Source organism: Strix aluco, chromosome 9 (genome assembly GCF_031877795.1).
Source record: "Strix aluco isolate bStrAlu1 chromosome 9, bStrAlu1.hap1, whole genome shotgun sequence".
NCBI classification, from domain to species: domain Eukaryota; kingdom Metazoa; phylum Chordata; class Aves; order Strigiformes; family Strigidae; genus Strix; species Strix aluco.
This window is the reverse complement of record NC_133939.1, coordinates 31,617,483-31,678,430: the sequence shown is the minus strand read 5'-3', so window position 1 is coordinate 31,678,430 and position 60,948 is coordinate 31,617,483. Positions and strand designations below refer to the sequence as shown.

Sequence of the window (60,948 nt, the reverse complement as noted above, 5' to 3'; positions counted from 1 at the left end):
GCTTGACAACCCTTTCGGTGAAAAAGTTTTTCCTAATACCCAATCTAAACCTCCCCTAGCACAACTTGAGGACGTTTCCTCTCATCCACTTGTTACTGGGGAAAGGAGACCAACACCCACCTCACTACCTTCCTTTTTTCCCCACTCTCTTCCCATCCTATTTAATTTTTGTGCTTAGGTTACATTTCTCAAGTGTTTCTCTGGTTGGTTTTGTTTTTTTTAAATACAGAGTTGGACTAAACTTGGTGGAGGCAAAAAACCCACCGTCTCCCACGCACTGGTAGAATTCAGTGTCTGTTTTGAAGCCTGCTTGGCTTCTGTGTGGCCCCTGACTGCCCTCCGGCACACGCCCCCGCCACCCTCACCTGCAGGCAGGAGGTGGCTGCTGAATGTGGAGGACATGCGCAAGTTTCCCCAGGAGCTGGCAGGCTCCGAGCTGAGGTAAAGGTGGGGAGGGGGCAGCCTGGCGCCTGTGCTCATCTCTGTTACGGGCTCCTCCACGTACTTTGGTGGGACCACGCTGCTGTCCCTCACGCGGGGAACTGCTGCCGCCTGCTCAGGCCTTGGCCTCGGCCGAGCCTGAGCCTGAGTCTGAGCCTGAACGAGTTCGAGGCCTTGGCCGAGCCTGAGCCTGATTCTGAGGCCCTAGCTGAGCCCGAGCCTGGGTTTGAGTTTGAGGCCTCGGCTAAGCCCAAGCCCGAGCCGGAGCCCGATCCTGAGGCCTCGGCTGAGGCGGCCGCAGCGGCCCCGCCCCTCCCTCGCGCCGCGCAGGCAGCGCCTCCCCGCGCCCCGTGGGCGGGGCCCCCTGAGGGGCCTCGCGCCGCCACTGGCCGGCCGAGGCCCTCCCCGCGTCACGCGCCGGCGGCTGAGTGACAGCCCGGGCGAACAATGGCGTGCCGCGGGCCGACGCCTCTCGCCGCGCGGCGGCGGGGCGGGACTTCCGCCGTGGCCGCCGAGCGGGCGGGTAGCGCCATGGAGTCGGCCTAGGGCGGCCCTCGGCTCCCCGCGCCGGGCCCTGCGCCGGGCCCGCAGGTGAGGGCTGCCGGGGCGGGGGGGCGCGGTCGCCGGGTCCCCTCGGGCCTCTGCCCTGCCGCCGGGTGCCCTGGCTTGGCGGCGGTTAAGGCGTCGCTGGGCCCGCCGCTCCGTTGCGCAGCGCTTATTCGCTTCCACCCGTGGAGCGGCGAGGCGGGGCCGCCCGCCCGTGCGGCTCAGGCGGGGCCTCGGCCGGGGCCTCGGCCGGCCCCGCGCTGTGCCGGGCTGCGGGCGGCCGCTGGCGCTTCCCTTCCCCGCAGAGCCTCGCCGCGGTCTGCGCGGGACTCCGCCTCGGCGGCGGGGAGGGACGGGACGGGAAGGAGCAGGAGGAGGAGGCGGCGGCTGGAGCGCTCTCCGGGCATCGCTTCCAGACCGGTGTAAAGCTGAGTCCTTGCTCAGGCGTTTCCCAGCTCTGCCTCGCGTGCGGTCCCTCTGAGGCTGCCTGCACCGACATACCGGTTATGCCTGGAAGATAATGAGTAGCATGGAGTCTGGCTGGCTGACAACCAAATTGCTAGTCAGCAGATGAAAACAAATTGAGAGGAGCAGCTCCTGCATTTTAGCCGGTCTGAACAACGACTTTCTTTGCGTCCATTCGTTTTCAGTCCTGTGGATAAGAGCTTAGATGGAGATTTGGGTCAGTAACGATACAGTGACATCAAAGTGCCAAAAGCCAGAGGCACTGGGGCTTTTGGGGATACGTGTGAAAATTATTGACGTTATCAGTGTAACTTTTGCTTATCCTTTGCTTGTGGAATTTTGGCAGGTGCAGCCCAGTCTACCAAAATATTTAGAATGTTGTCACTGAGTTTGTGGCAGGACAAAGTTTCTGTGTGTTCATACAATTTTTGTGATTGCTATAAGCATTGTAATCCTAATTAGCATTAAAATAGAATTTAAATTTGTTTAATCCAGATGTGTGAGTTAAGTTTTTTTTTTTTCACCAATGGGAAAGAGCCGTTTTCTTGAGAAAGTTGAAGCATGAGCGTAACCATGTGTAAAAGGAGTTGCTTTGAGCTGTCCTCTGCTGTGAAATACAGTTTGAGTTGATTGAGATAGAAACTTCTGAAAATTTGATATTTGTATGTATTTTGTGGAGCTTGGTTTGTGGATAGTTGCCAAAAGCTCTGAATGTTCTTACCTGTGTCCCAAGTCATATAATTTCTTCATGACATCTGTCTTAAATGTGTTCCCAAGTCTTGTTCACCTTGGCAAGTATGAAAATGTTTTTTTTGACAGGATGCAGGGACTGTATTCAGAAGAATGTTTTCCACTCGGGTTGCCTGTTCTGGTCTGGGAGTCAGTGTATTGGTGTTAAAAAGACTGCGTGTTTCATAACTCCTTATTTTTAATACAAACAATACCGTTGAGGTGTTAAGAGGTGGACAAGTTCTTAGTGTCCAGTGCTGCAGAGAGATGTATCTATTGTGTATTGTCAGCTCTTGTATCAAGCTTATTTAGCTGCCCTTGTCTTCAAGTAAGAAGGGACATTCTGCTCTCCTCTTCCTTCAAAAGTGTAGTCAGGAGTGTGTTTTCTGTTGTACATACAACAGTACTCCTGCTGCCTTCTCTTCATGGGCCTTGTCTGATGTATCCCAGGTTAGTGTATTTACTTCGTGCTTGTCTTGCTGCTCAGAGATGCTGTGATACTGCACACCCCACGTTTTCCCCTCCTGACTTCTGACCTGGTGATCCTGTTCAGTCCTGTGACAGAGGGATGTAGCTCCTCAGGCTTAGTTTGTTTTGTGAGTTCTAGGCTGCGAAGCGGGAAGAAAAAAAACTACTCTTGAAACACCCAAAGTTACTCAAGGAGAACTTTGTCTGTAGACACTGGAAAATCAGGTGTAAAGTGCTGAAGATTAATGCAGGGTCAAGTTTAACTTCTTTTGTGTGGTTTACAGTATAGTCTTTAATTACATACGCCTGTACTTCTGTGTGCTGTAAGCTGCCTCCTTCAGTTAAGAGGGTAGTCTACAAATGAGCCACAGAGTTTCAGGAATTGTAAGGCCCTTTGCTTGCATTTGAGGCAATAGCTCTTGGGCCCCGAAGAATCTGTATGTATGGAGCTGTTTGAAGAGAAGACTGCACTTGTACGTACATGTTCTTTGCAAGGACAGCTTTAGTTCTGGTATTTTCTAACCTTGCTCAATACTATTTTAGTGCTTTCTCTGTGTTGTAAGGTGTGTGCTGAATTTACTGTATTGGTTAAATACTGTGATAGCTTCAAGTGTATTGTTGCTTCTGTCATAGTAAAAATGATTGTATTTTTTGAACAAATGTTCTTTATCTGTCCTGTTTCACTGACATCCTCTTTGTTAGGGCAGGCTGATGAGAGAAACTGGTAAATATTAATTTAGAAATAAAAATTCATGTATTTCATAATTCATTACAGGTTCCTGTGACTGTAACTTCTGTTCCGCTAACCAGTTGAAAGTTTCACAAAACGTCATATGTCTGAATGACCAAGTCAGAATCATGAGAACTGTTTTTGACAATATCAGCTGTTTACTCCCATTAGTAGTAATGAATTTTAATTATCTTCATGTTAGTGTCAGTTTAAATCAAATCTAACTCACCAGTAATAGCTTTAATTAATGTTGATGACCTCATATCGTGGGACAATGCTTTCTGCTTAAAAAAACCCCACAAAGGATGGGACAGTAAGACAGGAGTTCTTAGGTTTGCTTCTGAAAGAGAATGTAGTTGTCTTGGCTGTGATTTCTTAAGTCAGCAAAGTTACAATTGTCAGAATTAAATATCGACAGTCAAGTGAAAACAAATCCACATGGCACCATTCAAATAAGAAGCCTCAATTTGGAGGTTTTCAACAATCATACAAATAATTTGGATGATGTAATTGAGTGAAGTACTTTTAATTCCTCCAACGGAAGAAGTTAGAGAAGATCCAGATGTTCTGATAACGATATTATTAAGCACATACTGTCTACTTTTAGAACTTGTCCCTAAATTAACTATTATAGCAATATTGAGTCCAGTGTACTGGCTCTTGTTTTGTTACCATGTTTAATTTTACATCATTTCAAGTAATTTCTTACTGTGAGACAAGAAGAGTCACTAGAGAGACTTAGTCATCCATCTGTGGACCAAGCAATTCTTTTAAATTCAGCAAGGAATTGATTAGATTTTGTGCTGAATGTAGCGCATAGTTGTTGCTTGTTTTGTAAGCTGAAGTAGGATGTGTGCTGGATCCCATGTTTTTTGTTGAATGTGTTGGAATTTTGAATGTTGGATTTTTTAGCTTGATCACACATTTAGGTGTGAGTTTTTGTAAGGAGAATAAGGAATGTATTTTGTACTTCTGTGTTCTTAGGAGATTGCTTGCACATAATCATGTTCAGCTAAGCCTGAGAGGAACCTGAAGTTCCTCTGTAGATGGCTCATCGTTGTCTGTCTTAAGACTGGATCATGACTGTAGCAACAAAAGAAATTGCCAGATGTAACTTGTCAGTGGAGAACAGAGGTCCTGGTCTTTGACATTAGGTTGTGTTTTTGCAGCCAAAGGCATTTAGAAAGGAGAGCTCAGGGGGAGGTTCCTCCTGGTTGCTTCTCACTAACAGTGACAGCCACCGTTCCGTGGGGCTGTTCCTGAGGCCAGAGAGCTGGGAGTTAGTGGTGATCAGGCTGTACACTCCTCTCTTGCTGTACACTCCTCTCTTGCTGTAAAATGCGCTAAAATGTGTTGCCTCGCTCAGTAGTTTTGTTTGGAATAAACTTTCTGTGTGAAAGAGTTTTCTGTCATTCTTTTTTAAGACCATGTCCAGCAGAGGAGGAGTCTGTTGTCCAGGTGGGTCATAATGCAGAATCTCACGAGTTGGTCCCCTCTACGCGTGTGCTTGTAGCTGTCCCACCGGGCTTGGGTGGTGCAGTCAGATTGTGAGAGCGTCGCAACCGTAGGTGTTGTTGCTCAGGTTCTGTAGATGGAAGTTGCTGCTATTAAATGATCTAGACTATTACATAGTTAAAATGCATGCTTTTAAAATGCAAATTTGGAAAACGTCTCCAATGTCAGTATGCTTCTAAAGGCTTATAATATGCTTCTATAGATTGTGTTTTTTGTAATTCATACAGAGTATTGATGCAGAACATGTGATACTAGCACTTTAAAATTGTACATTGATACAGAGTTCTGTTTTAATAAAATAAAGTTGATAGAGTATGACATCTAGGGAAAAGAAAGTGAAAGGGTAAAGTCAGTAAACAGGTAGAGAGAATAAATAATGGTTTAATTTTTTTATAGAGGGAGAGGGCAGGGGTGGGAGGGAGGTGTGGCGGTAACGCATCCTGTATTTGGGAACATTGTACAGGGCAGAGGCCTCTCATTGTAGCTCGTGAGAGATGGGGGAGAAGATAGATGGGCCAGGGTTCTTATCCGGCTCCACGTCTTTCCTCTCTGGAGGTCTCAACCCCTTAGCCAGCTAACTAGTCCTTTAGCTAGTAGAATTTTTACCTTCCTAAGAGTGTGTATTATGTAATTGCCTTGTTTGTATTGGAAGCCGAGAGACCCGTGTTGGATCAAATGCCCGTGGGCACATGGTATTGAGCATTTTAGACTAAAGCTTTGCAGAGACACCATTTCTTACGACATTAAATGTGCTATTTCATGAACGTTGCATATTTGCATTGTGCTGTTCATGTGTTTGTGGATTGTGAGAGTATAAATCTGAGGGCCCTGTAAGTGTGGAGGAAGTTGGTCTTTCACAGACACTCGGTAAATTCTGTGGTCCTAAGGAACAACCTTTTATCAGTCGTGGAAATGACATTTCAACCTGCATCATGTTTGTTGTCTGGATTGGGACTCTTACTGGTTCCAGAAGAATAATTATTTGGAAGAGAGAACTGGAAAGTAATCTGTAACCCGTTTCTAAACTGAGCAGTACTGTGGATTATTATCTTAATTGCTAGCTTCCATCTCTGCTGAAAAGAATTGAAATGTTCAAAATTTAAATATTATGTCTTTAACAATTGTGTTGTATTTGATAGGCCAAATTTTGTGATTTCAAGATACGTATGATTGTAAAATTGGCTAGTTTTTGGTATGAGAGATTACAGAGTGAAATCTGTTGCCAGTTAATGCATGTGTTAAATTGGCGAGGGAGTTCAAAGTTCTGTTCATGAAAATGTTTGTTTTGTTTGGGGTTTTTTGCGGTTGGGTTTTTTTTTTAGTGTTGGGGGGTGTGTTTTGGTTTTTTTTGTTTGTTAGGGTTAATTTGAGGGTAACATGATACTCTTAATGACTTCAGTAAGGGTGTAGGTATCATTGTTCATACAAGGAGAGCGTGCAGGCCCTTATTTTTGTTTTTTATACATTTTAAGCAAAATCTCTGCGTTGTAAAGGAAAAATATAAAAATGTTTGTTTTCCTTCCTCCTAATCCCTCTCCTCAGTCTCTTTTTTGCTTTGGTTAATGATAAATCAGCAGTTTTAAAAAACAGTTTCTGTTAGAAAACATGCCCCTCTATTTCCAGACACAAGCTGTTGCTTTTTGCTGAAGGTTTTGATAAAAATTTATTAACAAAGCAGAACTAGCTTCCTTGTAATGTCATGAGCTTGTGAAAGGCATGCAAGCGTACTTCACAGAGTACTTGTGTTCCTTTTTTTAGATGTCTCAAAAACGTGCTGACTTTAAAGGAGACAAAATCTGCTGTCCAGACCGTGAGACACATTTGAGCATTTATGAATTTCACTGAAGTCTAGTTTGTATTAGTTACCTGTTGGTATTGCACTGGTTTTGCAAGTGTGTATTTTGAATAAATGCTTTTAGTAGAATTATGCCAGGTACATGAGGAATTTTGCTGATTTGGATTTATGCTAAAAGGGAAGATTAAAATTAAGAATGTCCGAGGATGATTAATCCCATGTTGAATGTACGCTCCCGTATACCGCTTGCATTGCTGGGTGTTGCCTAAAGCTTTCTGAAGTGCTGCTACTATAATTTGTTTTATGCATGCCTGCCCACCCATGGAGGTTACATGCTCTTAGCAAAAGGGACTTTTATCTCTAAAATAATCATATAAATTAAAGATTACTTCTTTCTCAAAAGTAAACATAGAATAACATTTTTGCATACTTCTTAGAAGGAAAGTGTTAACTGACCAACAGAGCCCAGTAAAATGACAGAGGAAAATATTTGCTATATGCCTTGACTCTCTTGTTTTTGTTTTTTTTGTTGCAGGTATTAAATAAAATATGCTGTTGTCAATAGGAATGCTGATGTTGTCTGCCACTCAGATATACACTATTCTGACTGTTCAGTTATTTGCTTTCCTGAATCTTTTACCTGTGGAGGCAGATATTTTAGCAGTAAGTATAAGAATATTTTTCTACATAGGTGAAATCTCTATAAAATTGAATCTTCTTTTAAACTATTCTATTAGTGAATCAGTTAGTACAATAAATGTTACAGCAGGTTGCTTGGAATGGAATTGCCTTAACAGTTTAGTTCAATTTAAAAAAAAATAATACGTTTTCAAATGAGCTTACAGATGATGTCTGCTCAGATACCAAGACAGTGAAAGCACTTAATTCCTTTAGTCACTTAAAAAGCTCCAATCTGGCCAGACACCCTATAGCATGTTATAAACCTGTTAAGAATTCCATGGTTTTTTGGTTTAGACAGCAATTTAAGTTTTGGTGATGGATGCCATTTTGTAGGGTAACTGTATATAAATAAATAATATTCTATGGCTAGACAATCTCTGCTATCGTTAAGAATAGTATTTTTTGGGTGTGTAGAATGATCAGGCTAATAAACAGAATAATGAACATAGGGTCAGTGTTAAAAGTTGTTGCTGGGCTACTTATTACCAGTTCTATATATCATGTAGTTTTATGGAGGAAGTTTTATGTGTCTTTGTAGGATAGAGCTTTAGCCACTGAAATAATTAAACCTAAGTACTGTGGTCTCTATATTCTCTGCTAGTTACAGTGATAGCCGGGGAAGTTGTTAGTATCATATCAATTAATTTGGGAGAACAGTGAAAAATCCTTAAAGCTAAATGTTGAAAATACTTAAAAGTTTGTGATAATATGGGGTTGATGAATACTGAATTATGTTACCTGGATCTTCGGGTTGTTACTATTCTATTATTTTTTGTAGATAAAAATTTTAAGAAACAATGCAGATAATTTCTTTATTATGGAACTGACATCACCATTCTGTTGTGAAATTTATACTGTAAATCTGATTGCCCTTCCCTTTCCTCTTTCACCAAGCCTGTGCTTCCTCTTTTCATAAAAACCCTAATTTTCATTCTTGCTACTTCCTCCCTCAGAAAAGATACTTTAAAAACAAAACAAAAACCCCCACCACCAACAAAAAAAAATTTAAAAAAGGCATGTTGGAAGTTTACTTTTATTTCTTTTATTTAGTTTCCATGTGCAGTATTCTAAACTAATCCCATTGAAAAATGAAGTGTCTTTTATTCTTGGATATTTGGAAGTTACAGATCTATTCTGAGAATATCTTTGAAGTAGGAAACGAAGAGATGAACTGGACACTTACAGCCGGTGGAATGCTGCAGAGGTCCTTAGAAGAAGAGGGAATGTTTGTGCACTGTGTCACATGGTGTGGAAGGCATACAGATAGCTTAGTCTTGAGAGACTTCCTGGTTTAATGATTGCCTGTTTGGGGAGCAAAATTCCAGCTGAAGTTTTGGGTTCACCAATGAAAGAAATTCTTTTTTTCCGTACTGATTTAGGTCTATTTTTATGCTTTTGTGTTCTCACATAGTTGCAGCCTCAAGTGAATGATTGTTTGTATGAAGTAGTTAGGTGTATATGAAGCACAATTGTTTATTTTTTAAATAAGGGATAAAAATAAATAGGTTTGTGTCTGACCCCTAGCTTAAGCTGGGGCTTGCTAAGTGATTCAAGGGAAAGCTTACAGTAGCACGAGCTCAGGAAGGACATTCTGAAAGGGGGAAGGTGAGTGAGTGGTGAGGATGGAGGAGAGCAGTGTGCTGGCCTAGAGCTGTGCTTTGCGGTGGTAGGGTGGGAGATCAGGAGATTGATTGAAGCACACAGAGCAAAAATGCTTCCTTCAAATTTAGCTCCATTCCTACCTTTTTCCCCTCAATTTTCATAAAGTCTGTGGGAAGGAAGCTCCTTTGAAAGAGTTAAGATAAATCATGGTAGTGTTTGTCTTTGAACTGTAGTTGGAGTTCCCCCTCTGAGTCTGGCTGTTGGGCGCTGTCCCTCTGAAATAAACACAGTCCTTACTTGGCTGTTCTGTGTGACAACTGCATGACACAATGAGTAGACAAGTATTTCTGAGTCACAGGACTATTTGATAAAACTTGCCAACTGATGTGCATTCAAGTCAGTTACTGTACAATTCACAACTTCTGCAGGAAACTAACTTTTTTACTTCTAATGAAAAAAATTTTAGCGTATGTACAACTTGCACTTTTTACTGCATGGATTCTGCATTGGTTAAGCATATCACTTGATAGAGCTACAGAAGATGAACAAGGGAAGGGGAGACAAAGCTTCCACAGATTTAAGATCTTTACAGTATTCCTCTGTTTTGAAATGAAAGCTTATAGTTAGTGTAAAACAAAACTGTAGAGGTAGTTTTCAGCTACTAACCTAAATAGATAGCAGGGAATTGAGAGGGGATAACATACGGAGACTATTCTTTGCCTACAATAAACCACCTGTTAAAAGCTGTTCTTCCCCGTGCACAAGTGAATTCAAAGCAAAAAAACCCTCACACCCAAAACCCCAGCTCTTCAGATTTTTGCTGCTTTGGGTGGTTTATAGTTTCTCTTCTGCAAATATGATGATATTTGAATTGCAGACAGTAGAAAGAAAGATTTAATGTACAGATAATTTAACAAAAGATCTGTTACTTTATGGTTTTGACAACTAGATAAGAAAAGAATGATGTTGCCATGTGAGTGGAGGACAAGTGGAAGAAGCAATTTTGTGATTTCATTGGTGTCGTCACAAGAGGTCCTACATCTGATAAATACTTTAATCTAAAAATATGCAGTGTTGTTTATTTCTGTTTACACTTGTTATCTACTTCTCTCTTGTTGCAAACCTGAATTTTCTTTAAAATTTATTTCTCTTAGTATAACCTTGAAAATGGAACTCAGACCTTTGATGATCTACCTGCTAGATTTGGCTACAGACTCCCAGCAGAAGGCTTGAAGGTAAAAAAAAATACATATATATATATATATATATATACACACATACATCCTGAATATATGTGTAGAGAGAATACTGTATCTGCTGAACACTTCTTCTGTAAGCTAAAAAAGGTGAAAGTTGAATGAATATAGTGCTGAGGCAAAAAATACAGAACTGATTCATCTACTGCTCAAACAAAGCAGTACAAAGGGTCTGATATGAACTGTTGCCTGTGAATAGGAGATTCCTTTCCTAAGAAGAGAATTTTGGTAATTTGACCCTTTGTATGTAAGAGAGAATTTGCTGAACATTTCTAACAAATAAATTCAAAATAGCTGAATGACAGGAATCTAAGAAAGTAAGTTTGGTAGACCATTGTTTTCTCCAAAGTTGGTGGCAATACTGACGTACGATGTCAGTTACCTTGCACTGCTATCAGTGGATGCCAGATAGAATTTTGTCTTGATTTATTTTTTAAAAGAAAATATTTGGAGGATATATTGTCTCTGTAGGGTCGTATATTGGCAAGCCCTTTCACACTGAAGTGTGGGAAGGCGAGGGATTATCTTCCTTGCATGTGGGTCACACTGAGTGCTGTGTAAAGGAATTGTGGCTCATTCTCTTGGGAAAGTACAAGAACTGCTGTCAATTTGCTTCCCTCCTTGCATTTCTTCAGCAGCTGAATGGAGAAGCTCAGGGGCTGCAGCTCAGCCTTAGCCCCGCGTGGTGTGCCACAGAGCTGGTGCAGTGTGGCAGGGGAGGGATCATCCACCCTCTTCTTACGTTTTCCTTTCAATCACAATCCGCACTCTGTGGCAGATGAGAAGTTCCCCATTCTCCCAGTGCTTCTCTCGGGCACTAATGCTATTTTATTTTATTCTGTCATTAAGTGGGGAGAATGCAGATAGCACATACACACATTTTTGTTAGTTATCTGTCATAGTGTCTTATACTCCAAATAAAATCATATTGGGATAGAAATGCTGTGACATGACTTGAAAACTGGTCATAGGATTATTAACAGAAGGCATTAATAAGTCATAATATATTGGCATAGCAGAAAAAGTACATGTGACTTAAAACTTTCTAAATTTTGTTGATCCAGTTTTCTTTGATATATAAGAACTAAACCCCATGTAAACATTAAATTGTAAAATGCAGCTAGTGCTAGAGAAGACAGAAGTAAGGTGTAAGGATTTGCAAATGTTAATGGAAGTGGAAAGGGAAGAATCCTATTGCCCTAGTATGCAAAATGATGAACGTGCAAAAAATGTCAGGTGGCTATAACCGTGGGAAGACTTGTAGGACTTTACCATTATTTTGCGCTAGACTAGAAGTTCTGAAGACCTGGTGTCTTCTGAAATACAGCAGCAAGCCTGTTCTGTACAGCGGGACAATCTCTGTTCCGTGTGTTAGCGTGGTTAACGCACTAGGAGTGTAGTATGGGGTGCAGATGAACTGAAAGAAATTAATAGAAGGGAAATGACGCCCAAGGTGAAATGGAAAGGACTATGAAGAAGGGTAAATGAATGCAGCTTCCATAGGCAACGATGAGAAGGCACGTTCTACCTTTTCTGACTTCTGCTATGGTAGTTAGCTCTCCATAGGTTCTGGTGGCAGTAGTCAGTAACTGGTATAAAGACAAATTCACTTTTATCTGTGTAAAATAAGATAGAGGAAGTAAAAAATAAGTCAGTACCAGTTGTAAACTGGTGTCATAGTCCTGCTGCTTAGAAAAGTGTTTAGAAGCTAGATGAATATCCGGTTCCGTTACAGTCTTTGCATCCTCTGAGGTAAGTTAGTTGCTGAGGTTATGTAGGTGATGTTTGTTCTCAAGTGCTGGCGTGCTGTGTTGAGTTCAAGGGCAGTGGGCATGCTGCATTCTTCTCTGCCTGATGGCAGTGACATGAACCATTTACTTTCTCTAAGATCACATTCTTGCAGTCAGTGTCAGTAAGTTTGTTCATTTGAGATGAAATTTGTTTTCTGTTCCTCTCCTGTACTTGAAATGCTCATCTACAAGAAAGGCAATTTAGTTTAGCCATCTAAACAGTTTAGTACTTGTGTGAAGTTCAGGTTTCATTACCTTTTTTGTTGTTGTGGAAGTGGCTATGTGGAGTCATTCTTGTGGCAGTAACTCGTTTGGCTGTCACTTTGAACCGTGTATGAGTAAGTATTTATGACTGAGATGTTTTTGTTTTGTATAATAATTCTGAGCTGGAAACATAATTTAGGCAGACCCCCTTCCAAGTTCTGGTGAAGGGGAGTTGCTATCATTTACACACCTGCGGAGACCGTGAATAGCACAGGAGGGCAGAGCTGCGCTCCTGCTGTTCTGTCTGCAGCCTGTATGGCCCCAAAACCTGGCTCTGCGGTGTGGGTCACGTTGCAGTGCTTGTGAGCAAACAATATTCAAACCCGAAGCCGATGTGAAGGTACAAGGTTGGGTCGCTCTTTGACTGCTTTGTGTCCTTTTAATCCCAACAGGGATAAATTGCTAAGAAATCCTCTGCAAATGAAACCTCAAGAAGACTTCATTTTCGTGCCCCCTGGGTTTTGTTGTGGGGAGAAGTGGTGTTAGAGCTGTCTAGTTGTTTACTGACTCTATTGAGAAACAGAGGGTGATTAAGTGATTTGCCCAAGTAGTGAGCCAATTTAATAAATCAAAAATAGATATAAGGAGCTTTGATTCTAACCTTTTTAACTGGTAGGCAGCTCTGTGTCTTAACTAAGGTGGATGTTGTCACCTGTGTAGAAATAATGAGTTTTAGTCCTGAATGTAATACTAAAACTTCTTGTTTGAATTAAAATTTTAATTATTTTGAGAAAAATGTTATTATATTGGTAGGAATAGGATGAAAATGGTACACTTTTTTCAGTGCTTATGATTAAGATTTGTTAATATGCAAGTTATAAACCACAGTCTGTCGGATTCTATAATAACTGGTGCCAAAGCATGAATGTAGGTGCCTTATTTTTTGGCTCGTGTGCTCTAGTCATAAAGTGGTCAGTCATTTGTGCCTGTGTCCTTAGAAGAACAGGTCCTCAATTAAAGGTGTTCAGGAACGTGTGGTAGCTTTAAGAAAAATCCAGTCTAGTCATAGTTAGCCTTTGGTTTTGCTGTACGTGTTTCTTGACCTGTAACATGGTGATGTGTGATTTGTGTAAAACTTCTGTTGAATACAGTTGGTTTCAGACATACCACTCTAGTTAAAAATGCTTTGCATGAAACTCCATGACGTAAGTAGTGTTTGCTGTATGAATCAGGAACCTTGGGGACCTAAATTTGGCTGTCAGCAAATCAGTGCAGAACTTTCAGTGGATATTGCTTTTAATTGTTATAGACTGTGTAATGTTGTGCCTGTCACCACAAACGTGGCAAAGAATAGATTGCTGGTGCAGCTTCTCTGCCAAAAGGGATATTATCATTACAAAAATATATTCCTTAAACCAAAATTGCTTTCTCTGTAGTTTAAACTTTATTAATAACATATATTAATGGATAAAAGGTAAGATTACACATAAAAAGTACATTTTAACTGACTTTATATATATATAAACTGACATATAGTGAGACTGACCATTTATATGTACATTTATATATGATTATATATGATTATTATGATTTTCTACACAGGTGGTGATGTCTCTCTATATGTCTAAAGCTGTCAGTGAAAACTGAGAGTTTAAAAGATCTATCTAGAACTGTAGCAATAATTTCTTGAGCCCACAGCAGTGTAGCTTCTCATGACTTTTATTTGCATAAAACAAATTACTTACATTCTTGTTTTCTGGCAATTCACTCCTCTTTATCTGTATGATAATTGCTTTAGCTTTGAGACTGATTTCAACAAGTGTGAATCTTGTAGGAATATTCTAATGTCAAATGATAGTCCATTGCATTAGCAACCAAAAGCCTCTATCATGCCTTGACCTTACTGCACAAACACCTCACAGAGAAAGTAATTTTTCTGCAGAGATGTGTTTTGGTTGAAGGGTAGACAAAGCCTCCTCTAGCTGTACAGTCTGGATTTTTCTGTATCTTTGTAATCTAAATCTGCTGTGAAGAGACTGATGGAGGGGAATCTAATTAATATCAATCTAATAATTAATTAACTAATAATATCAATCTAATTAATAAAGAAGCTCCTTTTCAGGTGATGTAGAGATTTGACCAAGGAAGCGAGCATGTTCTGGTACAGGAGAAGGGGCAGGTCTGCTCTCCCGAGAGCTAGAACAGTCTGGTGCAGTTCAGGTGATTCTCCTCTGGCATTTGCCTTGGGCAGATTTCTGTATCGGCCGTGTTCACGGGGTGTTTACTGTAGCGGGGGGGAAGTTCAAGGGAGTAGTCAACCCTGAAGTTACACCGCGGTGGAGAGGGACAGGTGTCAGCGTGTTCCGTATCCAGGTGAGCGTGTTTCCTCTGAGAGAAGCCGTAGACTTTTTCAGATGTTAAACCATGAGGGTAGGAGAGTTTCTACTCCAGACACTTTCAGTGGTGGAGTACTAACTCAGTCACCTAAAAACAATCCAAAGAGTGCTTCAAGGTTGGTATTGCCGGAATTTCCTATTTCTGTGAATCTTTCATCTGTAGCAGATGTGACGATCTTTGGTCTTTGCTTACCACAGTAAACCAGCTATTTTTCATGCTAGTTCAGTGTTGATTTCACACACTGTTCTTCGGGTTCCCCATTTAACTGCCAAGTACTATATTTGTGGTAGTGCTTCCTAGCCTATTCTACTTCAGTTTTCTTGATTAGTCTCCATATGTCTTAGGATAATAGTTCCACAATATTAATGTAGCATATGCAGTCCTCTTTATGCTGAATTATACTGCAACTTCCGAGTTATGAACTTCAGATGATGTAATTGGAAAAACTATTTTCTTTCTAGTTCTTTACAGACATAAAGATTCTGATGAATCGAAATAAATAGGGATGTAGCAGAAATCTTACTATGATACAGGACTGAGTTGATAATAAGAATTTATTTAGCTGTTATATGAAAATGTAGTTTTCTGTCCTTATACTTGTCTGCCAACTAAGACAAATTAAGCTCTAGTTTCTGTTCCTGTTCTAGGGATTCCTGATAAATTCAAAACCAGAAAATGCATGTGAGCCTATAGCCCCACCTCCGCTGAAAGACAACTCATCCGGTGCTTTTATTGTGTTAATTCGAAGGCTTGAGTGCAACTTTGATATCAAGGTAAGATTTTTTTAAAAATTATTTTTTCCTCTTAAAGAACGTGCTGGTGCTTCAGAAAAGTATCTATAGCTAACAGCAGGATAGATACTGATGTGATGGGAAGGGAGAGTTTTATTGTCTACAGGCAGATAAAGCAGTATTGTGATATGGTTTAGTTTAAGATACCTGTTTGTGAGCCAGCTTATATGGCAAATAAGGATGATGGATGCTGCAGTTTTACAATAAAAACATTCAGTAGCAGTATCAGCTTTTCTTGGCAGTTAGACTCTTTGCTGCTAGGGGTCACAGGGGAGATTAGGGAGTGGAGGTAACTTAAAAGCACCCAAAATCTGCAAGCCACTTCCCTGATTTGTTTTTGCTTTTAATAGCTGGATCATCTTCTTGTGGCTCACACTGAGAGCAATCTTGTGGCTCACACCCCATGAGCAATAGTAGTGTCACAGCTCGTTGGTGGGGAGAGGAGACAGTGCACTGCCGGGTAAAAACAGGCAGGAGTGGCAGGATGGGAATGATTTTAGACAGGTACAACAGCTAGATATTATGAAATATTTATATTAGAAAAATTTTGACCTGCAGCTGTAGTATTCTCTGTGTTAATTTAAAACCACAAAATTAGAATTATTTGTCTAGAATATATGGTTTTCTTGAAAATGACCCTGATATACGGGGCACCAAACAATGTCTTAAAGAAAAGAGGACTCTTCAATTTGTTGTTGACTTTCATGATCTACAAGGAGATCCAACCATATTTGCTGCTATGTGGTGGTGTGGTTAAACATGTAAATTCTACCCAGACTGTAGATGCCAGCTGTAGGAGCAGCCTCACTGCTCATGTTGTATCTACCTTCACATCAGACTCAGGAATGTCACGTATTTTGTACTGTGAATCCTGTCACCGTGTGTGTATGTGGCTTAGTGGGAAAAGGAAGGGCAGATGCTACTTGTCTTTTTCATGTTCTCTTTGCCTGTCTAGTTGCCCCTAAATTGATGGGACAGCGTTACTGCTGAAGACACTGTTACAGGACAGAATTTTTCTAGTGGAATACATTTTTAATCAGAAATACAGCAAATGCTTGTTTGCTGATAACAACTTGTTTTGTTGAAGAAGTCAGTATTATGACTTCTCAGCATTTTTACTCTGTTGCTAAACCAGAAAAATCACATCTCTCTTGCTGTTCACAGAATTCTGAGATTCTGAGAACCTTTGGAAAGCTGCTCAGCTAAGGGCAAGTGTTAAGCAAGGGGAAGACGTGCAGAATTGTTTTTCCACGTAGCTATCAACTTTGTAGGTGTGAGGTCTCGTATTTTAATTTTACATGTCTCGATTTGTCACACACAGTCAGTGAGTGTTCCTTGCAGAAAATGGAAGATTTGTGCATTACTATTGAGGGATTTCCATGGTCAGTTCTTTAAGGTTTAAGTCACACTAGCTCTGTATGTAAGCAGTTTTTGATTATGTTTTATTTCATGTAATACCCATGGAAAAGTGGATTCCCACACATTTCTTTAGTAGAAGGTGGAAAGTGGATCAGAAGTTCCAAGGCAGGCATGGGTATCTCTGTACTCGCTGGCCAGCGAATTCACTTTTACATTATGTGTTAATATTACTGCAATACTGAGTTATATAATTTCATACATGCTACAGCATTTTGCCCTGAAGTTTCTGCCAGGAAGTGGCATGTGCACTGAGATGTGAGTTAGATTACATATCGGCTAATTGTCTGACAGGATGCAGATTTTAACAAAGTGGAGTTTATCTGAAAGTCTTATCTCTCCTGTTTTACATTGAAATCTGCAAATACAGGTGCACAGCTGTTTCTTGGTATGAATCTTTACTAGGTCAGAAACCATCTCCTCTGCCCTTCCATCTCTCTTAGCATCTAGTGACTTCTTACAGGAAAATTTGTCACAGTAGGAGAAGGGTAAAGGCTGGAAGCAAGAGGAAGCAGTTTGGAGCCTTTTGGAATGTGTCTTCTCAGTTGTTGTAACAGATTTTTACTGCTGTTTGTGTTGGTGACCAGTGTAGAAAGGGACTTGTCAAGAGAAGGTGGTGCTGTGCTTTCAACTCCTGCTTGATTACAAAACTTCGTTCTCAAGCCTGCGTTTAGGGTCTGATCATCTGTGACTCTGAAAGACGTTGTTCGCATCATGTAGGAAGCACCTCATTTTCTGCCTACATAAAAGGCTTGTTTGGCAAAATAAGCATCATGTAAAATTGTGCTACATGTGGAAAAACTTATTAGAGTGGTCTGGGATTATATGTAGTTGAAGTAGATGGTACCTCGCTATATTAAAAATGCCTCTTCAGGCACAGAAACCAGCAAATACATCATTACACATTACATCATTTTATGTCTGCACTATGGATATTCTCTGTAGTGATGTAATACTAGCCAAACTCACAATCCTACATTTCTGTTTACATCTGAAACGGATTTTGGTTTTTTTAGTACTAGGATATCTCAAAGTGTCTGCATTTTTCCAATAACGTTGTTCTGCTGTTGGGGATATAGTTGTTAGAAATATGGGGAGAGAATCTGAGCTGGTGGCACACTCGGGCACGTAACTGAGGAAAGGGTTGGTTGCTGTTTTCTGGTAGTGGAAAGTTACTATGCAGTAAGAAATCCCTTCCTGAAGCTGTACCATCCTTCTTAGATATATCTTAAAAACAGGTCAGTGCTTCAGTTTTGGTGCTCAATTAATGTTTTTGTCTTTGAGGCCCTGGGTAGGAAGGGTGAAGTTGTAACTTCACAATATAATTGAATGGGCAGTTGCTTCTGCTTTTTGCAGCTCTGTGGTGTCCTGAAGCCTGTGCTCATTCGTGGCAGCATGTGCAGAAGGTGCCTGGCTGCGACTGTGTTCATGTGACTCTTCACCTGAGTGACCCCTGTGTCAGTCAAATGTCTTGTAGGCATATTTATGTGTGGCTTTACACGAACACCATCATTTTGTAATCCAATAATTAAACAAAGGGCCTATGTTATAAGTAAGTGCAAAAGTGTGTAGGGAACTAAAACATTTCCTTAAGTAATATAAATTATTTATTACCTGTCCTGGAGGACATATTTCAATGTCTAATGGCCAGTTAAGAAACACCTATTCAGGACATGATGTTAAAGAAATAAAACAAGAAACAGAAAACCCAAATACTAGATAGAAAATGTCACTAATAACTGTAGCACATTTCTGTGGATATGAAGATTAAGAACCTGTGTTAACTAGGGAGCTTTAAAGCTCAGATCCCTCCATGAACTTTTGTATTCTTCATTACTGTTTCTCTCTTGAGAAATGCAGAGTGTGCATATGTATATATACATATATATTTTCCCTTTCCTGAGTCTGAGGGTAGAGATCTTGAAAAAGAGCACCAGAGTTTTCCCCTGGGTTTTTCAGATAGTAGTCTGCTGTAAACGAGAGCTGGTGGTGCTGTGTTGGTGGCTTGGTGTAGGACAGGGTTCCGTAAGATTTGTTAGTGTGTATGTTTGTGCTCATGGTGCTGTAGTTGGTGTTTGTTGACTGATTAATAAAGCTGTTGCGATGCTGTAATATCCAAAATGCTGCTACTGTTTTCCAGTTTCAAAGGTATTCAAAGCTGTGATCTTTTGTTCAGTAGTACTTAATGGTTGGTTGTTTGCCTGTTACGTAAATATGTATTTGCATTACAGTCTCCTTAAATAAACGCATCTAAGTGGAAATAAAAGCTGTCACTGTGTCCCATGCTAGCTCAGTTCAGAGCAAGTCTGTCCAGCTGTAGTCAAGCTTATTGTGTAGTTTTGAACAGGAGTTGAACACAGGGTGAAACCCGAATGTTCCTCAAGGTTCTCTAGTGTTTTTTGCATCTTGTGATGAGTTTCTATGCTGTTGTGGATGCATTAGAAGCAATATCTAAGATGAATAGTTGTAAGTTAGTTACGTTTGTGTTGGGGATAGTCACTGCAGCAAATGCCATTTACATGGACCTTAGGCTTCCCTTGTAGTGACAAAAAAGCCAGTATATATCAAAAGTGTAACTGGTACAAAATATAGTTTTGTACCCATATTTATAATTTTGTACTTTTCCATGTGAAAGCTTCTGATACTCGGGCTGTCAAGTAAGGCATTTCCACATCTCAAGGCACAGAAAAGATACTTGTGTGACTTCGTGAGCTATCAAGTGGTAATTTCTAGTTTACTGAAGTAAATCAGTGCCTTTGTTTTCAATTATGATTAAATATTATCTTTATCTACCCATAGAAAGTGTTTAATCTTGTTTTTAATATATATAAAAACTGTCTGTCTGCAGATAATATTAAATTATTTTTCCAGAAAAATAACGTAATTACATAAGACTAATTATATTATTTTATTTTGAAAGGTGGCACTTGTTTTATATGTGCAGACAATCATAGAATCACAGAACGATTTGGGTGGGAAGGGATCTCAAAGCCCATCCAGTCCCACCCCCTGCCCCAGGCAGGGCCACCTTCCACTAGCCCAGGTTGCCCAAAGCCCCGTCCAACCTGGCCTTGAACCCTTCCAGGGAGGGGGCAGCCACAGCTTCTCTGGGCAACCTGTGCCAGGGCCTCACCCCTCTCACAGGGGAGAATTTCTTCCTTAGATCTCATCTAAATCTCCCCTCTGTCAGTTTAAAACCGTTACTCCTCATCATATCACTACACCCCTGACCAAGAGTCCCTCCCCCCTTTCCTGTAGCCCCTTTCAGTCCTGGGAGGCCGCTCTAAGGTCTCCCCGGAGCCTTCTCTTCTCCAGCTGAACCCCCCCAACTCTCTCAGCCTGTCCTCACAGGGGAGGTGCTCCAGCCCCCCAAGCATCTTGGTGGCCTCCTCTGGATGCACTAATGATGTTGCTCTAATATCTATAACTTCCTGAAAGTGTACCTTGTCTTAGGACAGACAGGTTACTGTATTTTGAAGCAGTAGTCTTTCTAATAAGTATTTTGTATGGTTTGCAGGTTTTAAATGCACAGAGAGCTGGATACAAGGCAGCTATAGTTCACAATGTTGATTCTGATGACCTCATAAGCATGGGATCCAACGACAGTAAGTACAGGTATCACTTCTTCTCTCCTGTTTGAAAATCATTTCACCCATTAGAGTGTATAGTATTAAAATCAGGATAAAGTATTATGATGAACTTTCTCTTAAAAAATAAAATCAAAGCAAAACCCAAAAACCCAAAGCAACTCCCCCCAAAAAATCCCAAAACTATCACCACCACCAAAAACCCCCAGAAAAAAACCACCCCAACCAGAAATCCTCCTGCTTTTAATGTTTTAAAATGGGAGATGTTTATATAAGAACATAGATGTATATTTGTGTATTATTTGTGGCTTTAAGTTTGTACGTTCTCTGAGTATTTCTTCTGTTTTTCCTTTAAATTTTAGTTCAACTGTTTTGGGTTAAATGGTTAAATTTATAAGATAGATACATAAGATTATAAGATATATGACTGATGTGGAAAATAGCTGATGTGTTGTTAATTAAGTAGAAATATAGGAAAAGTGAAAAACTACTCTTGGAAATCAAACTTTAAAATATGACTTTTTAGTGTTAGTGCCTGCATTTTGTCACATTGCTGTGTACATTTTTCTGTTCCTTTGGACAAGTGGATTCTAATTTCATATGAATACATATTACATGTACATATTTTCAGTTTTTCAGTTGGAAAAAGACTGTTTAGAGACCAGTGTGCCATTTTCTGATTGATTCTGATGCTAGCTGTTCGGATTTTAACCTTTCATGGGGTGAATATGTTCAGAACCTCTTGTAATCTAGTCAAAATCATGGTTTTTGTTTCATGGTATGTGTTTTTTGTCTATAGTGCTGTTATGACTTCGTGGCATTTCTTTATTTTGTCCAGTTTTTGAGCTTGCTCAGTATGGAAAAAGAACCTAAATGAGAACAAAAAAAGTCTTTCCAAATGGAAATACCATTGAGTAAACTAGGAAATGAACTTCCAGCAAATGAAGTGGCAGCTGAGTAGCCCAGAAAGCTATGTGAAAGTGGTTTTAATGAATTCCCAACCCATGTGAATCTTATTTTCAGGTTTCACTGAGAAATCAAAATGCAGAACAAGTTCACAACAAATGCAGGCTCGGGTAGCGCAAGGTGACATTAAGCCATGTATGCTTTGGCCTAGGGGAACCGGGATGCTTTGATACTGGCTAAATCAAGATACTTTGACCCTTACATGGGAAGCATAAGTCAGAGGTGCAAATCAGTATAAAGTGAAACTGAGGAGAAGGTTTTCTAGAAAATGGACTTTGTCTTTCAATAACTTTTTCATTTGTGCTGCATTTTTTGAGCTTGTTATTGCTTTCACTAGCAAGCAGAAAAGGGGGAGACAGTTCCGTCCAGTTTCTTGAGACTGAAATAAAGGTGTGGGATTTGTTCATTCTCTTCCTTTTTCTTTTTGACCTTTTCTAGCCACAGCTGTTTCCAGTGCATTCATTTATGTTTAGGGTGAAAAGGAGGGAAGAAAGATTTATTAAATTTACAGTACCAGATCACAAAATCATATAAATTGCCAGAAATTCTGGAATCAATGGAGCTGTGTGACTTTATCAAGTCTCTGTGTAAGAATGATGTTCTGGTTAAGCTAACTCTGATGATGCATCCTTTTTTGTCAAAATAGATTGGTTTTATGCTCCCTTTAAATATTCCATTAAGAATTTTTATTTCTCTACCTGCAATGAAGTCCCTAAATATTTGGTAGGAAAACCAATACCGCTTCTTATATGACGTAAAGATTCAGCATGCATGCGTGTCAGTCTGTATGTCATTACATTACAGTATGTCTTCATGTTCTGATGGTCTCATAATGTTCAAGTCTTATGTCTTAAGAGTGCCCATAGAGTGTTCACATAATAACAGTTTTATTTTCCTGCTTTTTTTGTACAGTTGAGGTTTTAAAGAAGATTGACATTCCTTCTGTCTTTATTGGTGAGACATCAGCTAATTCTCTTAAAGAAGAATTTACTTATGAGAAGGGGTGAGTTACCTCACATGCAGCTGTGTTATTGCTTGCATTAAGTCATTGCCTCTTTTTAATATTTATGGATTTAAAATAGGATGTTGTGATGACAGAGGCTATAGGTATTCCAGGTGAAACCTTGTGCCTGAGAGCAATGGGCAGAAAGCATTTTAAAAATGAATACAAATTGCTTTTCTGCAAGAGGGTTACCATATATTTATTAAACGTTACTCCTTGCATGTTCATATAGCATCAGACATATGAGTTTAGCTAATGATCTGGGAATCACAGAAATATTTGTGAGAGTATGTGTGTTTCAGATCTAAGGGTGTGGTTTTTTTACAATATATGTCAGTTCCCATTGAAATTGGGTCCTGGTCTTTAAAAAAAAAAAAAAATCATCCTTTAGTTCTAGAACAAGTCTGAGAACTTCCTATGCTAGGTGAATCAGCAGGATGCATTTAAGATGTTTCTAACAAGGTACATGATTAGGTTTGCACTGCTTCTGTGCTGCCTGTAAGTTTAAAACTTTAAAAAGAAAACCATTGTGAGAACAAGATGGTTAAAATGCGTACCTTGAATAGGATGGAAAAGGAGGTGTATTTCCTGTTATTCATCTAATGATCTTGTTTCTTCAGGTCTCTCTAATGTCCTTTCACTAAATTAATCAGAACTAGACTGTGTCATTCTTAAGTAGATACCTTGCTGATGAAACTACTTTATGTCAAGTGTGGCTCCACATGAGTAGTGGTTGTAGAACTACTAACACCTTTATAGGTTGTACCTTCTCTGGTGCTTCTGACTGCTTGTGCCAACAGAATAATAATGGGATTCTACTTCCTTAAGTATCAGTAAATACTAATATTCAGATATGTAGTTGCCAGCATCCGTACCAGGTTCCCTAGGAAGATTTATTGCCTCCCCAGAGGACAAAGGGTGCAGCCTGTCATGCTTCATGATTTGAAACTAAACCTCCTGTATAAGCCCAAATGCTTCAGTAAATGATGATTTCACAGTATCTTTTGATGGTCATGTTATATGTTTCTCATTCTGCTACCAAAGCACCTATGAGGTTGTTTTCCTGGTTGCTTTAGATTTGTTGATGACTGAAGTCAGTAAGTAGTTTAACGCCTAAAATGTTCTAAGAAACATTGTTTTATCTTTTTATTTAATTGGCTTTACATTATGTAGATAACACCTGAATTTTCTATGTTGTTGTGCACATAGGTATTCCTTTTAGTGTGTCTAGTGATAGCCTTTTAGTGTGTCTAGTGATAGCCTTTTATTTTAATGTTTTTTTCATTGTATTTATCTTTAATTCATTGGTCATTAAATTCTAACCTATTCAGCAAGCGTTATCTTTTTGTCCTCACAGTGGCCATGTTGTGTTAATCCCAGAGTTCAGTCTTCCTTTGGAGTATTACTTAATCCCTTTTCTAATAATAGTGGGGATCTGTCTTATTCTCATCGTCATATTTATGGTAAGTTCCTTCTTTTAATAACCTTTTTTCTTTCAGACATGATCACAGAACCGTCACTTACTGAAGTGACATGAAGGCGTACAGTAACGGAGCAGTGGAAGCCTTGTGTACTGTACACACCTGCACCATGCTTACCTGTAATCCCTTATTTTCTCAGTACAATAAACAGGTGCAGAGTTTTGGCAAAGGGATGTCAGGAGCCCTCAGGATTTCTACCTGGCATATAACTACTTCCAGAGAATTGTCCTCACTGCTACCCTTCCGCTGCACAAACGCTTTTTTTTCTCCATAAAGGATGACACTGAGAGTATGTCCCACCTCACCAAACTCATACTGCTTAATTAATGTTAGTCCCACTGTTCCACAGTGAGGTCTTGCCAGTTTTTACTGCAGGTACAGTAATCGGTCAGCAAGCTCAGAACCTCTTACAGTAGATAGCATATCATGACTAGGAATGACTATATCAATTCCTAATCATTGATATAATGACTTCAGTGCTGTCATCTTCAAGTCAAGAAGTGAACTAAGCTACAGGCTAATTTGCACCAATTGCTTCACCAAGGAGTTAGAGTTACGTAACAAACACAAGACTAAGCCCTCTGAAAGGCCACCTCTCCTTGGAACTGCAGATGCTTCCCTCACTATGAAAACAGCAGTTTTCTGCATCAAAAGTGGTGTTCCAAATGTTATAGGAGTGAGCTAAAAAATTTGTAAAGTGTTGGTCTTTAGGGCATAAGTGAGTTCTTTTAGCAGAAACCATAGGATCACAGAATGGTTTGGATCAGAAGGGACCTTTAAAAATCATCTCGTCCACCCCGTCTGCCCCCTGCCATCAACAGGGATGTCGTTCACTGGATCAGGTTGCCCAAAGCCCCATCCAACCTGGCCTTGAACCCTTCCAGTGATGAGGCACCCACAGCTTCTCTGGGCAACCTGTGCTGGAGTGTCACCACCCACATCATAAAAACTTTCTTCATTATATCCAACCTAAACATACCGTCTTTCAGAGATACTGATTTTTTTAAATTTCCCTTTTAAGAGCTGGATCTTTTTGTGTCAGCATGCTGATACTCTGAATTACACAATTTTTTACTTAATGTGTGAATTTGAGAGTTCCAGATTCCAGATAAAGTATATAGGCAAGAACCATCTGTACAATCCAAAAGGAATAAACAGATGCGAGTTAGGATTAGCTATGAGAGGGGGAAATAAACATTTGGTGAGGAAAATTTCGGGCATTTAAACTCATCTCCAATTTCCTTGCTTATGCACTGTGAGGAAATGTCAAAAAGGGCATGTCTGTAAATTATGATTAAGAATTTATTTTTCCAGATATGTCCCACTTACAAAAGCAAAGGCTTCGAGACCTGAATTTCTCTTCTGTTAGTGTCAGTAGGTAGTCAAGTGCTAAAATGAATGGTTCTTCCCATGTCTTGAAATCATGTTGTAGAGGAAAACCAGACAGGAACCAGGAAAAAGTTATATTGTATGTCTGCAAGTCAGGGTTACCTATACTATGTATTTGGGACAGATGTTTGGAGGGTTTTGAAAAAAGGTTATATGATGCTGGAAATGCCAGAATCCATCTACACAGCTCATGTGAGAGGAAAAAAGGGGAGAGGTGTTTGAAAGTGTTTTTCCAGAGTGTAGTACAGGTTCAGAGGGGCAGGAGGATAAAATCGGGCTCCCTAGTGATAAGCTCTGGGGCTCACTCCGGGCTCAAGCATCCCTGGCGTAAGTGAGACTCAGTGGGAAGAGTCCTGTGATGGGTGCTGGGATGGGCGAGGGGTAGCAAGTGCCGTCTGTAAAGGAGGCTCGGGCTGAGCAGGAGATGGCTGGCAGCCTCTGCATAAGGATTAGAGGAAAAGCTAGTAAAGTGGATGTTGTGGTATTTTTTTTTTTTTGGCCCTGGGACCCCCAGAGCCCTGGGTTGGCCGAGTGCAACTCGGGGGGTGATGAGCTCCCAGTTGACTTTGAACTTGTATGGGATTTGCTGCTGCAGCTGAATGCACATAAGTCTGTGGGGCCCCATGGGGTTCATCCCAGGGTACTGAGAGACTTGGATGATGTTGTTGTGAGACCTCTCTCAGTTATTTGTCAACAATCTCGGGAATTTGGAGAGGTCCCAGTTGACTCAAACCTAGCAAATGTTATTTGCCCTGTTTTCAAGAAGATGAAAAAGGAAGACACTGGTAATTATAGGCCTGTCAGTCTCATTTCATTGCCTGATAAAACCATGGAGAAAATTATTCTGGGAGTTGTTGAAAAAGACTTCAAAGACAGTGTGGTCATCAGCCAAAGCTAACGTGGGTTCATGAAGGGAAAGTCAGTCCTTACTAACTTAATACCCTTTTATAACAAGATTACCACATAGTGTCCAAAGGGAAGGTGGTGAATATGTGGGGTTATGGGGTTTTTGCTTTGTTTTTTAGCAAGATTTTTGATACTGTCTTTTACAGTATCCTTCTGAACAAAATGTCCACCATAAAGCTAGACATGTATACAATATGATGGGTGAACAGTTGGCTGAAGGGTCAGGCCAAAGAGTTGTAGTAAATGGGGTAACATCTGGCTGGCAACCAGTCATTAGTGGTGTTCATCAGGGTTCAGCTTCATGGCCAGTTCTTTTCAATGTTCCTATCAACGACCTGGACACTGGAGTTGAGTGCACACTAAGTTTGCCAACAATACTAAATCAGGAGATGTTGATTCCCTTGAGTGTAGAGACCTTAACAGAAAGATCTTGATAGATTAGAGCATTGGACAATTAATTGGTGCAGTGAACTTGACCCCAGGGAGGTTCCGGGTTGAATTTGGTCCTCATTTGTGGTGTTGGCCCTGCTTCTTTCAGGAAATCTTGTTTTTAACTGAGATGAATGTGAGACTCTGATTGTTACTAAGTGTCTGAATTACAGCAGAAAAACTTCAGTTTATGCATACAGCTCATTGTTGAGCTGGAGTAAAAAAAGTCTGAATGAACAGTTCAGATCGAAACATGCTTAAAAAGTGAAGCCAGGTGTGACACAGAAGGATATATAAATTTTATTTGGCCAAAACCAATTACAGTTTCAAATGACCCTAGTAATATTTGTCTGTAATAATAGAGAGATTCATACTTTAAAAAAAAAAAAAATCTGTTGTGAAGTATATCAGTGCCTTTCAAGGGATTCTTAAATGAGAGCTATTAATGCTGTTTATAATACTAATACTTTCTCAGTGTTTGCCTTATCCACAGTGTAGGTAGGTGCAGAACACTGCAAATTTCAAAAGACTTTTTAGTGTGTATACTTGGTTAAGGTCATTTTTTGTTTGTTGTCATATTTGAAAAAGAATGTCATACCACAGATGCTAGAATTAGAAACTGAGTAGAAATAGCATTAGGGACTATTAAGAAGATGAAAACAGAATCTTTAGTACAGTTGAAGGCAGCAAGAAACAACAGCTTGAAGTAACCCCTTTACTCCTCCCCAAACTACATCTAGATACTGTGAAAACAGTTCTGCTAAATATGGGAATAATCCTCTGAAAGAGCTGTAGTAACCTAAAACTGTAAGCAAAACTAGTCAAACTTAAGGAATTGTGTTTTGCTCTGAAATGTGCCGTTCCACTGTACACAGGCCTTGGTAGAGGATTGCTGCAATGGCCATTTTTTATGTAGTATAGACATAATTTTTTTTTTCTCTTTCCTTTCCAAAAAAATCTTGTGCGTTTTCAGTTTCAAGTGTTGTGGTTATTGAGAACATACTTTAGGCTTTTCTGGCTTCATCCTCGAGTCCAGGCAAGGGAAGAGGTGATTCAGTTTGAGCAGGGGTTCCCTTTTGACTAACTTACTGTGAAGACTTGTAAATCAAAACTTTTATTGTTTTAACTTACTGTTCATGTTGTCTTACTTATGTGTGTTTCCAGATCACAAAATTCGTTCAAGACAGACACAGAGCAAGAAGGAATCGGCTTAGGAAGGATCAGCTTAAGAAACTTCCTGTACATAAATTTAAGAAAGGCAAGTGGATCATTCTTTCTCTGATTAGACCCCATTGTTTTTAACACTCAAAAACCCTCTAAATTGAGGGACTATGTGTAGTTTTGGAAACAATTTTGAATACACTTGAAATAGAGTTTGGAGTGAGAGCACACAAAAAGTTTGACTTGACCCTGTTCTCACTGAAATAGAGGAGTTCTGACATTTCTTTAATGGATGCAGAGCAGACACCATATGCAGACTGTGGTTGAGAAATAAAATGTTGCTTAATATACCACAAACTCAGTATAGAAATTCCACAAAGCTTCCTTGTTGTGCTCTCATTAACACTGACCGCAGCAGTCAGTCACTGTGATCTATTATTTCCATTATTTGGACCCCTCCAGAGTACTGCGTCCAGCTCTGGAGCCCTCAGTGCATGAAGGATGTGGACCTGCTCGAGTGGGGCCAGAGGAGACCACGAAGATGCTCGGGAGGCTGGAGCACCCCCCTGTGAGGACAGGCTGAGAGAGTTGGGGGGGTTCAGCTGGAGAAGAGAAGGCTCCGGGGAGACCTTAGAGCGGCCTCCCAGGACTGAAAGGGGCTACAGGAAAGGGGGGAGGGACTCTTGATCAGGGGAGTAGGGATAGGACGAGGGGGAACGGTTTTAAACTGACAGAGGGGAGATTTAGATGAGATCTAAGGAAGAAATTCTCCCCTGTGAGGGGGGTGAGGCCCTGGCACAGGTTGCCCAGAGAAGCTGTGGCTGCCCCCTCCCTGGAAGGGTTCAAGGCCAGGTTGGACGGGGCTTTGGGCAACCTGGGCTAGTGGAAGGTGGCCCTGCCTGGGGCAGGAGGGGGCACTGGATGGGCTTTGAGATCCCTTCCAACCCAAACCATTCTATGATTATCTGTCCGGAAACTGATAAATATTAGTGGCGCGCCATTGTAGAGTCTATAAAAACAAAACTATTTAGTGGGTATAATTTATCTGGTTCTCCAGAGGAGTGGTCCTTTTGTTCAATCGCAACACTTCTGTGAGGGCAGGAGCAATTCAAATTTAATGCCAGATTACTTGCTGTTGTGATTCTTTGTGGTGATTAATTTTATGCAAGGTCCAATGACAAGATGAGAAGTAAAGCTGTAGTAAGTTACTTTATTCAATGAAATAGAAAAGCTGCCTTAAGTCCTTCTCTGTTGTAGTTTACTCCCTAAAAGTAGGAAGAAAATATGCTACTTTTCTTCATTTTGTTTTTGAAATGTGTTACCATTTTACCATCTGATCGGTCATTCATACAAGCTATTGTAAGGTATGAGAAGAAAACGTGGGAGAAGTACTTAATCGAAACGGTTGATTACTGCATGACACGTGTCAACAGAGAACGTGTTTGCCAAGGCACAAAGACTGTGTTAGGAGATATGGCTGGGTTCAAGGATAGAACCACTTACTGTTCTTTGCCCTTCGTAAAGCCAACCTGCATTATTGATGATATTGTTCTCACTTTGTGCAAAGCAGATGTTCAATTTAAGCAGATAAAGTATTTGTGCGATGTTAGTCAGCCTCACAGGAAAAAAGAAAAGGTGTTTTCTTCTGCAGGGTTGCTTCAACCTTGCTATAATGAGCTATTGCTGTAGATTTAAAATTGACTCTAAAAAATAATCTTAAGCCAATAAAGCTAATATTAATTTTGATTTATTGATTCCCTATGAAATCTAATTAGAATAAAAATACAAAGTAAATTACGTTGTACTTTAAAGAGAAATTTACAAGGGAAAAGATGCTTCAAGAAAGTCAGTTAATGTCTTTTTCAGTTAATTGTGTGCGTCTCTAATAACTGTCTCAGAATTATGTGACTAAGTAGCCAGTGTATGAAAATAATCTTATTGCTGTTTTCCTCATTCTCCTTCCTCTTTGCTTTTGCTGAATCTTACACAATATGAACTGTTTGGAGCTCAGTCACTCATTGTAAAGCAAACCTGGCTGTAAACATCCAGGTATTCAGTGGCTTATGAAAAACACCACAAAAACCCTATTTTTTCAACTAGGATTTCAGTGTCTTTAAGCAAATGATCACTTTGGTTCTACTGCTATGAAATTAATCCCTTACATTACTTTAAGTACTTCTACTAAAAGGTCAAAATTTGACCCAGTACTTGCAGTATGTTACTTTCAGCAATTACAATAAAAATGTATTGCTTTGTGCTTCTTTGTGAAAGATAGGATTTCTCAAGGCATTATTGTGAAACCATTCACTGCAGTCGTCTTGATGATATATCCATTACCTTTTGCTTTGGAGGGATACGTGAAAGTAACTCATGGGCTATAATCCTGGTTTTAGGAATGCTGGATTTTCTGCTGTCTCAAGTGTATTCTTAAAAATCTGTTTGTATTGGAACATTGAAATGTTGGTCAAATACTGAAGCTAAGACGCTGTAGATACTGGTTCTTCTTTCTTGCACTGCTTTTGGTGTCATGAATCACTGCCTAATAAATGGTTTCATTGTACTGCAAAAGGTTTTTTAAGGGAAAGCTGGCTTTAGTGGATTTCTGGAATTTAATAGGCTGATAGGCAAATGATGATGCAATGAAGGTGATTGTTCTGTAGGGGTAATTGCACTCTAACATACCTAAAGAATTGTTAACACAGAAAATACATGAATCATCTTGAAATAGGATTTGAGTCAAATACCACTGTAATGCATGGGAACTTCTTGCTAATTTCAGTAGGCTTTAGATCAGGCACTCAGCATTTCTGAAATGAGTAGAGAATGCAGTAACAAAGGATGTGGCATTGACTGTCTCTGCAAGCCTTGCCTTTGAATGGTTCCACAGAAAGCAGCATCTGCTATATCAAAATCTGTTTTCTACACTGAAACAGAGTTTTGGGGCAGTTGTTGTGTTGTGGTTCCTTACAAAATGGGTTACATTTTGGTCATAGAGAAGTCAGTGGGAGTTGATATCTTTTGTATGATGTCTTTATGACAGAAGTGAACACACCAAAAAAGACAAATCCATTTAATGTGCCTGTAATTTGATCATTAGCAAACTGGAATAATCTGAAGAATGATAGCTTAGAAAAAATACAGGTTAGAAATTTTGTGAATTGGTACATATTGTAGAATTTATTTTCAGAAATATTTAATATTATTTCCATGCCAGCTTAACTTTACACTAAAATGGAATCTAGGCCAAGAATGAAAAGATTTTTAGATCTTAACTGCAATGATGTTACAGTATAAGGTCTCACTCCTTAAAAAAGAAAATATCATAAAGATAGAGATGTGTGGGCATATTATTAATAAAAATGAACGAAGTAATTTTTTTCTACATTGTGTAGAAATTAGGTTCCTAAATGAGTGGTTAGATACCTGGTGAAGAATGCAGAATTTGGGAGTTGCTACATCCACAAGACTGGAGCTGCTTGGTTGGGTGTTGAACTACGGAAGAGCTGAACTTCAGACAGTCAGCTTTGAAATGTTTTATCTACACGTGGAATATAGCTCTGACATGTGATAAATAATAAGCTGTAAGAGTATGTGTCATTTTAAGCAAATACGTATTTTTGAAGTATTGTGTATATCTTTATACGCCAGTTGATACTTATGATTGAACGATAGTGGGAAACAGATGTATCTCAATGCCTTTTAAAATAATCTGCTCCAGAGTAAGTACAGTTCTGCAGGTTACCACGTATTTCTAAATTGACTCTTTTTCCCTGCAAATGGGTTTATAACTGATGTAGTTACTGTTCATTACAGAGCCATCTGCTTGACTGCACAGCACAGTTATGGTCTAATAGAGAAAGCAAGTCCTAAGGTCTAACAAAGTCTTTAATGACACAGTTTTATTTTTGTGTTTTTCATTGTTCACAAGTACACATATATGTGGATGGGTAAATCTGTGTTTCTGAAAAATCTTTTTTTTATTTGTATGTGCCAAGTAGTTAGAAGATAATTTTGCTTACTAAACACTTTTCATGCACAATTTAAGCAAGATACTTTATTTTGCAGCAGTTTCCATACTTCCTTCTTTCCCCACTTTTTGGTGGTTCTGAGCCAGCTTCTAAGATACAGTAATGGGTATTTGAGAAAAGGATGCCTGCAAATGTCCCTTTTAAACAGGAAATCTTGTGTTCTTTGGGGGGTGTGTAGTCATGGAGGTTAAGCTGAGGTGGAGGCCAGGCTGCAGGCCTGGCAGAGCCATCCTACAGCTCCCAGCGCTGAGGGGGGCCGGCGCTGGGGGTCCTTCTGCTGCAGGACCTTGCCTCCCCTCCCCGGCCCCAGCAAGGAGTCTGGGCAATAGTGATAATTAGCTCCCATGGAATAGTGTTAATTAGCTCCTGGGGTGACCTGTTGAAGTGCAGCAGCTGGACTGAGCTTGGGGGAGCTGCTGGGTGCGGCGCCGTGGCCGGGCTGGGGATGGTTGCAGGTCCCGGTGCAGGGGGATAACGAGACCGGAGAAATACCTTTGCAGTGAGACATAGGCTGTTGGGTAGATCTGTGGCCTCCGTGTTTGAGAACTTCAGCATCGGCCTTACTGAGAACTTGATCTGTATTTACCTGCCTAGAAATGGGTGTGATGCTTTACCATGGCGTCGTTTTCTCCTGATGGTGCTGCTGTTGGTTTGCCAGGGGATGCCTTAGCGAGACAAGCCCACTCGAGGACAGTGGGCTGTCATTCTTCAGGATGTTCTTGTACATGTTGAATGACTAGTGGGGAGAAAGACAGATGTATTATTTGAATGTTGGGGTTTTTTTCCTCTGAGAGATGATGCCCTTGACAGCACTGACTGATGGTTAACTTTCATTTCTGTGTTGAACATAGGGATGATAATGTGCTGATTATAAATGATCCATAAACATCATTTGACTAATAAAAACAACAAAGAGAAAGAATGTCATAGCAAAAGAGGAAGTAATTTTTTTAGAAAAGCTACAGCTGAAGTACTTCACTGTTACATTAAACAAAACCCCTTACTTCAGTGATGGAGGTCTGGCAGTATGGACTCCATTTGATCTCTCTGACTCTTCCTACCTGCCCACGAGGTTTTTTCTCTCTCCTGCTTTCCCTTTATCTTCTGTTGTTGTATAATAACTATCAGGAAAACCGTGTTCACAAGTGGTTCTCACGTCCACTATGCTTATTTTCTGAAATGCCAAATTACAGCAGTGTTATTTTCCAGTGGCAGTCATCAGCTTTGCGTTTCTGTTGAATAATATATATTAACAAAAATAACATGAATCACATTTCACAGACTTTGTGTGCCACCACAGAAGCCCTTGGAATTTTATCTTTTGGCAAACAGATGAGAATTTGGTTTTAATCATGGATTTCTGATATTTGGGGAATAGACCTATGAACTGAGAGGTCCAGAGTTGCAACTTTACTCTGATTTACTACATGCCAAGATAAAATAATTATAATCTCTCTCCACTTTCTTTTCCATCCCTATAAAGTAGGATTGAGAATATTTACTACTTTGCAGTGCTCTTGTGGGATACTTAATGTTGCAATGCTGTATCAATTCTATGAGGTTTTTTGCATTAATCTTCTTTTTATTGCCTTTATAGTTTAAAAAAATTTGTAATGAAAGCAACGTAATTCGCACATATGTGCGAATCTCCGTAATTTACCTTTGCTGATAGTGAAATACGTTGCAGATGTGTTCCTTCATTTACCTCTGCAGTCTTGCCTCCCTTTTTTCCCTGTCAAACCACTAGCTTTAGCAAACCTGTAATTTAAACAATTTGCTGTGTCTTTGTTAATTGTACCCATACTGCTGGCTGGCTGGTTTGTTTGGTGTGATCTGTAATCATGCAGAAGTCAGGTAGTAGGCAACACAAGACCTTACTGCGTTAGAAATCAGCCTATTATTATGTAGGTGTGAATAGTTTTTAGCATCTGTCTTACACCCACAAATGGAGAAATCCTTTTAATAATGGGAAGAACTAACCTTCTAAGGATATCTTATGTGCCTTGGTTTTGTATCTGGTATATAATGGAATCCTATTTAAAATATTTTTTTGGTTTTCATACCTTTGGAAGGGGAGGTAGGTTAGAAGTTTTTGTTCCGTGCTTTTAAAGTGGAAGCATTAGGCACAGGCAAAAGATAGATTCAGTAGAAATTGTCATGGCTATCATAAAATATGAGAAATCAAGTGTAACCAATATTTTGGTAAAATGGGAGGGCTCGTTTTGCATTCCTTCGCCTGTTTGGGGAGGTTAGGTTGCACAGAGAATCCAAAAGCAAGCCTTATGAATGAGGCCAGAAAAGAATTGTATGCAGGTAGGCTTCCCTTGCCACCTCCCAAGTACACCCCTAGTACCACGGTGGATAGCTTCACGTGCTGTATGTTAGATGTTCCTTCTGTTTTCATCTCTAATAGATGCCAGGTTGCAATTCTGTGTATAGTACTTTTGAAATATTGAAGTCCTTAAAAAAAAAAAAAATCATCTTAGCAGAGCAGCAACACATGATAGTCATGATCCTGTGTAAGATCCTAGTCTGTATTTTCCACCCTGTAGAAGAGAGATTCTAGATAAACAACACCAGGTGTTGTATGTATTTTTAAAAAAATTGACAGCACCTTCAGAAAAGCCCAGAATAGAACTATTTTCACGAACATGCTTTATACTGAAAATTTTTAAGTCTACAGAATGTTAATTGCTATAGACTTCAGAGCACTGTGTGCACAACAATATGAGATTCTCTAGTAAAATAATTCTCTGAACTACAAAAATCAATCCTGTATGATTTTGATTTTTTTACATCATAGTCAATGGTATTTTGACACTGGAATGATGCAAAAAGCACCTGCTAATAATGCAGCTAAACACAAATTCACATAAATGAAACAGCCCTGTTATTAATGAGCTGGCTCAGTTCTTAGCTCGCTTTCATTAACATCTGAAAAAGAAGGCTTGCAAAAATCCTGAATCAAGGCAGAGGAGTGCTTGCCTTCTGTTCTGGTAATGTGGAATATAAGCCGTGTCCTTAATTAAAAGCTGAAGCTACAGTTATCTCTATATGAATATATGAATGCTATTAGGCTACTACTGTAATTCTTCAGTTTGTTTTTTATGATTTTTTTTTAATGAGAAAGTATTTAAACATGATCAAGACTAATCATGTGAGTTAGATTGTTTACAGACTAAATGGGAAAAGCTGTTACACTGCATTTATTTGACTGACAGTTTTCTGCATTTTGGAATTAAAAATGCTTAAGATTTTTATTACATCTGCAAGGAAAGTTTATTTTTCTCAGTAAAGTGTGTTGTTACACAGTTGTTAAAATCCTGGTCAAGCTGCTTTTTACAACTTTAAGTCTTGAATTTTTAATGTTTGTGCTTTTACTTCTTAATGATCTTACTCTGAACACATAAACAGAGAAATAGTACATCTTTGCCTCTCCTCTGTCACTGAACAACTTCATTTTGGGGATTCTATTTCCCCGAAAACTGAGTTTCATGTAATACTCGAAATTTGAGCTGACGACAGCGATTCATCTTTTGTGCCTCTACCTCCCTGGTGAGTCACTGGTGTTATTTCTGTTTCCCTTCTGCGGCTTCCTGGGAAGGCTCCGCTCCGTCGCTGCTGGGGCACAGCCCTTCGTTTTCCTGCTGCGAGGGACGCGTCTCCTCGCGTGTTCTGAACAGAGAGAACCACCATGCTGAGCGGCACAGGAAAACTAAGCTTTCCTTTGAAAACTGACTCTAAATACCCAGTGTAGGTAATTTTCCCATCTGTAGAAAAGCACTGGGTTTAGCAGCATGGTATCAAAACAAATTTTGAGCTGAGTTTCTAGAAATTCTTTTCTGCCATATAGTTTCATTACAGTAAAGGGAAAGCTCTGTTACCGTTGGATCTTTTGTGTTAAAGGATGTCTCTTCTGAGTAGCACAAATTCTGCTTGCTTCCTTCATTTGCAAGCTTCCTGATAACGTAGGGTAAGATCTTGACCCAAATGCGGGCCTGCTGTAGCAACACGTTATTGAAATCTGCCCCGTTGTTCCCACCTTTTCCCCAAAACAACACTTTGACCACTTGTATATTATATCAACTCTGAACAAGCTTAGAGTGTGAACTGTGCCTCTGGTTTGTCCCCAGTTGAGACTGAGATCTCATGTCAGTAATCTGGACAGTGCTTCGGGAAGTAATATGGGAACTTCAGTGGAGGAAAAAAAAAAATCTAAATTTGTGCTAAATAGCGTTGTGTCACAGATTTTACTGTGTGTGATACATGTATGTTGAAAGGTGAACTGAGCACGCAAGAGATTCTTGTTGTGGCTGATAACTCTGGCCCTAGCATATGTCAGTCTTACGCACTTAAATCTGACATCTCCAGCGTCAAACCTGAGCGATGTGCTGCAATGAAGTTTTAGTGCAGCCTGTAGTCCAGAAAAGACCTGATGGAAGTTTACTGGGAGAGGGTTAAGCGGACATGGTGGGGAATGGGAGTAGAGTTGAGTTGTGACGGTGACTGATGAGGTAACACTTGAGGGATGGATGGGGCTCAGGTTAGGTGGAATTTGGAAGGGAGTGGAAGGAGATGGGGAAATCTGCCATGAGGGGCACTGGGAACGAGATACGCCACCTCAACCCTTCTTTCTTTGACCTTGAGTGAAAGATCACAGGGTTCTCGTTTCTCTTGTGGGCTTTCTGCCTTGCTTGTGCTTTCCCATTTGTCTTTTGGTATATGGGAGAGTGAACCTTCTCTGCACATCCTCTCTCTGACGGCATCTACATCTCCTTACTTCGCCAGCTTGCTTACTTTGGGGCCACCCCCCAGGATCTTGGGCAGGGTGGGCCATATACTCCTTTTTTCCTGAGGTACCATCGTTGGTGCCTCTCCTTATCACAGAGTGTATCTCCAGGATGCAGGCGCCCTCCCACCACGTGCTAAGCAGGTGACTGCCCGTGTGATGGGACGTACAAATCCGTGTTGGATCATCTGACCCTGTAGCTCTCCTGCCCCTCAGCCAAACCTGTGCTGGACAAGTGACAGGAAGGCTCGCAGTTCGGTCTGCTGGCACATGTGCCTCTGCCCATGGGAGGGGACTTCAGAGGGGAAGAGGCGTCCTGGGCCAGATGAATTTCCTTCTGGCATGCCGTAGTTTGGTCATTTAGAGAACGCTTTGTGGTCAGGAGCGTGTGTGGCCCTAGCGAGCCGCTGCTTGTGAGGAGATGGGGCGGTGCTGGGCAGCACTCAGGCAGTGAGGGTCGGTGGCCTAGATAAAGTGCTGATGGCATAACAGCAGCAGCACCGTCTGGGAGCGCTGAGTGCCAGCGTTGGGGGCGTCTTCGGCTGCAAGAGGTGTGTGAAAGAAGAGTTCACCAACTTGGGCAGATACGGTGGCTCTGTGCACAGGGCCAGAACTTTTCCAGCCTTGACAGAGCTGAGCAGATGCTCAGCCCAGCTTGTGTCAAAGCAAGGAACCCAGACAGGGACAGGGACCCTTTGCTGCTCAAGTCCCTCTCAGGGCTTGATCAGGTAAGTACTCACAAGTCATGGAATAAGGTACGGCTCCTTACAACATGAAATGGAGCTGCGTCTTTATTTTAAAAGATGTGCTTTGCGCTACTGTCCTGGTTTAACCAGGATAGGGTTAAGTTTCCCCAGCAGTGGGGGGGGGCTCTAGCCGGGTTATTCAGATACCATGCGGAGCGCGGTGCACTCGTGGTTTTGTACATTGTGCTTCTCACTGCTGTATTTGGTAGCTATTTTGCTCTGTTCATTGCTATCACTATTGCTGTTATTGTTATTGTTGTTGTTTGTTGTGTTGCTATTGCACTGTTGTATTAAACCTTTCCTTATTTCAGTCTTGGGGCTTTGTATTTCACTCCCTTTGTGGGGGAGGGGTAGCGGCCGCGTGGTCTCAGACCCCGGCAGGGGCTAAACCACCACAGCTACTCACCTTTAATAAAATAGCCTAGTAATTGGCAGTCTTTGATGGGAGTTGGGGGATCTAGGTTCAGTTCCCTCTGCTGTTTTGTAGGATTAAGATGTCCATTTCCATCTCCTTCCAGATACTTTTCTCTTAGGAACTTCCTATGTGTCATATCTAAAGCCTTGACCTAAATCTAGGTTTGGGGAAAGGGGGAGGTTTGGCCCTTCACTGTGGTTACCTTCTGGTGGTCCCGAAAGGCTCGTTTAGAATATCACTGCTCCAAAGTTTTCTTTTCACTTCGTAAGGCCATAAGCTGCTTGTGTAACTGCAACTTCAGAGGGCCAGCAGCTTCTGGAGACTCGAAGGAACCATTGGGATTGATGAAAGGGCCATGTTGTAAAGCCCTTGAAATGGGAATAAATTGACTTCTTAAAAGTGTTTATATTTTGGTCATATAATGTATCACAACAGTGTACATAATGTCACTCCTGTCGGTAACATATATCTTATTTGTGAGGTTTGAATTACAAAATCATGTCAGCTTTCTTTTGTGACTGGACTGTCATTCTTGACTATTATTCTGCTTTTTTAACCCAGTTGTCTTTGTTGCTATTTTTCTGCCTGTGTTTTCTCAATAACTTATTAATATCTGTATAGTAAAGCAAATCCTGTATTTTAAATCCTTTTATCTTAATGAGAATGATAGAATATTACAGAGATAGCACTTCAGACAGTTTAAAACATTTTTATTAACCTGAAGGAAAGGTGAATGAGCTATAGTCCTAATAAGGAGAGAAATATAGGGGTCAACTACACAGCTTCAAAGAACCTGCCCCTACATGGACAGAGAGGAATAATAGTTTCTTCAACTGTGAAACCAACCCAGAATGGATGTGTATGAAAGATTTGCAGCAGACCTTTTCAAAGTTAAACTGATTCTCAATTACGTGCCGTAGGAGATGAATACGATGTATGTGCCATCTGTCTGGATGAATATGAGGATGGAGACAAGCTCAGAATCCTCCCGTGTTCTCATGGTAAGCAGCTGTATTTTAGGTTTGGTATTTGTATTAAAACGTCTCTCTAAAACACTGTGTCTAAAACCCACAGTGAATATGTTTGATTGATTTATAAAATTTAGTTTTGCTAATAGGCAGGAGCGTACGTACAAATTGGGAAAAGAGCAAACTTCTTTCTCTCTTAAAAAAAGCAAAACCAGATAGGATTCCCACTTCGCGTTTTTCTTTGGATGTTCATGTGAAAGAAAATCTGGGCTTGATAGGGAAACACATTCCAGACTTGCATTAAAAAAATAGGCTTTCACTTTCTCCGAGACAATCAAACCATAAAATGTAATTCAGCTGTTAGTGACAGAGACATGGGTGAAGGGATGTGGCCTGTCCTGTAGCCATAGGGACCACTGCCTTGACTGCGCTAGGAGGTCAGTGTTGTCAGTGCAAAAACTAGTGTTGATCAGTACAATTAGTAGAATGTTCTTACTGTGAACTAGTGGAATTGGTAGAATGTTCTTAAAGTTGTGCACTGCCTGAGCAGCCGTTCTCAACTCCAGCCCACTGCAAAAGGTGTACTGAGTAGTCATGTACATATCTGTCCGCAGGACAAGACTGCTCTTAGCTGCATGCAAGTACAAGAAGCATTTTAAGAGCATTTATCTAGAAATCTGGATTTCTTGGGCCTGGGCCCAAGAACGTCTCTAAATTTAAACATTTAAAAAAAAAAAAAAAAGCTGCATAAAATCTATCAAGAAAGATAGGATTCATTCTTCCTAGCTTGAGACCCTCTCTCTACCTCCCAGTCCATTAACTATATTGCAGCCATTTTGGCTGGGAGCAGTTTTCCCCAGCTTTTTCTCATTAAATTCCTGTGCTGAGCAGGCACTGCAACAGCAAATACCACATCACTAAGAGGTTTAAAAAGAGGCAACTGATGTTACAGCCTTGCATCCACAGTCAATGCAGCAGATGACAGGCTGGGCTTTGTAGGTCCTCAGTCATAAAAACCAATTTTGGTTCTGACAAACAAAAGAGCTCTTGGAAGAGAAAGAAGAGATCCACAGCATCTGTGCCAGCTAGGGACTGCGGAGTTAACTAAACCTGATCACCGATAGCAAAGACTGCTGACATTTAAAAACAAACAAAACAAAAACCAAACCAACAAACCCCAACAAAACAAAAACCAAAACCACCACCCTTGGTTCTTGTGGAGAACGTGCTGCTAACATGCTTGAGCAGGGACTGAACACAACATGCTTGCCCTTGTAAATACTTCACTCCTTGACGGGTAGAAGTCTCTGTTAATAAGCAGAGCTAAGTTTTTAATACCATAAGACACTTCAAACACATTTTCTTTAAACAAGGCCAGTATAGTTGCAGTGCCAACTGTAGACCTAATTTAAAATCCACAAAATTATGCAGTAATTTTACTTAATAACAAGGTGCTTCGATACATCTTGGTGGAGGTTAGAGGCATTGTGAGGATAATGATGGTGGGCACGTCTGCTGCAAGGTGGGTCTAATTCCTCAAGAAGCTGTTAAAGTTTATTTTGTCAAACGTGGCCCATTGCAGGACTCCTCTGAGTCATTCAGCAGAGGAAGTGGGTATTAATGGCACATATTTGGCCACGGTCCTCACCCATTAGGTGTATTGTACGCAGGGATAGACAGTCTGCATGCCAACAAACTTGTCACTAAAATTCTCTGTATGAGTTAAATTCTGAAATTCTGTTACTAATAAAATAATGTTACTAACCATAAATACAGTTTAGCAGGTTTCCTTGTCCTTTTCACTTAGGTAACAGTGTGTATTTTGTTTCCTAACAGCGTATCACTGCAAGTGTGTGGACCCGTGGCTGACAAAAACCAAAAAAACCTGTCCTGTGTGTAAGCAGAAAGTGGTCCCTTCTCAGGGGGACTCTGACTCTGAAACAGACAGTAGTCAAGAGGAGAATGAAGTGTCGGAAAATACTCCGTTGCTTAGACCCTTAGCCTCAGTTAGCACTCAGTCGTTCGGGGCTCTGTCAGAGTCTCATTCCCACCAGAACATGACCGAGTCCTCAGAGTATGAGGAGGACGACAATGACAATATTGATAGCAGTGATGCAGAGAACGGAATAAACGAAGAAAGTGTAGTGGTGCAGCTCCAGCCCAGTGATGAAAGGGAGTACAGAGTGGCAAATACTGTTTGAGACTACTAACGATGAATAGTGTATGAACAAAAGAGTTCTTAAGGCTCTACTTTACAAACCTTTACGTAGGGAATATATTTTAATCTGTAATCCATTTGGTTTCTTCAGTAGGAGCGGCAGTTCATGTAGTAGTACTATGGTTAAATCATTACTGATAGATTTATTTTTGATTCAGGTATTCAGTCACACGTTCTGTCTTCTCAAAATGAACAGTTTAACTGGACTTCACAATGTTAATGAATAATGTTAATAGTTTATATCAATAGAAATATCACACAGACTAAGTGTATCTTGTTGAAACAGGATTTATCTGGAATAATTTTTTTCCATTTTGTAGCTACAACTGGGTCATACTGATAGCAATATTTATTATATGTATGGGATGTGTTAGCCCTTAAGCCCAACAAAAAATGTACTTGCATGTTTGTATAGAGTTTTCCTAAAAACTGTCACCACCACTGAAAGAAAAATGTAGAACAGATCAATATTCTATATGCTGGCGTATCAAAACAAAGCAGAAGAAATTCCACTTCTATCTCAAAGCAGCGATTCCAAATAATCCCTTGAAGCTTGCCACAGTAGCTGAGTTCAAGCAGTTCCATTGAGCAGTCCCTAGGATAAGGAATCTTAGAATACGTGTTTAGTTTTGAGCAGTTCACAAGGTAAGATTCACCCTAATCACGTTAATTATCCCTACCTGCTCCTATGACGTCGTCTGGTTTCCAGTGGGGATGTGGGAGTTGGGGGGTGGGGAGGTGACCGAAACAGAGGTTTGTTCCACATAGAAAAATAATTTTTGGTAAGTATTGTATTGATCCTCAACTCATATACCTCTTACTAAAGAGCATTTTATGCTGCATTAGTCTGCTAAACTATGTATATAGAAAAATTGTTCTTTTCAAATACCTGATTTGAAAACAAGTGCTTATAACTGTTTAACAGAACTCAGTACTTACCAGTGTATCATGGAAAAAGCAAACGCTATATAATACCTCTGTAACTATGTAGAAAGTAAAAACATACGTATAATCAAAACGCAGAGAATTTTTTTTATATGGTCTTGAATAAGGAAAGCTTGAAAGGATGTTAATAAACATGTTTTCCACTTTAAGTATCAAAAGGAATTTATTGAACTTCCGCATCGCTCTCACGGTACTCGTCTGCACTTATTGCCAAGGTCAGAGTGTTTTTAGATCCAGAGGTGCAGCTGCTCAGCCCCTCAGTAAGCGCGGCCCGGCCCTGCGCTGCGCGTCACAGAACAGGGGCTGCATGCAGGACTTGGTCCATAGAAAACCTGAATTCACCTCACTTTTTGAGGAGGAGTCTGGATCGGCCCAGGTCCGCGTAGATGTGCCCGTGTGGGGAGGGAAGGAGGACCAGAGTGGGAGTTGTGTCCTGCAAGCCGGAACGCGCTGATGGATGGCGGCGGCGGCAGGTGAGCGGCTCCCGGGGAGTTCTGACCTGACACCGCTGCAGCTGCACCCTCCCAGCGTCAGCCCGGCCCGGAAACCACTTCTGGGTCTGGCTGAGAGCAGAGAGCTTGTTCTGCAGCGTGAGGCATGGTAAAATAGCGATGGAGGAATGATTCACCTCTAAACTGCTGCCACCAGCAGCCCGCGGAGTTAGCGACACTGATTGTATTTTCACTGGGTAAATTCCACTCCAGCTGGTGTCTGTCAAGTCCGAATGTGAAAACTCATTTCTGAAAGCTTACCAAGCTGAAAGATGTTTCTTAGAACAGGTTCCTGCTGCTCCTGTGTTACAAAGTGCATGTGTTTATTTGTAATTGTGTTTCAGGCACCCCGAAACCTGGAGATCCAGAACTGTGAGCTGAAGTCAACTTTATAATACGTGTAACTCTGGCTGTAGTATTTGCTGCAATGACAAAAAGTGAAATTATATGATTTTTATCCGTTTCTTACTTGCTATTCTCCATGCTATGCAGAGAAAACTCATGCAGCAAAGGACATTATTTCCATCCCAAATATACTGTACATTTTAAAAAAACTGTTCCATTTTCTAAATGTCTTGATGTTATTAATGTGAATTTTATTTCAGCAGGCATTGGCAGTAAACACTGTAGTGATGCTCCCCCTGCCACAGCTCCCCTGTGCCACAGATACCGTTGACTTGTCAGTTGCCAGTGCCAGCAAGAATGAAAATGAAAACTAAAGGAGGAATAGCACTTTATTAGAAATACTGTGGAAGGTTAAATATCTCTTTGCATTTCTGAGTAGAATTTGTGTATTTCATTAAAACTTGCTAGATAAATCTTTGTCTCAAAAGACAGGGCCTCTCCAAACCCCCAGGAAAAGATAAATAGGGTTTTTTTTCTCTGGGCTCTGACCTGCTGCGTTCCCCAGGGAAAGGGGCACCGTTCCCTCACCCCGCGCTGTGAGGAGCTGGCTCCCGGGGCTTTCTGCCTGCGTGAAGTCCGCTCACCTTTGAGAACAGGCTGTCGGTGCTTCAGAGGTTCATACGCCATTGCCTAGTGGAAAAAAATTTCTTCCAATAAGTAGCTGTAACTAGTGTCTGAAGTTAAAAGTATTTCACGGGACCACTGAGGCACGTAATCTCCGCATAAAACAGCGCAGGCATTGTTGGCAGTTACCACAAAGTGTTTGTACGACCAGTAGAAATAGCTCCTCACAAAACAAGTTTGCACCGAACCTTTCATTGCATAATGAGAACAAACTACTTGAAAAGGAGCCAGAAGCGGCCAGGAATTAAAACCTGCCCTTGAAGGGGAGAGGTAAGCTTTCACTTTGGGGGGCAGGGTGGGGAGAATCCAGTAAAAGGCGACTGAAGAAAGTGATGGGTCTGACAAGTGTTTAAATAGGAAAACAAACAACCCTCCTTGCCCCCTGACAGTGCATGATGTTGGGAGAGCTCCAGAGCCAGTGTTTGAACAAACACTACCAGTGGGTACCTACATGCAAAATAATATAATGAGTATTAAAAATTGGACGATGTCTAAAAATGCAACACTGTCAGCAGTTCAGGATAGGCAGATGTTTCTGAGTTCTAACAATTCTAAATAACATGTTGATTATAAACGTAAAGACCCTTGGAAAGGCTGAGTAATAATGGGTGGTATAATTAAAGTCTGTCTGGATTATGGTGCAGAAAATAAGCACACTGACAACTTCATCAATGTATTTCAGAGAAAGGGACTGATCAGTGGTCTGGCAGTCAGTGTTAGACACTTGTAAGGCCCCAATACTTGCACATACCTGCAGCCTCCTCACCTCCCAGCCAGCCCACGCGGAGGCATAAGTAACCGGGGACGGAAGTGAGCCTGCAGACAGTGAGGCAAGTCAGTCAATAGAGAATTACATTCCTGACTTTGGAGTGAGACTGAACAACTTGAGAACTACCCTTAAAAAAAACCCCAAAACTCCACCCTTTGCAGCAACTCTGCTGCTTCGCACCTTTCCTGCTCCTTTCTCCTCTTTTCTAACACACCGATGTCAGTTCTGTTCTTCTACCCCAGCCTTGGGCAACAACGTGCTACAAAATAAAAAGGAGGGTGGGGCAGGCGCTTGGCTTCCTTGTGGCTGGGAACTGCTGCTGTGAGAGCAGAGGCGATGCTGCTGGATGCCCGCGCAAGGGGGGGGCACCTTTACCAAAGGGCAGGTGCTGGTGGCCCCAGTGCGGGCTCTGGGCTCTGCTGGGAGCTGCGGAGCCAACAGGTACTGAGGACAGCTCTGCACAAGTGGAGTTTCTAAAAACTGCCCAAGTTCTGTAGAAACTTGGGCCACAGCAGTTGGAGCGGGGCCCAGGGCCAGAACGTCAGAACGGCTGAGACAGTGTTTCGCTGTTGCTTCCAAAAATTTTTTGCAAAAGGAAGAATAACACAAATTTCTGACCTAGGTCACACCTTCAGCATAGGAAAACAAACCTTAGTATTTAAATTGTCTGTTAATCTGGAAAGGGGAGTTCAATGTAAAATTTGTTGAGGCCAGTGATTCAAGAAAAGTGTTTTAGGTAGACCCTAGCAAAACAGACACCATTCTGTTGTGGAAATTCAAGAACAAACGTATTTGAAAAAGTAACTTGAGCAACGCATTCTTACCAAGAAAAAGCACAGAGGTGCCATAGGCACCTGCTCAGGAGAGGGGAGCTGATCAGAAAGGAGCAATGTTAAAATAACGAAAGAATGGGATGAAAAGTGCTCGGTGTGCACAGCTAATGGCTGTGCTGCCTCTGAGATGCCGTTACAGGGAATTCCAGCTCTGGCCTTACTGCAGAAAAGCTTCAGGGACAGATGCCCACCCCCCACCCCCCCCCAACCAGAAAAAAATAAATCCTGCAGTTAGAATGCAAGTGTAAATGGGGTTTAGATACAGAACAAAGCAGATTCACACACTCACACTTCCATGGGGGAAGCGAAGGGTTTGCGTCCCCTCTACCAGTTACTACTAACTGTGAACTCGCTTGGTGCTGCGGGCGTGTTCCAGTCTGTCCTAACGTGAGCTCCAAGAGCTAGAAGATACAGGTCCGACATCCAGCAACTGAAGCAGTCACAGATAACGACTGTACATGAAGGTTTTAGTTAGACAGGGACCTGGGGACAAGCGAAGGTACAGGTGCACCACTCATGCTGGTGCTGCAGGGCTGGAAGAGCAAAGGCCTTCCAGTGGTGACACCCGAGCAGCACTAACTGGCCGTGCCAGGACTGGAAAAGTGCAGCCTTGGCTGAAGATTAACCTCCCTTGGTTTGGGGGTTCTCTTTTCCCCTCCTGCAGGCTCCTGCTGTTCCCTGCCAGGGCTGTTTGTGTCTTGGCCCTCGGGTGGCCCGGGGTGAGCACGTTCCTGCCCCGCAGTGGCCGGCAACCCCGGTCCCCTCCAGCTCTGGGGAGCACATGCGAGGCCTTTGCCTGGCAGGGGAACCCCCTCGCCGTGGAGGTGGCAAGAAATCCTCTCCTAAGCTGTATCTACCCCAAAGACCGCCTGGCCTTCGACTAAAGCTGTATTATTGTACTATCGCTGCCTTACAAAACCCGAAACAATGCCTAGATCCAGTATTAGCAGTCAGCCACGCAATGAAGGGCAGCTTCAGAGGATTCCTGTAGGGAGGAAAGAATTACCAACAGTCTGATTTTGTTTGGTTGGAATAAATTTATTTCATCTGTCTGTAAACAAGGTGTTTTTAATAGTTATGGCATTTTTTGAAATGCATATTAAATCAGATGAGTTAGACTGTATCCCAGATGTAACAAAGTGCAGGGAAAGAAATGGACAAATCAGCAACAAGAATTTGTTTAAATCTGTACATTATCCACAAGGCCCAACAATAGAAGCAAATACTAAAATGTCCCTAAGTAGTGCCATTCGAAAGAAACCCTCGTAGTCGGTTAAAATCCATCTCACAATAGCAACAGTTCTTTTTTTTTTTTTTTAAACAATAGTATGGCACAGAATACATATTAAAAAATTCATCACAAGACAGCCAAGTCAGTTATTCCAACCAATACCACCTCCCATTTATTCTTTTGTATACAGAGTTCTGCAGTTCTCTTTAAATGGACATACAAGTTAGTACCGTGCCTGAACTGAGAGTTTGGTTACAGACATTTCGGATGACTCGTGTGCAAGGCAGCTCACTCCATAATTTCTGCAGCAAGGGTGTGACAGGCCAAATGAAGATTTTAGATTTGAAATGGCATAGTTTTGAGTTTAGCTCTCAAACTACCCACCTTCATCCACACAGTGGCTTCAGAGCGGTCAGACTCTTTACCAGTAAGTGATCTGGCAGCAAGACTGGAGTCAGCCAGAGCTCCTGGTACGGCTGAAGGTGGCAGTTTTCCACAATGACATCGCAGTTTCATATTAAAAAACAAAAACCACAAAAAAAACCCCCATGACCCCCAAGCTGCAAATTAAAATTGGTCCTATGAAAAACTGAAACCAGACACACTCCAGATGGTTATGCTGGGATATCTAATGTCCATAATGGCAGCCTTTCACAATTCAACTACAGAACAGGAGCTGGCAAAAAAAAAAAAAAAAAAAAAAAAAAAAAGTGCCTGAGCTATTGCAATGATGGAATGTCTCTGGGGATTCGTTGGGGATCGTGGTTTTAAGGTCATGGGAGGAAGTGCATCTGTACCCTTTCATAGTTTTGCGATTGCACTTGTTAAGCAGTACAAGCTTCGGACATCATGAAGAAAAAATAAAAGCAATAAGCCTACGGTGAAGTGCAACGACAAAACTAACTTAACATTAATAGCTTCTGAGTGGCAAATTGGTTAAACAAACCAGGCACTATAAAAATGGGTGTAAGCAAACAAATGTGGATTTTTTTTTAAAAAAAAAAGAGAATAGAGGGACAGAAGTAAAGATATGCATGCACTTTTTTCCTCCCAACCATGCTCTGTGAAAGGAAGACTAGTGAGCCGTGTCGTTGCTCAAAGTGCTGAAGAGGCATCGATCAAATTAGATTGTACAATCGGCACCTTGTTTAGTATTTAAGTTGTTTTAGTTGTCAATATCACACTAATCGCTAAGACAAAGCAAAGCCTATGCTTGGCATATTCCCCTCCCGAGAGTTTTTGAAGGTATCATGCATATCGTCTGTGGTGCAGTGATGGTGCCAGGTACGGGACTCGGTTACATACAGTGGTTAACATACACGTGAGCCGGGGGAACAGGGATTACGACATAGGAAATGGGTAAATAAAAAACACAAAACTACCATCTACAGTCTGGTAGCACTGAACACAACTGGGTGGTGGTGAAGACAGTTGCTAGGTGGCTGGGGAGAGGCTGCTTAGACGTCAGACCTCCTCAGGTATAAAGCCAGTTCATATGCTTTCTTGTTGAGTGTCCCTCCATGGACACCTTCCTTTCCCATGACTATAACCAATGCTGGAGTACACAAGGAAACAAAACAAAAATGAACAGAATTAAAGGAAAAAAAAAAAAAAAACCAAAACACCTTTCCCCACCAACAAAGGGATACAAAGGAGACACAGGTTCATACCCCATCACCCTGCATTGCTAATAAAGTTTCCAGAATGTAAGGTTTAAAGCTCACCGCCAGGAAAGTTTAATAGCAATCTTCCCCTAATACTTAACAGTCTGCCTAGCAACTAGAACCCAGAGTCTCTCAAGTATTTTGCCATTGAGTATGCCTTCTTATTCAATCCGCCTCCATGGACCCCTTCTTTGCCCATTACAAAGACCAAGACTGAAAGAGAAAAGAAAAAAAGTTTTAAAAAGAGCGTGTTAGACAAGGAAACAACGCAAGTTCTAGGCAGTGCAATAAACACACTCAAATTCAAGATTTAGTGTCTGGGTATTAAGCTAGCTTAACAGGAGTTTTGTAAAAGTAGGGATGTAGATGGGAAAAGGCTCGAGTTATCCTCAGGGCTGTTATGTAACTCTTAAGTCTTAGGAGTTCACTGCTAAGAAAAATGCCACCGACTACCTCAAAAAAGCATCACAGTGCCTCTCCCCCATCAGCACCATCCATCACCACCCATCAAGGAAACCCTGGCTGCATCTTAAAAAAAACAAGGGGCAGAAAAGAAGTGTTGATAGGACAAAAGTGGTGGTGCATGGGGAGGAACTGTGACTCTGAAGAGCAGTCGAGGGAATATTCGTATATTCTTCTCTGTAGCGCTCACTACCAGTGTAAGAACCAGAGTAACCGCCTTGATACCGGCAGAAAAACCCAGGGGTCAGACTTGGGCCGAGACTTTTCAGACAACAATACAACTACAAACCACGCTTTCTGCGGCAGACAAAAGGCAGGGAAGGTTTTTACGCTGACCCTGCCTCTGCGGCCAGGATTTTGGTGGAGTGTCCCCATTGTCTGGCGAGGGAGATCGTCTCCGGCAGCCGCGGGCTGCCAGCAGATGTCACCCGCAGATGTCACCCGCCAGCACCCGCACAGCCAGCGCTGACTGTTCCCCGGCCAGGAGGCTGTAGTTGGAAATACTGCAGTCAGCCTACCTACAGGTGATTGTGCATCTCCATAGCAATTTGCTCACTAAAAGCTTCAGACAGACAGCTCTCACTGGTGTCTCACCATCTGCAGCCGAGCCAGAGCCCTGCTTGTTTCACTGCAGCGCTGCAAATGCCCTTCCCCTGCCATCGCCACCTGGCTTGAGCCCACAGACAACTTCTGCTCTAGTTTTAGTTTTGTACTTATAAGCAAAACTCTGTTGCTCACTCATTTGTTCCACAGCCAGCCAAAAAATGTCAGGCCAGATATTTTGAAGACAAGGCATCCTACTTGTAGCCAGCACTCTGAGGCATGTTTTGTGTGTCCCAACCCCGTGTCATCCCCATAACACATTTTACTAGAAGTCACGCGAGGAGCACGGGCAGCAGGCGTACTAGTGTAAAGCAAGTTTCTTGGTGACACCAAACCGGACGGGCTTTTTGGCCTGAAGACAGACTCCAGAGAGCTCAATAGGAAGTGCAGGAAGAGTTAGTGTAGGACTTGTTAAAAGGCAAGTAGAAGCAGCTCATACAAGGAACTCATATCTTTGCAGAATAAACTTTCCATTGAGAAGTTCACAAGGAAAAAGCTCGTTTCACTACCGATCACCAGTAGATCCTTACCGTAAGCTTTAGATACCGAGTAACTCGGTAAGCTCACTGTAAGCTCACTGCAAGCCCTGCTCTGCCCTGGGCTGCTGGCCGGAGCTGTTTAACCATTTCAGAGCCCAGCGCCCGGCTGCAGCCGCAGGGGGGGACAGGGACAAGGGTGGCTGCTGGGCAGAAATCTCGTCCACCGGCCACAGCGCTGCCAGTCACCCCCCTTACGTCACTTCCTGTAATCAGCCATTAAATACAGGGGTCTGGTTTGTTTAACAGCCGGAGCCTGTGCTTAGGGTCACGTTTTTAACTTGGGGATCTGAAAGCGAAGAAAATCACGCTTACCTCGGCCAGCTCTGCCTACAGCAACATTGTATGTTGGCTCACCACCTTGACTCTTTGTCCTGATGTCCATTGTGCAGTCGCCGTCAACATACAGGCTATCTCTGATCACAGAGCACTTCTTCGCACCAAGGGTCAGACCATTGGTGAAGAAACCCTCTCGGTCTTTTCCTACAATCATATCTATTTCTACCGGCTGTCAGGGAAAAAAGTCCAGAGTTAGCACGGTGGCGTTTCATTGTTTAATCTCTATTTAGCGAGCGTCCTGTCTCTGCCCAGAGATGAGACAGTATATTTCGCCTCGCCCCCACCAGGAAGTGCTCCAGCAAGCAGGGCTTTGTTAGTCACGGTTTACACCGCGCTGGTTTATTGCCGCTGGAAGCAGCGGAGCCGCTGCCCGGGAACAGTTCAGAGCCCGAGCCCGCGGACCCCCCGGGCGCGGGTTCCCGGGGAAGCCGGTCCCGCGCCACCGGGGCCAGTTAAGCCCGGGATTTGTCGGCCGCTCCAGGCCGAGGCCGGCCCCGCGGAGCCGGGCCGCCGCCAGCACCTGTCCCCGGCTCGGCTGCCGCCATCGGCGGGGCGTGGGCCCGGGTCCGGCGGCGGGGACACGCGGTGGCCGAGCCGCGCTCTGCAGCGGCCCCGCGGCGGCGGGCGGGCCGCCATGCGAGAGGGCCCGGGCGGGGAGCGTAGCCCGGTGCGGCGGGGGGGGGGGGCGGTGGCGGGTGGGCCGCGGCCTCAAAGTGCAGCGTCACGGCGGGCCCGGCCGCCACAATCACAGCCCAGCTCTGCGTGCCCGCCGCCGCCGCCGGCCCTGCCCGGCCGCCGCGGGCCCTGCGCCGGCACTGGGACCGGCACCGGGTCCCGCGGGCGGGGCGCGGCGCTGGCCGGCGGGTCGGGCGGGACAGGCCGCGCTGCAGCACGCTGCCCGCCCCGCGCACGGCCCTTATGTAACGGCGGCACGGGCCCCGCTGCACCGGGCGGGCGGGCGGACGTGCAGGCGGGCGCGGGGCCGGCGGCGGCGGGGGCGAAGGACGGGCAGGGGCGGGGGAGGGGAGGGAGGAGGAATCAATGGCAGTGCGCCATCTTGGCGCTGAAAAACATGGAGCCAGCGGCGAGGTGGGCATTCACGAACGCCTCCTACGCCGCGCACGTAAGCCTCGCCGCAGCGCCGGGCCCGGGCGCGGGCGGCCCTACGCAAGCCCCGCCGCGCACGCCCCGCGCGGCCTCTCCCGCCGGGCCACGCCGCCCCCGCCCCGCCGGCGGGAAGGGCCCCGCCGCACACCCCCCCCCCCCCCCCCCCCCCCCGCCTCAACCCGCGGCGCGGACAAAAAGGCGGCGCGGGATCGCTGCCCCCCCCCCCCCCCGCACCCCCCCGGCCCCGCCGCCGCCCCGCAAGGTGCCCCCGTCCCCCGCCCGGCCGCGCTCGCCCTTCCCCGCCGCCGCCCTCACCGTGATGCTCTGGAAGATGCCGCCGGCCGTGGCTGCCCAGACGTACTTGGCGTCGCAGTAGCCCACAATGGCGGCCTCCTGGCAGCAGCCATCGCACATCAGGTTGTCCACGTAGCTCTGCCAGCCGGCCATCTTCGCGCGGGCGGCGGTGCGGGCGAGCGGGGCGGGCGGCGGGGCGCGGGCCGGGCGGCGGGCGGCGGGGCTGGGCGCGGCGGTCCCGTCCCTTCTCCTCTCCCTCTCGCCTCTCCCTGCTCGACGGCGGAGCGGAGCCGAGCGCTGCAGCGAGCGGCGCGGCCCAGCCCAGCCCTCCGCGCTGCCGGCGCCGAGGGGCGGAGGGGAGGAGGGGCGCGGCCCGGCACCGCCCCCCGCGCCGCCCGGCTCCCCGCGCTGAGGGGGGGCAACGGCGGCAGCTTCCGCCGGGCGGCGGGGAGCGGGCTCCGGTCCCGCGGGAGAGGAGAGCGGGGCAGAGCGGTCCCTGCGCGGGCTCGGACCCGTGTGGGGGAGCGGCGCGGCGCCATGACATCCCCCCGCCGCCCTCAGCCCCGGGGGCCGCCCGCCCCGGCCCGCCGCCCTGAGCCCCGGGGCCCGCCGTTGGGGCCGCCCGCCCAGCCGGGAGGGGAGCGGCGGGTGAGTACCGGCTGCCGCGCCGCCTTCCTCCCGTCGGATTCCGGGTGGGGAAATTCGAACTTAGAGCCCAAGAAACGCTGCGCTGTTCCCCCCCCCCCGCCCCCCCGCCCCTCAGGAAGCGTGGTCCTTGCCTGGGCAAACCCCTGACATTTTTTCAGGCTCATAGTCTCCAGTTGGCCGGAGCCGAGCCCTCTGCGAACGGCCTGGGCCGGGGCGCGGCTAAAGGCCTCGTCTAGCGGCTCCCCCGCGGCTGCCTCCCGGGGGGCGACGGTAGATCAGCTGGGGGCATTTACGGTTTATTTCTTTATTTATACGTTTCGTGTCTTTTTGCGCGTAATTCGGCAGCTGCGAGCTCGGCCGCCGCGGGCCGTCCCGCCTGGCCCAGCGAGCCGGGGTCCCGGCGCTGGGAGGGGATTTCTGTGGCAAACAGCTTGTCTGGCGTTGAGCTGCTGGGCTCCCCCTCCCACACACCAGCATCCCTTAGATTTTATGTCCGTGTGGTTTTGGAGGTGCCAGTTTCAGGTTTTATTCCTCCAGGTTCCACCAAGCTTTGTGTTGAGATAATTTCGGTGCTCCCCTCTAAGAGCCCAGGCCTGACACCAGCGTTCTGCTGCACCAGTACTGGGCCCTGGGCAGGGTCACTGCTGGGAAGACTGGCCTACGACAAGTTGCAGGAACGTTCACCTGCAACTTTAAGGGCTTGTTTTAGGGCTGGGTCTTCTTTAACACTGAAACTGGGGGGGTGTTGCCTTCCTTTTGGGCAGGGTGGTTTTGCCTTGCTTGGTATCTGCTGTGGTTCTCTGGGAAATGGAGACGGGTGGGATGTGAAGTGGCTGTCCATGTAATCAACTTTGAAGCTTTAATTCAGGAAGTTAGATCTTACACCTGAATGTGCCCATGCATAGTATATTATAACTGAATCTGTCTTTTCCTGAGGTTATATCCCCCAGGAAGAATATTCACCAGGTATTTATAATGAATATCGCTACAGCATACTTCAGGGTGTTCTTAGGCCTTTTAAAACCTAGTTTGGTTGCCACTGGATTGAGCATTGTTTAGCTACTTACAGAGATTGCTTAGATTGCTAGATACTTAAAGAGAGCTTATTTGCATCCTTTCGCTTAATTCTGTAAGTATTTTCTCGATTTTATTTTCACAGTGCCTTTCCCCCTCTGAATTTGGACAGCACCAGAACTTTGCTTTATCCTTTTCCAGACATCCATGTATAGCAAAAATGTCCTCGTGTCATTGTATCTACCAGTGAGTTACAGGCTTTAAATTTGCTTTTGGCTTTTTAAACAGCTAAAGCTTTTAGTGAGGTTTGGATTGCCTTCATCATCCTCCCTCCACAGATTCCTTCCACGGGAAGGAGAAAAAGTTCTCTTCTGTCTGAAGATGCCTTTGAGGGCCACTTCTCTTTCTTAATGCTTGTCTGCAGGAGGTCCCAGTTTAACACTCTTACTTGCACAGAATGGAATGCATCCCTCTTAAATGAACAGGAGGCCAATGGGTCCATTGTTTTTAGAGTTCAACCAAAATGTGTTTGGTTTTTGTCTGTAAAGGTTTGGATTTTTTGTTGTTCTTGGCAAGCTGCACTAAGGATTCAAAATTGTGTCACTTTAATAAGTAGATTTGATAAATATAGAGGCAGACATCTTACCACCCTGAACCCAGGGGCAGCCCTGGGAATTTCGGAGCTGCCTGTCTGCTCGCATCATTATCGTTTGGTTAACGAGAGGTGGGCTTTGTGTGGGCAGCGGGCTGCTTGGTAGCAGTGTGGAGGTGTCTGGCGCAAGAGCCTGTGGGTTCAGCCAGAGGCTACGGCGCCTCCTGCACGCGCCCTTCCACACGTTTGCCCGTCCCTCTGCTCGAGGACCAAGTGCGCGTTCCCACCACCTAATGTCCCGTCCTGTTCCGTGGGAGGCAGAGACCTGGCGTCGGGGCTGGCTGGGAGCTGGGCCGAGTGTGGGGGAGCTGCTGCGCGAGGCGCCCCGAGGGCTTGGGGTGGGTGGGTTCAGTGCGTCACCTCTTTGATGGACTGCAGAATGCAGATGGAATGCAGAGTGGCTTCGGTAATATCACCACTGCTTTGTAGTTGTTTAATAGCTGTGTAAACCAGGTAATCAGTAGCGTGAGTGCTATTTTGATGAGGAGGTTGTGTTAGCAGTACAGGGAACATAGTTGTCTGCATTTAATGATTTAAATTAGAAAAAACTGCACGGAAGTCTGGGATCTCCTGAACATAAATTGATGGATGAGAGTAGAGAATTTGCCACCTGCTTGGTAGCTCGGCTCTTGATCGTGTGATTTGTGAAGTAACTCCAGTATTATATTTAGAAAGTGCAGTCTGAATTGGGTTACTGTTATTTAATGTTACAAAACTATCAGGTAGCTTTTATAATTTGCAGATTCAGCAGTCACCAGTGCTTCTTCTAAAAAATCATAATCCTTTAATTCTATTTTCACTATTAGGTGCATCATTTAGTCATGTTCTATGTTATACAATTGTTATCATGCTATTTGTATAGACACTACTGCAACAGCACCTTTGAGACTGTTTGATTTGAGAAAATGAGGATGTGCTCTGTATGTTAAAGACTGTAAGAGAGAGGAGTTCCAGTTTTATTTTTTGTAACGAGTCTTAATTGGAATCAGAGACATTTGTTAAATGAACAATTTATATATAAACAAAAATATTGTTAAAACAACCCACTACATCTATCAATTTTAATGTCAGTACCTGGACTGATGTATGAAATGATGTTGTCTGGACATAAGCTATACATGTACAGTAAGTTGTTGCTAAATAGTGATTTCTTGCATTTTAGTCTCTTTCTGCATTCTGCCCGGTAGTTCTTCTTTCTGGAAGGTATTTGCACGCTACAGCCACAGTTTGGTTTTTTTATGCAGCTTGTAGCAATTATTAGTTTTTTTGCTTCGGTTTAGAACTTTGTCTGATATTTATGTTGGATCACATCTAAGAAAAATAACCATTTGAAAGAATTTTGAAGTACCGGCTCTGCTTAGCCAGAGTGTGCTATTTATAACTTTGTGAGAGACTTGGCTGCTTTTATATGAGTAACATAAAAGTTGGAATTGGCCAAAAACTTGAAGGAGGGTGTATATTTTGTTAGCAAAATAACTTGCAGTTTTCTGTCAGGCTTTGTAATGACCAGAGCTGCTGCTGTGCTCCAAATGGTTGGACAGCCAAAGGTAAGATTTCTTACGATGTCCCAGGTTCTTCCTGTTTTTCACCAAATTGGCCCATTTGGAGAGATAACTTTAACCAGCATTTAAGTGTAGGCAGGAAGGGCAAGTGGCCATCAACAGAACGAAGCTTGACTTCTTTGTGAAAATTAAACTTTAGGGAGCCAGAGCTTGCTGGGTGCTGGTTCACCTCCGGCGTTCCCACCGCTGGCCTCAGCTTGTGGTGCCGCTCTGGTGACTTCCTCTCCAGACCATGCTGGATTTCCTGTGGCAGTCTTTCTCGTTACCACAAGTGCTTTCGGAAGTGCAGAGGGTAAAACCGATTTAGAAGTGTTACGAGTTAGGAGACTCGCTTCTGCTGATGGAAAGCCAGGGAGCAGGGAACAGGCTGTGTCTCGCAGCTGCCTGGCGATGGCTGGAGGATGGGCTTTGCAGGGGCCTTCCACAGCCGCGGAAGCGACTTGGCTGAAAAACGAGGAAGCCAGCAAAGGCTGGGATGAGTGTTAGCTAGACATGAATTGTAAAAACAACATCTTAATAAGCTGAAAACCTGAAGCTAGCTTTGAAAAACACAGTGATACAGAATGCAACGATCGTGAGCTTAAGACCCCAGTGTGAAGTTTCAGTGCATAGCTACGCCTACGTGTGGAGAAGGTCCTGTCTGGTGCTGGCAGAGCTGTGGCCGCGTGACTCAGAGCCCTGTACAGCAGCACTGGGAGCCATCCAGAAAGTTCTGAAAAAAAGATGCTTTTGTGGTGCATCTTACATCAGCTGGAAAGGTGGTTTAACTCCACGTGCAGGTGAGAGTTTCGTCCCTGTGAGGGAAGGTTTGCCTGGTATGGTTTTACCAGTACAGATAGCTCAGCAAAACCTTTGTCTTTCTAAGGATTAACTAGGTAAGCAGCGAAGAAGAATTTCCGTTCCCTATCCTTTATTTAGCCATCAAATCCAAACATAACAAACCTAAAATGTAACTTTTAAAATCAGATGCAAGCTTAGGGGTGTTGCTATGTCAGATGATAAGGGTATGAGATCGCTTCCATTTCAGTGACTTCCAGAAATGTTTTAAATCTGGGGAAGGACAGTTCTTTGTGGATCTGATTTACAGACTGGCCAAAGCACCAAAAAAAGATGTCTAAAATCATGGGGCTTTGGTCAGCTTTTGGATTTTTAAGGTAAGTTCTTGATTTCACCATTGACCAGCAAAAAATAAATCTTAATCCTAGAAACTAAAGTATTTTATATGTAAAGTATATTGGACAGGTGGTCTCTGGTTCTTAATGTTATCTTCGGTGAGATGTGCAGAATTAGGCCTATGTGACCCAGCTTTCTGTGTATTCAGATTTATCAGTCAGGCTCCTCAGTGTACTGAGATCCTGCAATATTTTGTTTTGCTTTAAATAAAGCAAACAGAACCCAAATAAGTAACCCTCTGTTAAATTTTCAATTATGAAACAAGGGTATGTACTGTGAAATTCAGCAAGTTTGTAGATAGCTCTACACAGTGGAGGGAAGGTGGTAGCGTCTTCCATCCAAGCTCTTCTACTTATTTTATTTTATCCAAGCTCAGTGGTGATTCATTACATGCCTTTCTTAACCGATTATTTCAGCGAGTGAAAGGCTGTATAGAAGTTAATCTGAAAAGCAAAAACTGAGGCTAAGAAATGCAGTAAGGGAGTTGGAGAAGCACAAAGTCCGAGGGAGAGAAAGCAGAAAGGTGGAAAATGGAGCAGAGCAAGCCTGGGCTCTCAGCACGGTCATTTTGAATGGGTATTTGTGCAGTGTGGTTAAACAAGAGCAGCTAACAGTCTTACTGCTGCATGGTCAGTACCTCTGAGCCCTGTGCAGGCTTCACTGACCACACTGAGAAATTATGGTAGATGAAAAAAAGCATTTAACTTTTCCCAGGCTTCATCTGTTGGGTTTTTTTGTTGTGTTTTTTTTTCCCCCCCTCTGTCAAAGTTGACTGGTGTATAATTTTATCTTTGTAATAGCTGGTCTGCATCTTTGCAGTGTGCTCGCCCACATTAACAACCCCCCCAAAGTTCCGCTAACGCCATCTGGCACCGCGGGTGCGCGGCGGTAGCACCGGAGCCCTCCCCTGCTGAACCCCAGCAGCAGCCTCTTCCTGGGGCTCGCGTCTGTCGCAGCCTGTGCCCCGCTCTTGGCCGCCCGTGCCTGGTCGTGTCCTGGTTATTGGGCTGACGGGCCCTTGTGCTTTTCTAGCTCACAGTTTCTTTAGGTGATTGGTTTTGCACTGCTTTCTGCTGCTTATTCAATCTACCACGTGGTTTAGCCAGGGAACTCTGAAGCTTGGTTCAGTACGGTATTTCCTTCATTAAGCTTTCTTTCAGTGACAGCATCTGTAAATATGTTTATCTGGGTGATATTTTGTCCTCTGATCCCAAATAATTTTGCTGTTGATGCTTGTTATTTGTTAAAAGTCCAAAGGATTTTTGGATCACAGATGCGTAAATCTATCTGTCATATATAATTTCTACCCAAAACATTCACTGTCAGCAAAAGCATTTAATAATTATTCTAAAGTATAAAAAGCTGTATTTTCCCAGCAAACTGACACAGTTCTAACCTTATAATGCATTGTAAAATTGCAAATATATATTATTTTTTGAATGAAGCAGAAATGGCTAAACATTTTTTCTTTTTTTTAATTTAGTACCAAATTTCTCTCTAGCCATGAAGTACTCGATTCTAGCTATGAGTAGCAGTCAGCCTGCCTGCCATCAGCCCACCAAAGAAGAGCCAGTATACGTTTATTTAATATTTAGAACATTTTTGTGTGAATTTTTGACAGTTGAAGTACTTCTTTGTTTCAGCACCTAGAAAATTTTTTCTGCCGTACCTGTCGTGCTTTCCTCTCAATTACATCTAGTCAAATAAATACCACATTTTTGACAAAGAGTATATGAAGATTGTTCTGCTCAAATTTGTCTACATAATCACAAAAGAAGATCAAAGAAAAGTTTTAAAATACATGAATTACATTCTTAGAAAAGGTGTACTAGCCTGAAAGTCTAATACTGCTGAACTGCAGAGCAGCCACGCTGGTAGGGATGAAAGGAAACATTAAGAATCTAAAAATGGGAGGAACAGGGAAAGGTAGAGTTGGGTAAAGGAGAAAACAACCTAAAAATGGTGTGGTTTCATTTAGAACATCTTCTCTTCTTCGTAAATACCTCACTGTGGGAAACAAGTAATACTGTATCTCAACCAAACAGCTATTTGTTATGAAAAGTAAACACACCGTGGACATGAAGGGGAAGAAGCGTAGTGGGGGTTGTGAAGCTGAGGCTGGTCTCCTTCGGCACCGCGGTGAGCGGGCGCCTGCAGAGGCCTGGCAGGTGGCTTCGCCAGGCTGTGGTTTGGGTTTTGGTCATGGACGGGCCTTGTCGGTGGTTTGTGCCTCCCGGCGTCTCTGGTTTAACGTTGTCTGCGTCATGAGTGCCGATGGCGGCAGCGTCTGAACCTCAGGTCGTACGCCGCTTCTTCACAGCAACCGGGAGCGGAGCCGTGGTGGTGGCGCTGTGAGGAAGCAGAATCCAGTCCCGGGCAGTGTGTCCCCGTGCTCCTCTGTCTGTCCTCCTGGCACCCGCCATCCCGTGGGCACCGTCCCGTCGGGTCACACCTGGAGTGTCCACAGCTGCTCTTGCCTGCTTGTCGGTCGTCCCTCTTCCCAGCTGTGCCTTCCCAGCGCATGCCTCCGTTATGTGAAGGCGTACATGGGAAAGATGCAGCTAATACAGCTTGTCTGTCCTCTGGATGAAGATAAACACCAAATTGGCAAAGTGCTTTTTAAAGATTTGTAACTCGGGTGTATTACATTTATCTAGAGGAGTGAAAGGATTCCTCCTATTTCAGTTTTCTTTGAAACTCTGCCGAAAGAGTATGAAAATACACGACTTCAGTATATAAAAAAACCCAGTCTCACGTGTTGCTGCTTTGACTGAACAATCAGGATAACTGTCCTTTGCTGTACAGACCTAGTCCTCATTATTGGGTTAGACCAGCCCACGTGAGGCAGTGGTGACATACAGCAAGGCTTTGCTCACAGAGCTAGAAACAGGTGCGGTTCTAGCAGCTGCCATGGCAAAACAAACGCAGAAAAGCAGAGGAAGGGAACAGCTAGACTTTCTTGTGTGTTTGTTTTAACAGATGTGTTATCGTTAGTAGACGTCTGTGGAGAAGATGATGGTAAACTGCTGGCAGGCGGCCAGGCCGTGTATGGAGCAGCAAGGGTGTCATCGACAACCCGGGTGTGGGTTGGTTGGGTGGATTGGAATACACACTCTGTGATTGGGAGGAAATGGAACTCTTGGGCTGTGGTAGGGCAGCTTGGAGGCAGCATTTAGGCAAAAGTCTACTTGTTTCTCAAAATCTACGGTCGGCACGGACCTGGGGATGGTCACTGGCCAAATAATGACTGCAGCAGAGGACACGGCCCGTCTCAATGCCGGGTTATACCCTTTCCCACTTCATCCATTTATAACACTTTTCTGTCAGACACAGCTGTTTCTCCTTCTTGTTTACATATTTTTCTGTTGTTCCAGCAATTATTTTTTTTTTAAGAGTAGCTTGTGGTGAGAAATAAGATCGTGCTTCACTCTCCACACTTGAGGCATTGTAACTGCATGGCTTTGGTGGTAGCTTCTGTTATTCTGTAGTGTGAGAGGATAACAATCCCTGTCAAATGATTGTTAAAGACTAAGCAAAAAAAAAAAACTTTCAAGGAAAAAAAAAAAGGCTTGTTTTTAATTTAAATAACACAATATTTTTGTTTCTGTCTTTGCTATTTTAGAAACTATGTGCTGTAACAGGCAAAGAAGTACCACAAAAGGAGTTAAATTTATAACTGTAGTATAACCATGGTCACCTTGCAGCATGCAAAATAGCACTTTGAGTTTAGCAAAGATCAGTCGAGCAGATCTGCCCTCTCTACTGCAGTTCCCTTCTCCCTCCTTCCTCCTCCCCTTCCCCTCCCTGATGGCCCTTCCCTGTGCTCGGCCCTTCTTTCAGGGTAGCGCCCTGGTGTGTACAAACATCTTCTGAAATATGGGAAAAAATATTGATTGATTGGTTTCCAGGTAGTTGTAAGGTAGTTCTTCTGAAGGGTGTAAAACTAATAAATGAATGTCCCAGGTCATTTTCAAAACATAATTAAAATATGGTTGAACTTAATCCCCTCCAGGTATTTTCAGTATTAATCAGGAATACCTTTTTTTGCCACAGTGCAGCCACTATGAAATACCACCACAGTAAGTTCGTTTCCAGAAGTAAAGCAGCGACCTTGTTTGTACACTGCTTCAAGGATGGCAGCTGGTGTCATGAAGTATTTTTTGGAGAGGGCTCACCAGCACCGGGGTCCCCCCGTAACGTGAAGGGCCATCTGGTTCTGGGGGGAGTCTGGGCGCTGTCACGCTTTCCACAAAACCCTTTGAGAGCACTTGGCAAGCAATGGGAAGCCCAGGGTTCAAATTCCTTCTTCTCCTGAGAAGTTATAAATTTTCCACTTCTCTTGAGAGTGCCCCAGCTCCTGGCAGCGGGCTTTTGGGAGGGGTGTGCCGCCTTCCCACTCTCCGTCCCCGTCTGCGCCCCGGCTCCCTGGGTCCGGAAAGGAGGAGTAGCGCACAACTTTGCGGCCATGATTGCGGAGCGCTGCTGAGGTGCTGGGGTCACGCGTGGCTCCGCAGGCTGGCACTCCTCTCCCTGTTGCAGGCGCCTATTTCGAGCATTTTGTCCCAGTCCGGGTAGTGCCGTGTTCTCTGTTTGGTCCAAGATACAGCAGGTTTAAAATGAAGCCCTTACAGACTGTAAGAGTAATTCCAACAGACTTCTCGTCGTCTGTGTGTGACAGCTTTGA

At 43.2% G+C, this 60,948-nt stretch overlaps 2 protein-coding genes and 1 long non-coding RNA gene across 5 annotated transcripts; 2 read left to right on the top strand and 1 right to left on the bottom strand.

The window, feature by feature from the left end:
* The first annotated feature begins 903 nt into the window (after positions 1-903).
* Positions 904-42,006, top strand: RNF13 (ring finger protein 13). 2 transcript variants are annotated; one of them, XM_074834462.1, is made up of 10 exons: positions 904-1,032; positions 7,225-7,352; positions 10,127-10,207; positions 15,267-15,392; positions 20,344-20,431; positions 22,292-22,382; positions 23,740-23,845; positions 27,752-27,845; positions 38,647-38,727; positions 40,531-42,006. In XM_074834462.1, exons 2-10 carry the CDS (start codon positions 7,239-7,241, stop codon positions 40,893-40,895), a joined length of 1,146 nt encoding a protein of 381 aa, XP_074690563.1. In that variant the 5' UTR covers positions 904-1,032; positions 7,225-7,238; the 3' UTR covers positions 40,896-42,006. The 2 variants fall into 2 exon arrangements, with proteins under 2 accessions (XP_074690563.1, XP_074690565.1); XM_074834464.1 differs by lacking the exon at positions 904-1,032 and adding an exon at positions 1,074-1,669.
* On the top strand, positions 27,852-31,815 carry LOC141927302 (uncharacterized). Its single transcript, XR_012624354.1, has 2 exons — positions 27,852-30,918; positions 30,963-31,815. It is a non-coding gene; the product is annotated as an uncharacterized LOC141927302 (long non-coding RNA).
* Positions 42,007-45,996: 3,990 nt separating the features above from the next.
* Positions 45,997-51,557, bottom strand: PFN2 (profilin 2). Of its 2 annotated transcripts, none has more exons than XM_074834461.1 (3): positions 51,237-51,557; positions 49,791-49,983; positions 45,997-47,765 (listed from the first exon to the last, which is right to left on the bottom strand). In XM_074834461.1, exons 1-3 carry the CDS (start codon positions 51,366-51,368, stop codon positions 47,668-47,670), a joined length of 423 nt encoding a protein of 140 aa, XP_074690562.1. In that variant the 5' UTR covers positions 51,369-51,557; the 3' UTR covers positions 45,997-47,667. The 2 variants fall into 2 exon arrangements, with proteins under 2 accessions (XP_074690562.1, XP_074690561.1); XM_074834460.1 differs by having other exon boundaries at positions 45,997-48,087; positions 51,237-51,553.
* Positions 51,558-60,948: the final 9,391 nt, after the last annotated feature.

What these genes read in the sequence shown, in the direction of transcription:
- RNF13 (XM_074834462.1), top strand. Translation starts at nt 7,239, where the DNA reads ATGCTGTTGTCAATAGGAATGCTGATGTTGTCTGCCACTCAGATATAC. An exon ending in TCCCAGCAGAAGGCTTGAAG is followed by an intron (nt 10,208 to 15,266) that starts GTAAAAAAAAAT and finishes TTCCTGTTCTAG; the next exon opens with GGATTCCTGATAAATTCAAA. An exon ending in TGTACATAAATTTAAGAAAG is followed by an intron (nt 27,846 to 38,646) that starts GCAAGTGGATCA and finishes TACGTGCCGTAG; the next exon opens with GAGATGAATACGATGTATGT.
- PFN2 (XM_074834461.1), bottom strand. Translation starts at nt 51,368, where the DNA reads ATGGCCGGCTGGCAGAGCTACGTGGACAACCTGATGTGCGATGGCTGC. An exon ending in GCATCTTCCAGAGCATCACG is followed by an intron (nt 49,984 to 51,236) that starts GTGAGGGCGGCG and finishes TTTCCCTGACAG; the next exon opens with CCGGTAGAAATAGATATGAT. An exon ending in TGTAGGCAGAGCTGGCCGAG is followed by an intron (nt 47,766 to 49,790) that starts GTAAGCGTGATT and finishes TGTGTACTCCAG; the next exon opens with CATTGGTTATAGTCATGGGA.